The following is a 60,948-nucleotide window of genomic DNA, read 5'->3' as shown; positions in this document are numbered from 1 at the left end:
CGTACGTACGTACAGTCTGCCAAAAGTAACCCGGCACAGGTGGTTTGTTTCTTAGCCGCGTAGCGAAGCAATCATGGCAGCCCTTAAGCTCTGATTCTGTGTAAAGAAAGGTGAGACCTTGTCCTTACGTTATGGCATCGTTCGGTCTTTAGGGCTGCTGTAAATGCTCCGTTATACGTTTGAGAAGCAAGAACCTGTTGCTCGGTTACTTTTGGCAAAGACTACGTACGTATGTACGTACGTACGTACGTACGTACGCACGTACGTACATACATACATACATACATACATACATACATACATACATACATACATACATACATACGTACGTACGTACGTACGTACGTACAGTCTGCCAAAAGTAACCCGGCACAGGTGGTTTGTTTCTTAGCCGCGTAGCGAAGCCATCATGGCAGCCCTTAAGCTCTGATTCTGTGTAAAGAAAGGTGAGACCTTGTCCTTACATTATGGCATCGTTCGGTCTTTAGGGCTGCTGTAAATGCTCCGTTATACATTTGAGAAGCAAGAACCTGTTGCTCGGTTACTTTTGGCAAAGACTACGTACGTATGTACGTACGTACGTACGTACGTACGCACGTACGTACATACACACATACATACATACATACATACATACATACATACATACATACATACGTACGTACGTACGTACGTACGTACGTACAGTCTGCCAAAAGTAACCCGGCACAGGTGGTTTGTTTCTTAGCCGCGTAGCGAAGCCATCATGGCAGCCCTTAAGCTCTGATTCTGTGTAAAGAAAGGTGAGACCTTGTCCTTACATTATGGCATCGTTCGGTCTTTAGGGCTGCTGTAAATGCTCCGTTATACGTTTGAGAAGCAAGAACCTGTTGCTCGGTTACTTTTGGCAAAGACTACGTACGCACGTACGTACGTACGTACGTACGTACATACATACATACATACATACATACATACATACATACATACATACATACATACATACATACATACATACGTACGTACAGCCTTTGTCAAAAGTTTAGAGCCCAGGGGGTCTGCTTCTGGGCCACATTGCTTTGCTCGTAATGCGTCCTCAGCGTCCCAGATCTCCTGAAGGCAAGAAGATTTTTGGTCCTGCTACTTCCGATGCGTAGGACTTCCATTAGTGATACAGGAGCGCCACAATAGTGCTTAGAAGCAAACCCCCTGGGCTCTAAACTTTTGACAAAGGCTGTACGTACGTACGTACGTACAGTCTGCCAAAAGTAACCCAGCACAGGTGGTTTGTTTCTTAGCCGCGTAACGAAGCAATCATGGCAGCCCTTAAAGGGAAACTGCATAGGTTTTAGAAATCAACGAGCTTAAGAGGGTCGAATGTGTGAAACCTGCAGGTAAAGCATGCGAAGTCTTTTTGGGCTAGCACTTAAAATAGTGAAGTAATCGCCGATTAAAATCCGGACGCCATTCCAGCTTTTCCGCAGCGCACAACGCCAAGTGGGGGGCGCATGATGACGTCATCGAAGGTATGGGTACATCTCCAACGCACAAACGCGTGCTTTGAAGGAAAAAAACCAACGCCACCGAAGGCGAACCCTGCCGAGAGTTGTTTGGCAGCGTCTAACGCGTCAGGGCAGGGTGTGGCTGACGACAGCGGTAATTTGAAATCATACCTTCCATGACGTCACGCTGAGTTTCCCTGCACTTCTCCGGTGCATTGAGGAGAAGCGCAAAATTCAATCGTCGATTACGTCACTATTTTAAATGCTAGTGAAAAAACACTTGGCATGCTTTACCTGCAGCCTATAAAGATCTGTATCCTTGAATGTCGCGAAATTCTCAAAAAAGTGCTGCAGTTGCCCTTTAAGCTCTGATTCTGTGTAAAGAAAGGTGAGACCTTGTCCTTACATTATGGCATCGTTCGGTCTTTAGGGCTGCTGTAAATGCTCCGTTATACGTTTGAGAAGCAAGAACCTGTTGCTCGGTTACTTTTGGCAAAGACTACGTACGTATGTACGTACGTGCGTACGTACGTACATACATAAATACATACATACATACGTACGTACGTACAGTCTGCCAAAAGTAACCCGGCACAGGTGGTTTGTTTCTTAGCCGCGTAGCGAAGCACTCATGGCAGCCCTTAAGCTCTGATTCTGTGTAAAGAAAGGTGAGACCTTGTCCTTACATTATGGCATCGTTCGGTCTTTAGGGCTGCTGTAAATGCTCCGTTATACGTTTGAGAAGCAAGAACCTGTTGCTCGGTTACTTTTGGCAAAGACTACGTACGTATGTACGTACGTACGTACGTACGTACGTACGTACATACATACATACATACATACATACATACATGCATGCATACATACATACATACATACATACATACATACATACATACATACATACATACATACATACATACATACATACATACATACATACATACATACATACATACATACATGCATGCATACATGCATGCATACATGCATGCATACATGCATACAGACAGACATACAGACACAACGGCTAAATGGGGGAATGGCCACTATAAGTGCTCGCGCACTAAAACGCAAAAATGGATACCTGAGCCACGCTACAGAGCAGAAATATGAGCACTCGTCAAAATTTACGACAACTGAACGAAAAAATCATGCCGAACTTGCAACGAAACGAAAAAAAAAACTCTAGCCACATCAGGGACAGTATTCAGATTACAAGAAAAAGAAGAAACAACATGGCTGCGAGTGCACTCCGGCGCGAGGCATTCGGTGTAGAACGAAGAAGAAGAGACGGAGGCTGACCTCGCGGAACCCTTGGAACCAGCTCCATTATTCGCAGTCTCCAGACAGCCTCTGTTTCAACAGAAGACTCCTGTTCGCCCACACAATGGACCATGAGAAGCAGCAGGACGCGGAAGGCATCCGCAAGCGCAAGAGGTCTTCGCTCGGAGTGGACAAGAGCAAAAAGCAGCCCACAGTTGGCACGGACAACCCTGGGCCTCCTGCTGCGCCCGTGGCAGAGATGCACGGCGTCGGATCTTCTCTGCGGAAGCCTAATCTGATCGGAGGCGCCGATGCCAACTTGCTTCCTGTGGCTGGGCCGGGTGTCGCTTTCGCAAAGCCATCGAAGACGTCCTCATCTCGCCGCTCCTCACGAAGCAAGAAACGGCGAAAACAGGGCTCGAAAACATCGTCTTCGTCTTCGTCATCCTCTGCGTCGAGCCAGCGGTCGGAAAAAGAAGCCACCGCGGATGCAAGTAAAACATCAGCTCCCAACCCTCCTGAATTCAAACGAAGTCATGCACCACCAGGGTGAGCTCTGTTCTGTGCGTAAAATTTATGAGCGTCTTAAAAATATATCGCGGGCTTCTAAGGTGAAAGGCAGCTTTTCACGTGTCTCGGCCGCAAAAAAATTGCACTTTTCCGACGTTGACGCTCCAAATATTGCGTGAACAGTTCCAGCGATCAATTCTTTTTAGTGCTTTATTTGCAACGTTCGCATTTTTAATGTATCAGAGACAATGGATTATTTTCTTTTTCTCTGGTTTGGTTGACACCTCGACTGGCGTCATTGTTGGCCAAATTTATCCACTGCGTGTGTTTTGTTTTTTCTTTTAAAGAACTTCGCACTCTTTCGTTGAAAAGAGCACTGCCAACTTAGTCGCTGTTTGTATGAGCTGTCGAACTCTTGCCTTTCGCACTATTATATTGCTGATCATAAGAGTTGCGATAAGTAAGAAGGGCAGCTCATGACAGGCAATGTACTGTAAACTGCAAGTTAGATAGATAGATAGATAGAACTTTTATTCACGTCAATTGCCAGACAACATAAATCAGGCCTACCAAAGCCTCAAAGGGCTTGAGTGGCAGCGCCTGGCAGACAGCTAACATTGGCAAAACAAAGGAAAATAGAGACGTTGCAATGAACTTTGCAAAAAAAGAAAATGGTCACCAAACAGAATGAAACAAATATATAACTATTACAACATCAAGAAAGATTACAGTGATTTGAAATTAATACAGTAAATAGCTGAAATAACTACGGGGCAGGAAGCAACACGGAGACATACCGCAAAGTTTTTTTCAGGGTGTATTTAGTTTTCATGCGGAGTACAGTAGGAGGCAAGCTATTGAAACAGGCAGGTACATAGTAATGACGTGTGCGCTTACCGTACCGGGTTGAGGAGCGAGGAATGCAGTAGCGGTATTTTGGTCTTAAATCCCGAGCAGGGACATATGGAACGGTGAACTGACTGTACCAGAAGTGTTTTAGCACAATAGTTTCTGTTAATAAAGAGTTAAAACTTGGAAGCTTTAGTCTTCTAAAAATATCAATGTCATTACCAATGGACAGGTCGTAGGCAATATTCTTTAGAAGCAAACGCAAAAGCGAATTCACCCTATGTTGCCAGCGAACCGTGCAGTGACCATAAACAGTAATTCCGTACCTAAGTACACTATAGGCTAGAGCATGTACAACACATTTACGGACAGAAAAAGGCATAAAATATCTAATGTTATACAGGACACACGATACAGCACGAAGCCTTTGGCAAACAAAAGAAAGGTGCGATTTCCAAGAGAGATCACTGTCGAAGGTCAGGCCAAGATATTTGACCGAATGCGCATATTCAACTGGTACACAGTTGCAATTAAGACAAGAGGAAGTATGCAAATAAACAAGGTCAGTTAATTCAACTTGTTTTAATGGGTTATGAAAACAGATCAGTTTTGTTTTAGAAGTATTAACATTAATAAGATTAAACTTAAACCAGTCCATGGCTTACCAACCTCTTTCCTAATTTATGACGTTTTCTTAAGATTAGCAAATGTTCAGTCAAGCGTGTATTCGTCCACGTTACATCCTTCACATCGTCCACAGCTATCCGAAGTTTAAATCTTACTTTTCACAGTGGTCCGGCTTTGTTGCCTACTACGGGCAAAGCGCTGAAAGGCCTGAACTACTGTTCTAAACAATTGACCTAAACAATTACGCTGTCGCTCACTTCAGCCGCAAGGATTCACGGGAAGAGGTCGCTGTTGATGGCTGCTCCGAGAAGAAAACAACGGAGGCCGCGTCGGCCCCCGGTACAGTTGGCTTCTCGTCGAGCTCTCACGAGCGTCAGACTTCGTCCTTGGCGACCGGTGCCTCCAGTTCACTGCTGGCGCAATTGGAAAGCGCCGCTACCTCGGGGGTGTTTCAACAACCGAGTGAGAATAACAAGCCACAGCGCGACAAGACAGCCACTGGAACAACAACCGACTCTTCGGCTGCTCACACAGGGCAGCAAGGTTCCTCCTTCGTGCGGCCAGCTGACACAATAGCGGCCAATGAGAAAGCCACACAAGAGGCGGAGCAAGAAAGTGAAGACACCGGGAGGACCACCGCTGCCTCGACTACCTGCCATGGCCAAGCTGGTTCCTCACCTGCGGGGCCGGCAGTAGTCACCGCTGTGGTGGAGTACCATTCCCAGGTCCTTGCAGAAATGCCCCTGGACAATAAGGCCTCGACTATAGCGCCACTTAACTCCGAAGATATTCGAGCTTCTGCGTTGCCACGGCGAAAAAGCAACGACGCCTCCTCTTTGAAGCAGGGTCAGGATCCAGAGCAAAGAGCGCGTTGTGAAGATGACGCCATCAAGGAGGATCAGCGAACTCAGCCAACAGCTCTTCCGACCGCGTCACAGCCACTGTCCCTGCCAGCGGATGAACTTGACAGTGGCGGTCGCGAGAAGCGGCGCTGGAAAGATCATAAGCACGAAAGGGCTGACGACAGCAAGCTTGCTTTCGGTGCCGGCAGCGAAGCGCATGCTGACGATGCTGAACAGCATACTGGCCTCTGCTCATCAGCCAACTGGTCCTTCTATCGTGAGTCTTTACTGCCTTTTTCAGGAGAGGCATTACGGCATTACAACCATAAAATGTAATTTAATTTTACCCCACGGTATTGTATCGATGATGATGACTGTAGACAGAGTTAATGCTCCTTTTTATAGAATGTTGCTTGTCTCTTTGTCCTCTCTGACATCAGGTCTATAAGAGTTCTATGAGGACCATGAGAGGTCTATGAAGGGTTTAAGAGAAGTATAAGAGGTCTATGAGTATCTAACACCTTTCACAGTGACGCCTGCCGTAGGGGGTCCATAGTACCCATGGTACATTATCCTGGTGCTACTCTTCAAAAAAAGTTACAGAATAGGTAGTAAGTGCAGCAGTTTACTAACTCTGATTGCTTTTTACTACCTTGTACTAAATATTTACTGCCGTCTTCAACATAGGAAAAGTACACCCTTCCTACCGTTTCACTGCCTGTGATCGCCAGTTAGTTCCAGGTTAGTAGCCGTTGATATAACTTTAAAATTAAATGATAACAGATAACTTACACAAGCTTTTATGTGATTAAAATCGTTTTGTAATAAACGTTTGTGTATTGTCGAGTGGTTAGGTAGACAAACCTGCTTCTACAATTGCAACTTCATAATTCAGGCTGACATCTTAGCTCAACGAGTAACAGCCACTGGCCCGTACCTGAGAGTCATATGTACGCTGTATATAAAACAGCACGATTTACCCGTGCACCCGCAGTGCGCGTGTGGCTCTTGTGCGACGCTGATTTGTGCTTTTTTGTGCATTCTGAATCTTTGTGTGTTCCCTGTAGGTTGCTTGATGCCATTGCCTCGCATGATTTGTACACGCATACTCAATATATCAAGTCTAATACCCCTGCCACACGGGCATTGTTATGCTTTTGTTGGTTTCTAGTTCAGAGAAAGTTGCACCTGTCCCGCCTGTACGAAAATGGCGCCTCATGGTGGCGACCGGGATAAACCTGTAGAGAGGCTGACATAAAAAGCAAAACGACTGGGCATCGTTACCGTCACCAATTTACTGGTTATTGTAACGGAGATATTTTAAATATACCGTATATTTATTGGTACCGTGAGGAATATTGTGTTGCTTACTGCGAACAGGAGTGCCCTTTTAGCTTGCTGAGGGAGATTGCCGTGCTCGCTTAATAAAAAGCCCCCGTCAGTTAAATCTCCTTAGCTTTTGCGTATGGCACTAGCACAACTGTTTTAATATGAAGAAACAGTACCTGCATGTTTAAGAGGGGTATAATTGTGGTCCTTATGGCCGGGACAGCCTGGTAGTTGTCACCGGTGTTGGGCATTGGTCAAATTGGCCATATAGCTTTCTATTTTTCCAGCGTAACCATATTTAACAAGCTGTGCCAACACACCGCTGAAGACCTAGCAACATATGCGGAAACAGTTTCTGGCAATTTTATCAGCAAATACTGCTACTTTTTTGTGACTTCACTAATCTTCACTTGCTTTTCCAGATAGTAACTTTCACTACTTCTAATTTCACCACCTCCAGTTACTAAGAAAGTAGTGGACTGTGTTACAAGTATCTGGCTAGTAAATTGGCTCAGCTTTTTCTTAAGAATGCATGGTTCCAATCAACAGCGCCTGCGAAGAGCCGCCTCCCATATTAACGCGACATCGTTAAAGGCATCGGTGTCCAGAAAACCTGGTGTCAGCGTTGTGACCGAAAATATTGGTAGTGGTTTAGCTTTGGTTAAACTGAGTAGTCTCGATAGCTTCACGCCGGTATGCCAGGAAAAGTATTAAGTTACGCTATACAGTTATACTTGGTAAAGCTTTTAATAAACTGTTGTTTCCTTGGTAACTCTGGCCGAGGCGTGCGTGGATCATGTGGCAGGTGGTCTCCAGAAAGCAACCTAGGAGGCAGGTGGGCCAACAAGGTCATGTTGTCTTGCGGCGTCATCACAACCTGCCCACATCATAGTGAGCAAACTGGCCACCATGGCAGGAGGCACTTTAATTTATGATTTGTCGCTTGGGAAGAGCAGCGTGTGCAGCACAAGGTCCACCGTTGGAAGCACGTTCTGTCGCAGAGCAGTTATGGGTCGCTTAACCGCTGCACCACTGGGCCAGGAGGGGTATGAGGAATCCCAGGGGTCTATATGTAACGTAGAGAATGACCGCCTGCGTATATGGGAATGAACCCTCATACCCTGAGGACGGAGCTCAAGTGTTTCCTCTAAGTTTTGAGCTACACGCCTCCTTTGGGCGGATTCCGCCACCTAATTCTTACGAAAGGTGAAACGATACAAGATACGCCACACCAAAGAGAGCCGAGCAGATGACAAAAACTGCACGAAAAAATGGTAGTGTTTTCACGTAGTTGATGCGAGTAGACTTGCTAAAGGATGTGGTTAACCCGGTTCGCTCATAGTTTTGCATTGCTGGGTCTTAATATAGGCAGAGTGATTCGTTAGGTGAAACCTGGTTTGACAATAACTCTGTAAGGGCAGTTGATTGTAGCGACAGCTACACTATGTCAGCCGCTTCGCGAGGTCAGCGTGTCACCACCGCTCCGCCAGCTATGCGCATGCGCGGAGTGACGTCATAGCCCGCAGCTGGTTTGCGCGCCGCGCGCCTGCGTTACGCTAGCATTTCGAGCCTTCAGCGTGATGGCACCGTGGCTGGTCACGTGGTGCGGAGCAGCTGCCGGCGGCGCGGCGCGCCGGAGAAATAGAGTGGGGTAGGAGTGGAGAGGGGCGTGGGGAGAGTGAATCCACGTTCAGGGACGAAGATGAGGAAGGAACGCAAATTGAAACGGAGCGGCGAAAGACTGACTTTGCATTTCGACTGAGCGAGTTCCACGCGGCCAGCTGCAGCTATCGCGTCCCTCCATGTTTAACCAGACCTAAACCACAGCCAATTTTTTGGTTACACCTTACCGGTGGCTCCTGCGCTGCCGCGAACGCTGCAGCTCTGAACGTAACGTTCGTGACCGAGTTGGAGAGTCGGGACGAACGACTCCTGTTCGGAGCCATGGTGACCGTGGTCTCCCTGATGTGCTCGCTGATCATCGCGGGTGTCGTCCTGCTGCTGTACGGAAAGCGCACCACGTCGCCGCTGGCCTGCGTGACGCCGGAGTGCAGGGCGGCGCGCGACTACCTGGTGGGCCTCCTCAACACGAGCAAGGACGCGTGCAGCGACTTCTACGGCTACGTGTGCGACTCGTGGCTGGCGCGGGGACCGGACGGCGGCAGCTTCCACGGGGACAGCGTCACTGCGTCACTCGCGAGAATCAACGAGTCTCTCTGGAGCCATGAAGGAGAGGACGGTATGAGAGCCATAGTGGTCGCTGCGTTTCCTGTGCAGCCCTCACCCAGCACTGAGAATTAGAGGACCTTGCAAAGATGTAGGAAGTGGAATTCAGGGCCGAAGTACATGAACCCAGGTTATGTTCATAACTCTCGAGCTTCCATACAGTTGAAGATAAACAAAATAGCAAGCAGTTTCAATGTCCAGTAATACATTTTTCACGTCGATTTCCAAGTGCAGTTAGGTCTTGAGATGATCACTTACAGATCGACCAGTTTACTGTGTTTTCACAGCAAGAGCTGTTAAGCGGCTGTTCCTGGACTTCGCGGCGTATTAGTGTGTCGTAGTGTGTCGCTGTCTGTCGTTGTCCGTCGTAGTCCGTCGTAGTCGTCGGCGAAACCGGTGGGTGCGTTGGCATGGGAACTACTCCAAGGGTGGTGATCGTGCAATGAAGAAGGTATGCCGTGAGAGGAGGAGTACTAACCGGTGGGCTGTTACCACAAGAACCATCTGGAGGGTAGTTACTCTGGAAGAAGGACGTGGAGCGTTACCATGGAAGCAGACTTCTTGGCGAGAGCATAGGAAGGCGTAGCCAGAGGATGGTTACTGCGGTAACCGTCCAGAATGTGCTTACCATGAACGGAGGAGGGTGTATCGGAAGGGGAGAAATCTGAAATCGGGGGGTGATTATAGTTGAAGGAGGCGCGAGTATAGAGAGAGCGTGAGAGCGCGCAACCGATACCTAATTTCCATGGGAACCAGCCAGAGGATAGTTACCCTAGAAGAAGGAGGGTTGCCCTGGAAGGAAATGACACCGTGAGTGGAGGAAGGCGTACTGCGGTACCCATCCGGAACGTTGTTACCGTGGAATTAGGAGGAAGGGTATGGCGCGAGCGAAGCGGTGTAGCATTTGTCATCTGCGGCAGCTGCTATGAAACGCGCCGCATGAGGAGAGGTTCATCGGCACCGCTGCGCATCTAGAGTGGTGGACTGGAGAGCCCGAGAGGAAAATCGACTATGTTTGGAAAACTAATAAGAGCTCCTTAGAACAACGCAGATGGGAGGTCGCTCTCATATTCTCTACCCCAACATATCGTACAATATGAATACCTTAACAGCTGTCGCTGAATCTCACGTTAACCAGTGGTAACCTTCCTGTCAACTTTTTTGCAAGGTATATACTACGAAGGTGACAGTTAATTTAGTTAGACCAATTTAGAGTTCATTGAATCAAAGGAGCTTGCTGGCTTTTGGAAAGGGTGCTCTACAATAGCTCTTATATACTCCATAAGTGAGGTGGTAGAGAAGAGAGCAGAATCTAACCATGCTATCTATATAGCTTTCATGGACAACAAGCGAGGAGTTGACTGAGTCGAAACCTCAGCAGTCATGGAGTGAACGCCTAAAACGGATCTAAAATAGGCGTATGTAAAGGTTATGGGAAGTATCGCGGGTGGAAATATCCGTAGTCATTCACAGGGAAAGTGGTAAAATTGCGGTCAGGAAGGGCGTTAGCCAAGTAAACACGGTCGAGCCGGTGGTTTACACGTGTTTACACCACGTGTTTACAGTAGGTAGGTACTCGTAGAACTGAATATGGAAGAGCTGGCTATAAAACGCAAAGTGGCTAAGGTAAAAAGTTGCAGAGCATGATCGAGTTTACGGTAGGCAGTGAAGCGGTGGAAATGCTAAAGGAACGTATATAAATAGGGAAGGTAGTGTGCGCAGATCCGGGCAACGAGAGTGAAATAATTAGGGGAATGAAATTTTGATGGAGTGCTTTAAATTGGCATCATCTCGTGTGATGAACAACAGTTTACCAATACCTGTGAAGAGGAAGCTGTATGCCAGCTGTGTCTTAGTGGTTCTAGCCTAAGGGGCATAAACGCGGAAGGTAACGAAAAGGGCCGAACTGAAATGTACGACAAGGCAGCGAGCTATGGAAAAGAATACGATAGGCGTAATGTTAAGAAATCGGAAGGCAGAAGAGTGGGTTACGGAACAAACGCGAGTTACTGACATCCCAGTCGAAGTGAAAAAGGAGAAAAGATCTTGGGCAGGACATGCAATGCGAAGGCAGCAAAACATTTGGTCGTTATGATGATTCGCGTGTACCGCCTACGACGTGTCGCAACCATCTCTCTTTTGAGTGACTGGGACCGTCTTGCGCCGATTGCGATTGGGGCGCAGCATGCTTGTGGTCACTGACGATTGCGTCACGAGGCAGGTGGTCAAGGCGGATGGTCCGCGGTTCGGCTTGATTGTTTGAACCCACCTTGAATGGTAATGGACGGGGCTCCAAGAGAGGAAGTTAAGCGCAGCAGGATTCTGCAGAAATTCAGGTGGGCGCATAGATTAGGAACTTTTCGGGAATAAGCTGGCCGCAGCTGGCACAGGACATGGATAACTGGAGGGGTGTGGCAGAGGCTTTTTTCTTACTCTGGACGTAGGCTTATGAAGATGATGATCAAGAAAGCCTGATGATGGCAGAGGGAAGCCGCTGTAGAGGCAGTGAATATAGACGTGAATAGTGGTGACCTAATGAATATTGTTTCACATCAGCAGTTTGGCGAATCGCTCTAGTTTTCCATCTCCTCTAGAAAATTATATTTAACCACTCAGTTTCTTTTGCATAGCCGTTAATGATAATGTTAAAAAGTTTACTTAGTGTACGAAGTGGTGTAAAGCATGGCTCTATTGCTGTTTCATAGATTTTTTATTATTTAATGACCGTCAGATTTTAATATAGTAGATTGTTTCTTAGCGACGGCTGTGTGGCAGAGGATTTCACGGTGTAACAGCTCTGCCTGCGTGATCATATGTCGTGTGAGCGAAATGAAACTTTCGCTCATTAGCGTATTGAAATATCATTGGGGTATGTACGGGCTATAGGGGCATTACTACCCAGCGACTTGGCGCTCTACAGAAGGGGGCACCTTTGGCCATAATACGGCGGTGTTCCTCGAAATTGATATTCTTGAAACCACGGCTTAGTGGCTCTTTAGTTTAATCATTGGTGTACTCCCTCGCCTATAGACATAGTGAGATGTCTTACAGCTTTTAACAACGGACAGCCTCTTTCACAGATCATTCAGGAAACCTCCGCTTCAACTTGTACAACACCCTGAAGGGTTTCAACTAATTTACCGTGCTTAAATGGTGAAAGCAAGGTTCCTTACACATATTTGTTCGTGAAACTTCTGACGCAGATGAATCAGAAGATACCCGCTTGGTGCGTCGCGTCTACCGGGAGTGCCACCGTTACGCGTCCGACAGGACGACATCTTCACTCAAGGGAACTCTACAGTCGGCACGGAAGCAGCTCAACTGGGCCAAAATGGCCGGCTGTGGCGACTACCATGAACTTGTCACGCTTCTGGTACAGACTTCGCTTCTGGTCGGGCTACACACAGTTCTGGTCCTAGAAATCCTCAGTGAAGATGGCCGTGCTGTCATGCGTCTGTCCCGCGGTAGGTCGCTGCACCATAAGCTCATGAGCACGGACGGTGACCGCGGGAAGGTGGAGGCGATATTTCGAAGCATAATGGACGAAGAAGCGAAAGGCCTGCCCAGAATCCTTGAGATTGATGCTCTCGTCATGAGCGATCTGGACGTTGCTGGCTCCACAGGGACTGATCTAAGCGAGGAAACGCATGGACTGCTGGAGGAGTTTCTCGACGGCCTTGTTCCTGGCGTTAAGGCGACCGACTGGCTGGCGGCAGTTAATGATGTACTTATGCCGTTGAATATGTACATCATGCGGCTTTCGGACCTGGCCCTTGGGTCTGGCGTAGATGATATCCGCAGGGTGTTCAGGGACATCACCACCCAAGGCAGTATTGCCGACGTCTCCTTGTACCTGGCGTCTCATTTGGACGCCGAGGTGCTGTCTCTCGAACTGTCGAGAAGGCGGGCGTCATCCGACCACGTGAAGGCCGCGCACTTCTGCCTGGAGCTGGTACAGAGGTCCCATGGCGTCGTGTGGCCGCAACTAGCTTCCATGCTTCTGAAGCCACGCAATAGCGAAGCTGTCCTCGAGAAGATGTATAGCCAGCTTCAAGATACATCGAAAGGCACCATCACGTTCACGTGGCTGTCCAAGGAGGTGCGGCCGTATGCCGAAGAAAAAGTGAAGAAAGTGGCGCTGTCGGTCGTTTCTGAAGCCATGACGGTGAGTACCACATCGTCGCTCTAGCGAAGGCATCCATTGTATTTATCGACGATGAAGCTCCAGTCAGTAGGTTTGGGGTAGGCAGGATTAATTAAGAGTCTTACTATTTCTGAAGTCTTCATGGCCTACATGGAATGATGCCGATATTGCTGAAGAATTAATGCTATCAGTCTTGTTCAAGCACCTATACAGTAGCCACCATTCCGTCCGCGGTCATAGAATCCAGTCTAGCCAGACATGATGACACTGGATATAAGATGGCAATTTATTTTACATAAAAATCTTCGTCTGCCTAACTGCCCGTCTCGGTTTGTCAATTAAGACCTAAGAATTTGTCTACTGACTGAGCCCAAGGTGGTGGGGTCGAGTCACCGAGTCTCAGGGAGACACGATCTCGCCTATGCTATTCACTGCCTGTTTATAGGAGGTACTCCGGGTCTTGAAATGGGAACAGTTGGGGATAAGAGTTAATGGAGAATACCTAAGTAATCTGCGATTCGCTGATGACATTGCCTTGCTAAGCCACTCAGGACATGTACTGCAAAGCATGATCAATGAATTAGACAGGCAGAGCGGAACGGTGGGGCTAAAATTAACATGCAGAAAACCAAAGTAATGTTTCACAGCCTAGCAAGGGAACAGCAGTTCGCAGTTGGTAGCCAGGTGCTGGAAGTAGTAAGAGAATATGTCTATTTAGGAGAGGTAGTGACAGCTGATCCCGACCATGAGAGCGAAATAACTAGAAGAATAAGAATGGGGTGGAGCGCATATGGCAGGTTATCTCAGTTCATGAATTGCAGTTTACCAATATCCCTCAAGAGAAAAGTATACAACAGGTGTATCTTACCGGTACTCACCTATGGGGCAGAAACGTCGAGGCTAACAAAGAGGGTTCAGCTTAAGTTAAGAACAACGCAGCGAGCTATGGAAAGAAAAATGATAGGTGTAACGTTAAGAGATCGGATGCGGGCAGAGTGGGTGAGAGAACAAACGCGCGTTAATGATATCCTAGTTGAAATCAAGAGGAAGCCGGCTTGGGCAGGGCATGTATTGCGAAGGCAAGATAACCGCTGGTCCTTAAGGGTAACGGAGTGGATTCCAAGAGAAGGCAAACGTAGCATGTGGCGGCAGAAAATTAGGTGGGCGGATGAGATTAAGAAGTTTTCGGGGATACAGTGGCGGCAACTGACAAAGGACAGGGTTAATTGGAGAGACATGGGAGAGGCCTTTGCCCTGCAGTGGGCGTAGTCAGGCTGATGATGAAGATGATGATGATGATGAAATAAATAAAATTGCGTTCATGGGCTTAGAGATATAAATGCTCGTTAAAGAACCCGGCTGATCTAGATTAGTTCGGAGCCCTTCAGTACGGCGCTTGTTAAAACGCTTGAGGTCTTGGACGTTAAGCCCCATACACTGCATACCATACCGTCTGATGCATGAATAATAAGGATTATCTTAAATCAATTACGCCTACAAGGAGTTCCTGACGGCTCACATTTCGGGGAAAGGAAAGTTTCACATGCTTTAATGAAACGTGCTTCAGTTGCTGTTTCAGTGAATCTGTCAGGTACTAAAGAATAAGTGTATGTAAACCGTTTCCTCGATGCCGCAGCCGAAGGAAGCATGGACGGACGAGGAAGACCCAGCACACATGGACACCATCAAGGAGACTAACCTGAATTTCGTCGAGCTCTACCTCAGGGTTCTGAGCTTGGTTCATGAAAAGCGCCTACGAAGTCCTCCAACGTTAGCCCGCTTCACCATCTCACGGCTTGAGCGGCGCAACGAGTTGGCGCACTCGCGGATAACGATGTCCGTGGTGGTGCCGACAGTGTACCAGGGCTCACCTTATCTGTACGCGACGGGCGTGCCGTCGTACTTCAATTACGCCGCAGTCGGTGCACTGCTGGCGTCTAGCATCGCAGATGTCTTTGGGCCGGCTGTCTCCGCCAAGCCAGAGACGGTAACGCTCCATTGCTTGTCTAGAAGGGCGCACCACATGAACTTCGGTTCCGACAGTGTGCCGCAAAATAAGACGTCTGAGCCAGAGTGTGCGGAAGTGTACCTAGGGCGGCAGTTTTTTATAAAGCACACGGTTATGGTGGGTGCCTGGGGCAGCATTGTGCAACTGGACAATGCTCGCAATAACGCTAAACAGCATGAAGTTTTCTTCCCATTTGCATTACTATATACAATAGTCGGTTAGTATATGTATTGGCAATTATAGAATAGGGTGGCGGAGTGTCATATGCACGGGTGAAGTTAGTAAGTTTTCGGCTATAGGGTGACCGGACCTTGCGCAGGACGGTTATTAGTGCTCACCGGCAGAGGCTTTTGTCATGCAGTGGGTGTATTTAGGAGGAAGCTGCTGCAGCTGCTGCTGAAAAGCAAGTTATTATAGAACCAACATTACCTAGTCGGGCTGAGCAGTAATCTTATACGTGCCTCCGACAACTCCTTTATCATTATTTACATTCTTATTTACTCCCTCGCATAACCCATTTTGTAACTTACACCATGCCGTAGTTAGTAGCTCAGAATCGCCAAATAACTGGCCTCTCAGAATGCATGGATTTGTCACAGAAGAGCAACGAAACTCGCGTTAACAGAAGTTTATGGAAGCAGAGACCACATGCTTTGGGCCTTTCAAGTGTTTTTAAATTCTTATTTCAAGGCATTTATCTCGTGTGTGTCTATATATCCTTAATGCACCTTTCTAATGTAATATATGACCTGCAATAGGTAATATATGATAGCAACTTACATAGTACGTTAGGCTACTTACTACCTTATAAGAATCGTGTGCCACATATCTTGCACAACTCTGCAAATTAGAATTTGATAATACCTCATTGGCGTATAGTTAATGCCCCTTACCACGTAAATTAATCTTAAGACACTTTTCAGGGGAACCATCGACAAAGCGACATCTGGTGGACGCCGGAAGCGATCAGCCATTACAACGGGACAGCCATGTGCCTGCAGGGATTGCTCGACCGTCTGGGCCTGCAGCGCCCCCTGAGCGGCATGGATGACCTTCAACGGCGCGAACTGTTCCTCCGCGCCCAGGGACTGCGGCTGGCGTACGACGGCCTGGTGGCCAGCTTCGGCTCCGCGGCGGCCACCCACGGGTTCCTGCAGCTCTGGCCAGAGGCGCAGGCTGCCTTCTTCGCCCGCTTCTGCCTGCTGTCGTGCGACGCCGACCAGACGCCCAGGCTCCTGTCACCCCGCGCCAGCTGCCTTGTGCCGCTGCACAACATGCCCGAGTTCGGTGCCGTGTTCGAATGCGACAGCCGGCAGGACTTCGTCGCTCACCAGTGCCTGCCGTAGCAGTTGGTGGCCCGAAGATTGCTGCTTTTGTGCACTGCAAGACAACTTTATAGTCGTGGGCAGGACCAGTGCTGCGGAATTTTATTTACATAGCTAACATCAGCCGCACCGAGGATTGCGAAGATATAAGCGGTACTCTGCTCAGCGACCATGGCCTTTAGGACGACTGAACATATCGTAGCTCGGGTTTTGATCTGAATGAGTGGTGCGGCTTGAAGCCAAGAAGGTTCCATGCAGCCCGAAGGCATTTTTTTTTAAACTGTTTTTGTTTACATACTTTGGTGCTTTGGTATTAGTTGTTCATTTATAATTTGACCTATGCAGTGCTATGCTTATTATTGTTTTCTGCCATACAGGAGAAGTATCACGCCTGAACTATAGGCAGCAAAAGTTGAGAGATATTTTCCTCCTTTCACAATTCTGTACATCTTAAGCGGAATGTCACATTTCCCTAATGCCGCGCATATATTTCACATACATGCCTACATGTTGATGCCCTTTCACTTCGCGGAAGGTAGATACAAAGGTTATATTTCAAGCAAGCTTAGAAACGAAACGCGCACGAGTTCAATCATCTCAAGAACTGAAGCGTTTTGTCTTACCGTTCAAACAACTGTATGCACTCATGTCGCACTGACTGGTTTATTTTGTCCAAGGGTGTTCGTGTGCTCTATGTGAGTTTCTGTTACTCATATCGCACTGACTGGTTTATTTTGTCCAAGGGTGTTCGTGTGCTCTATGTGAGTTTCTGTTACTCATATCGCGCTGACTGGTTTATTTTGTCCAAGGGTGTTCGTGTGCTCTATGTGAGTTTCTGTTACTCATATCGCACTGACTGGTTTATTTTGTCCAAGGGTGTTCGTGTGCTCTATGTGAGTTTCTGTTACTTGTGTCGAGAATACCTTTAGTTCCCGAGAGGCTACAGGACTCTCCTACTGAGAGACTGAAAGTACACGTGTTAAAACACTCCGATCAAACACATCTGAATGGTTTTTTTCTCGAGATTGAGTGTTTTGTTGCCGATGATGTGACACTGCCGGCTTACAAAATTAAATTCACCGCGTCGAGGCTTCCAAATGCAGGTTTTAAGCGTCGGCTGCCTGAATACAGATTTTTGACTATCTTTTTGCGTTGATGCCGCGCGTGAATACTCAACCACTTATCCTACGCTTTGAATGATTGGAGAAGTCCGGAAGTATCGTGTCTGCGACGATGTGGGGAAATGCCAGAAGCATTATGAGCCTTTCCACAACAGCGGGAAGTGATACCGCGCTTGTTTGTGACGTTTCGCGCCTTGCAGTAAAGCACTGGACATTTAAAGGAATGACGAGCTTCAGGGTATTGCCAGGGCCCGAGTACAATAGAAATGAATAGCATATCGGTCAAGCCGGGTGCTACTGCACATGCTCAATTGCCACGTGCATATGCCCCCACACATCCCCTCACCCAACTCTGGAATTGCGCATGCGGGGCAGACGTAGGGCCAGTCGGTTAACATGATTTGGTTCTTTCTTCTTTCTTAGGACATACTGCAGGCCCAGTGAAGGGCCCTGGCAGGAGGGGCACAATAAACACAATACAAAAAAAGCACAAAACAAAAAGTACAAGGCAAGTAAAAAAAAATCAATGAACGGCCTGTTCAATGGCATCAATATCAACTGTTGATGATGGTGGTAACTGATTCCACTCGTTAATGGTGCGGGGAAAAAAAGAGAATTTGAATATGTTAGTTCTGGCAAAGTAAGGTTTTAACGATTCAGTGTGCCTGTTTAGTTCTGTCCGTGATGTGGTCCGGAAGAATGCCGTACCGCAGATCGTTGCTTTTGAAATGGGTTGGTGGCGTGCGCCACCGTGGCTCGGCATTATCTTCTTTTAATACTTTTGAAACTTAACCATTTGTTGTGCGCTGCCGTACAGAGTCGATCACACTTGTCTCGAGCGCTCGAGCGGTTTGTTGGTGAGCGAATGAAGTTAAATCTTATCGCAACTGATTTGCTGGGGGTAAGGCGCTGGTGCCTGTGTGGTGCACATGTCTATTAGGCTTCTCCCCAGCGCAAGTAATATCAGTGAAAGTCAATGTCTACTTTAGAATTTCGCATTATATCTTCCGGAGGGCACCGCTCGAGCGCTCTAGACAAGTGTGATCGACTCAGTACATATATGGCGGCAAGGGCTTTTCACATCGTCACTGCCTTACAAATACGACGGAGATCAACTGTGTTCAGTTCTCCGTTCAACGCTAACAAAAGAAGCTTTTTTTGAGACGCTGAAGGCTGCCTCCGCTTGTTTTGTCATCCGATCAGTTGTTTTTTAACGCTTCATTTTGACCGTATGCTTATGATCTTTAACTGTGGCACTACTGCATGGAGATTTGAGCCATTGGAAACGACGTATACAATGCTGAGACATGACCAAGGTATTCAATGGGCTAAGACTACTGTGAAAATGACCAGGGTGTCGCCAGGTTTCATGGAAGACAGTTTTCCCGAGGGGCAACTGGGCAGCTCACTGGCAGGCTTCCTGTCTTTTTTTCAGAGAGGAACCCTGTCTTTCCCATACGCAAATGGGCAATAAAAATGTAAGGATCGATGCGGAAGAACATTCTTCTCGATGTATGTGCGGCGCTGGAGGAACAGAGAACCAAGCTACCAATCGTTGTCGCAGCTGTGAGTGTTTTTCTCGTATCTAACATGTGACTACTTTGGAGAAGCTGGCAGCTAGAAATGCGAGGCTGACTCCTCTGGTAGCCACCGAAAACCGCAATCTCCCACATTTTGAGCAAGTGGTTCATGCTGTCCTGAGCAAGTCAGCAAATAGTTACTTCGATTTCGACTCACGGGAAACAGGGGGACATATTTGACTGTAAACTCAGCGCGCAGAGGCGGAAGACGCATGCATTCACGTCACCAATGTGCACAACACTCGAGCAGTGTTCATCGGGCAAAGAAAGCGGGCAAAGTGCTCGTGCCTAACCTGCTTAGAGGTTTAAGTGGTTCTACTTGTGCTGAAGCGTTGCCACTGCAACAAAACAGCGCTGATTAGGTGCTGCTTTGTTCACAGGAAAGTGGTCGCTCGAGTGCTGTGCACTTGGGTGACACAGTACGGTACCAAGTGCCACTGACGCTGAATATCAGGCTGTGTGCTCCTGAGTGCACTTCGCAGGAACACGAATCTATAAATTGTTTGTTTCCTCAGCTCTAGCAGGATGACATTTTTAGCAATCGGGAAGTTGATTCTGGATTAATGTACTTGCTGCAGCGCGATAAAATGTTTAGAATTCCAGTTTTATTGTGGGCATACGTGGTTTATTTTTGAGCCCCAAACTATTTACAAGGGTTTTTTTTTCTCTCTCTAAATCAATTTGGCAGCAAAAGTTAGCATGTCGGTGGTTTTTATACTCCTGGTAAAGTGTCTGCTCCTCATTAAAAGGTTATTTTTGTCTAGATATAGTGCAGCTGATAGTACAGACTCGTCCTGTTGGCCTCTTTGCATCTGCTCCCTTCCGCTGGTTTTATTTCTTCAAGATGTGTAGCAGCTCGCCGAACTCTCCCTTCTACTCAATGAAGAATGAGAGGTTTATTGTGGTGTAACGTCCTAAAGTGACTGAGGCTGTGAGGGGCGCCGTAGTGAAGGGTTGAGGAAATTTCGACCACCTGGGGTTATTTAACGGGCACTGACATCGCACAGTACACGGGCCTCTAGAATTTCGCCTCCATCGAAATTCAGCCGCCGGAGCCGGGATCCAACCCGTGTCTTTCGGGTCAGCAGCCGAGCGCCTTAACCACTGAGCCACCGCGGCGCCACGACGAATGAGAGGCGTGAAAAATTTCTCTTAACCGCACACGCACACACGCACGCGCGCACACACACACACACACACACACACACACACACACACACACACACACACACACACACACACACACACGCACACACACACACACGCGCGCGCACACACACACACACACACACACACACGCGCACACACACACACACACATGCACACACACATACACACGCACACATGCACACACACGCACACACACGCACACGCACACACACGCACACATGCACACACACACACACACACACACACACACACACACACACACACACACACACACACACACACACACACACACACACACACACACACTCATGGTGCTTTGTCTAATCAGCTTCATCGTATATGTCTCCTCCCCAAGGGTTTCCCGTTGGGTGCAAGTGATGAACCACGAAACACCAAAGTTAGTTACCTTATTAGTACTGGTATTTATTTATTATGTGTGCAATACAATTATTACGCTTCACGTGCAGTATTTTGTTAGTTGAATTCTTGATTCCTCCTGCGTGAGCGTCCCTGGAAGTTCACAAAACTAGGCCTCAGAGCATATTGTAGGATCACGTTTTTGTTCTCTCATGTGGAAGGGAGTGTTTGAGCGGCGTACTGGAGCCTTAACAGGCACTGCGTTCTTACTAACCATAAAGCGGCCTATAAGGCTGTGATTACGTTAGGCGTTTCCCGATTAGGCCTGACTACTTAGGTTATGCTGAACTACACTCAGGCTTTACAAATTAATCTCAACAATAAGTACTTAACAAATATTTAGTTGTAAAGTATGCACAAAGAACGCCTGATTAAGGTTTGTTGAGTAAATTCAAGGACTCTTGACCTTTGAGTTAACCGAAAATATAAACGAGCGCTCAAAGCCAATTTTTGTAAGGAATATGATGAACCACAAGAGCACGTGCTCAGTGAACTAGAAGAGCTCAGCGTGCAGAGATATCCGCGTGACGCCAGCTTGACGCCAAGAGTGGCCCCCTTGCGGCGCCGCCAGAAACGAATCCTATCACCACCACGTTCGAGGGTTTGCGAGATGGCGCATTTGCTTCACGTAAATCACGTTCGGCCTTCTGAATGCCTAGCCCAAACAAAACGTTTCGCCCTGTTATACCACCAGGGGCGCAGCTTAAAGTAAGTTACCAATTCTACTTACAAACGAACTTAGCAAAGTTACAGTAACGCGTTCAACCGTTCATGGGTGACTACAGCGCCACTGCTTCGTTCGCGAGGGGTGGGGTCAAGCGATACATACTTATTACAAGCTTTGTGCAACGCAACCTCGTCTAGTACACTGTTGCACGAGCTTCTCCAAGCTTCTGCACTTTTGAGCCGCAAAGCTTTGCGCGAAAAAATGTAGAATCAGGAAAAAGCCAAAGATGGATGATATGAAGAGATGCACAGTGCTTACCGACACCGCTATGGGAAAATGAGCTCGGTGGGCTCAGCAATAAAAAAAATAATATAAAAAGTACCCTATGCACAACTGCACGTGGAGGATAATATACTTTTATACTTCGTGTTTCTTTCCCGTCCCCTTATTTTAAAGTTGAGCTGCGTTTCACATCGCCACTTGTAGACACCACCATTCTCTTTTGTACACCTGCGAAGCCTTTTAAGCAAGCTGTTTTCAAATGTGTTTCACCCGCTCACCATTAGGCGACGCGGTCTATTACACCCCCTGCCAAGCAGACGTATGTGCGCTGCATGAATGACGAAAAACAGAAAAACTTGCAAAAAGCAGGCAGGCCGCAGCGATGGCATGTGAAAAAAAAAAACGATTGCCCGAGTATGTCGCCTGACAGCCAAGGAACGCCCCACTAGCTTTGGCTGCGCATATCGTTGTCCATAGATGTATTGTTTCGGGCGACATTATGACGTCACTCATCATCTGCTGCTTCAGGAACTCAACTGTTGCGTCGTCACTATTTACGGCCAGGGCGAAGTGCACGTTGATCGTAAACAAGGTATTTGGACCAAGAGGCAGCGATGTGAGCACCGCTGTCTCTTTCCACTGTGCGACTGGATACACCAGAGGCAGCGGGCGGACCGGGAACATGGTCAGAGCCAGAGGTGACCAGGAGATATCTAGCCTCTTGTGCCTGCTCGCTCGCTATCTGCACTTGCCAAAGGTGCCAGCCATTTTGAGAATGTCCAAATGAACACTACGTTAGTCGCCGAGCTATTTCGCGGAGCCGAGGAAAGGCCATACTGCGCATGCGCGAGGAGCAGCGACCTCACACGGCGCGCAGGCGGCGCACCGTTGCTGCGCGGGTGACTCGGAGGTGCCGCCGCCGTGCTCGCCAGTTGCGCATGCGCAGTAGCGGCGCATGCCGCTAGCGTGCCGGGGCCGCCGCCACTGCCGCGCTTTCTCCATCGCCTCTCTCTCTCTCTCTCCTGGTTCAGGTTTAACCAGAGCTAAACCACTGCCAATTGCAATGTTTTATTATTAAGGAAGCAGTTCATATGAATATATCATTACCTTTATGTCGTGTAGCAAAGGCGCAGCAAGCCACACCTAATAACCCACAAGCAAACAGTTTTCGCAGACGACCTCATGGCGAGATGATTAGAGTGTGACACTAAATTCACAGTTACTCTCATTACTGTACTAATCAGTTTTTTGTGGGTTATATACTCACATTATTAAGTGTTGACAAAAAAGTGTTTGCTTTTAGTCATTTTGTGGCCTTTGTGAAAATTGGATAACTGCACGCTGCATGCGTAACGATTGTCAGGTGCAAGGTCATCGACTGCGACTCTGGACGTGTTTCCGCCGTGGTTGTTGCAAGTGAAGTGACGCCAAACTGAAGGTCCGGGTCCTCTTAGGTGGAAGCATAATCCGCTGCAGTCATCGAGGAGGCAGCTCTTCACATTAGACACGTGCACCACGATTTCCAGCGAGGTGTTGCTAGTGGCTCTGGCCTCGGCCTCGAAATCTCCAGGATCTTCATGGAAAAGAAAAAAGAGACAGCAATTATAGGCAGATTTACTTGCAATACATATATTTTTATAAATACCTAAAAGCGGAAGTGCATTGCGATCATTATTCCTTTAAACTATATTTGTTAGGCGATGTGCCCCAATATGTCTATCTAGTGCTCTGGGTTACAAATTATCTAAACTGTATTCCGAACAGGCAGATTACGTTAAAGCCGCTGTTGGCACCTCATAGTCTACATTCGAAGGGCCCTTAAACTTCCTGCTTCTAGTGTTCGTCTCCTTGGAAACGAATCAATCGTACATTTAGTATTAGATTGTTCTGCCTTCAGTGGGGATCCATTCAAACAACATATCTTCAGCAGAACTTAAGTGTGCAAAAAAAAAGGCCATAGTTTCATGTACTTTGCTTTCAGGCCCACGTCTCTAACAGCGTTACTTAAGAGAGCCCATTTATCAAGGTTCCTTCAAAGAAAGCGCGTGTCCGTTCACTAATGTTTGCGTCACGTAAAACTCAGAATCTCCAGGCGGATTTCGCTGTAACTTCACATTTTTCTTCTGGGTATGTTACAAGGCAAATTCATAAGCTTGCAATAACGTATTTCCGGAAAAAAATATTTTTAAGTTACTCACTATTTTCCAAGGAATCTTGCCGACTAGAGAAACCTTGAAATCAGATAGGTGCTGTGGATTTATGGATTTTTTCTGTTGTCTGCTTTTGATTTGCTGGTTTGCGGGTTTTCTTTAACTTTTTTTGTGTGTTTAATGTGCGTACTGTTTTGTTGCCTCTGTTTCTATAGCTTAGAAAAATAAATGAGAAATAAACAATTGAAAGACCAGCGTAAGAGACTGAAAATGATAGGGGTTTTTTAAAGGTTATAAGCGCAGCAACTTGAATTACAAAAAAGTGGAGTTAGCGATAGTCTAGATAATTAGAGGGTGAAGGAGTGGGACAGGGCAGGACATGTGACGCGGAAAACGGGTAGCCGACGGTCATGTGGATTAAAGCCGCTTTGATTAAGAAGGAAAAAAGTCCACCTGGAACCGGCTCTCAGAAAAGTAAGAAAATTAATAGAGGCTCTGGAAGAGGAGGCCACGGTTGAAGCAGGACATAACTAATTGGAGATTGTTCTCAGAGGGCACCAACTATGCTTGCGCTGATGAAGGCATTACTGGTCGCGTATCCTGACAATGAAGTGGAAGGTATTTAATATTGCTGACAAATATGGGTCCAATGCTCGAAGTTTGCCGCACTTAGGAAACTCGGGCTAATGTCCAGCACTTCTGCAGGCATGTTCTGGGTGTGACCTCTACCACGCGAAGGAAATGACTCAGTTTCGAACATTTCTTGCTCACGAAATTCATTGGCAGTGTGAGGGAACTAACTAGAAGGATAAGAATGAGGTGGAGCGCATATGGCAGATTCTCTAGGATCACGAATAACGGTTTGCCGATATGCCCTTAATATCATGCGCTGCCAATATCGTGCGCTGCCGGTTAGTTACTAAAAGCACGAAACTGACTCCTTTTCTGATCGGAGACAACAGATAGTCTGGTCTATATCGTACTTTGAAAATAAATCACCAATAAAGCTTTGTTATCAGTGTAGCAAGCGAAAGCTGTAAAGGGTAGGTCCGCTTGAACATGACACCTTGCATTGCATTTGGTGCTAGTGAAACCTTCGCGCACCGTAAAATCATGGTAAACGAAAAGCGTAAACATCAACCTGGTTACTGCACGCATCGAGTAGCATGGTAGAGCACCGTGGTGACATCGTTCAGAGCAAGTGCGCATCGGCATTTCACCTTTGTCACGAAGAGCAGCCATCTTTACCAAACGCTCGACAGCAGTTTCGTTTTCTGTACCGAACCAACATGGCGGGCCTAGTTTTCAGAGTGCGAACAGGTGGCGCTGTGCATTTCGCAATGCGTCGATTCCGCATAGACCGGCATAAGTATAGGCAGAACACAAGCGTCATAAAAGTACTTACGTGGGAGGGATCTATAATGCTATGGCATTTTACTCTTAAAGTGTAGGTTAAGCGTTATGTGATGGTGAGAGAAAGAGAAGCATTAGTATTCATTATTTGCGAACCGGTACGCAAAGAGCACATCCGGCCGCTGAAAGGCCCAATAACCCTATGGCGTCATACCGGTAAGGCGGAAGCCTTTACGTTGTAAGCAGGGGTTGTCGACAGAAATGTCACGCTTTTCAATTGGTCGAAACGGTCGTGACATCACAGTGCGCGAATTGCAAACGGGGCCAATTGTACTTTGGCTACTAACCATGCAACCAAATAAAGGGATCGTATAGTGATGCTCCAAGTAAGTGGGAATGAGCCTAGTTAAATGCTTACTTAACCAATTAGCCTAATTAACCTTTCTAGTCAGACCAGATAGATAAATAAAACCGAGAAGGAAATTGGAATCGAACCCCGGTCTCCGGAATGCGAGACGAGCACGCTACCACTCCGCCATGCCAGCTCGATGGTTTGGAATGAACAAAGGCGCGTCTAGTGAATACGGTGTCTTCGTTCACTCCCATCTTCCTCCCTTCCCGTTACGGCGAGGTTTAGGTGTCCACCGAGATATGCGAGCCAGATACATTTCCTTTCCTCAAAAACCAATTTACCGACGAGCAAGGCGTAGTACCGAACGGGCGATAGCGTTCTATCAACTCCCTGGCAGCGTTGCAAGACGCTGTTGCATTTCGCTCTTAGAGGCGAAGCTTAACATTTTAACCACACATCAGTGACACAAGCAGCAACACCACGCTTAAGGCTTTCGCCTCACCGCACTTTAGGTCAACAAAGGGCCCCCCGGAATTTTTCTTTATACGTTCCAAGGTGAGTGAAAGTTGTTAGGCTTATGTTAATCAGGTAGGGCTCTCAGTTTTTAAGATTTCATGAAATGCGAGTTTAGGAGAAAATTGGCATACGCACAGAAAATATTTATTTTATGGGTTCTCGCAAACGCGAGCTTGGTGAGTAAGAGCTTATAGGTACGCGGTCTCTAGCATTTACACGCCCTGAAGCGAGGCTGTGTGATCAGGCCTGTAAAACATCACCGTGAGTAAAAACTAGTGGAAAACCTATCCCCGCATACTCGATTTTACTTTGTGAGTTTTAAATTATAGTGAAAAAGCTCTGTTGTCAGAGTGCTTCTGAAATGAACAGGTTATTGAGGTAGCTCTGTAAGTCAATACTTTCATCATCATCATGAGCCTGACTACTCCCACTCCAAGGCTAAGACATCCCCAATGTCTCCCAGATTAACCCTGTCGTTTGTCCGTTGCAGCCACCGTATCTCCGCTAACTTCGTAATCTCATCCGCCCACCTAACGTCTGCCGCCCCCTGCAACGCTTGCCTTCTCTTGGAATCCACTCCGTTACCCTTAATGACAGCGGTTATCTTGCCATTGCATTACATGTCCTGCCCAAGCCCATTTCTTCCTCTTGATTTCGACTAGGATGTCATTAAACCGCGTTCGTTCCCTCACCCACACTGCCCGCTTCCGGTTTGTTAACGTTACAGCTATCATTTTTCTTTCCAAAGCTCGCTGCATTGTCCTTAACTTAAGCTGAACTCTCTTCGTCAGCCTCCGTGTTTCTGCCCCATAGGTGAGCACCGGTAAGATACAGCTGTTGTATACTCAGTATAGTCAGTACCTTGGCCGGGGATAAATATTCCTCCGAGTGTGACACCCTCAGATGTGCGTGCCGGCGGCCCGTTGCTGTGGGTCCGAATGTTGAAGCTCACATTAGTGCAGGCCTCCAGGTGACCGCAAGTGAGCCGTGTTTGGCCCGGATGAATGATGGTGCCATTGCGGCACGAGTCCACGTGGTAATGCTCGCTGCCACCGCTGCCACCCTCGTCGTCAGTGACAGCGACCCAGTAGTAGTCGAAGTGGCCCTCCGGCCGTTTCCAGGTTACGGTGAAGGAGTCGACTCCAATGTCTTCTAGGGTGAGGTTGGTTACCTCGGGTGGATCTGCAGAAAAAGCTGCTCTTTGAATGCATTGCTTTCGCGGGTATTTATACATTGTAACGGTATGTGAATGCATATTGGAAGCAGGCGGGTGCACTGTTTTTCCTGAGTATGAAGACCTTTTCACAAAACAGTAAATTCCGTTGGCACTATGAGAGCATTTACTTCTGCCGTTCCGAACGTATTCCGTCCACAAGCACTAAATAAACCAGTGATAAAGAGCTGCCCGAATGGTGATCTTAACTAAGCTCTCCGCTCATACCTGAACTGACGCCATCGTAAATAGGATATTTTATTTTGCCATACTTCTTTTTCGAACGGGGCCTAAATAACTAGCGCCGGACACGGTGGAAAATTATTTTGTTGATATGAGGAGTTGTGGAAAGAACATTGTACTGATTAGTAATGTCCTGTCTGCACCCAAAAGTAGTACAAGTTGGAGTTTTCATGACATGATCTCCTTTGAAGGCGGTGTAAAGTAATACAGGGTGTCTAAAATTAATGTGTACTAGCGGAATTAGCACGCGCCTACAGATATTGGAGTGTAATTGACGCTATCTTCTACAAGCTGGTGCCTTTGCTAACTTTCAGAACTGAAGAAGAATAAAAAACGAATTAAAGGTTTTTAGATCTTACAAAAGAATTTAAAAAATTATGTCTAATAAGATCACGGCACATTCATTCATTTAACGCTACAAAATGCAAGCCAATTTTGCCAAAAGTCAGGGCAAGCAGGATGAGAGTTTCGTTGTGCATGAGAGAAGTCTCCGTCGGATAATTTCATTACAATAACAGCGACTGCCGTTGGGTTCACACGGAGGGAGGGTGGCTCAACAGGCGCTGTGTTGACGCTAGCCTTGTAGGCATCCGCGTTAAGGTCTTCACATGAATGTTGACACAGATGAAGACGCTGGCTTTGTCTGAACTGAAAGCGAACGGGAGGAATGCCAGCGATAAAATAGGTCTTTCAGTGTAAAGAGCTTCTGTCCAGACATCTTCCGCTAGAGTGGTGCGTATTTGTTACTTTCTCTCACCATACAAAAAAATTTATTGGGCACTTCAACGATGTAAAGTGCGCGAGGCAAAAGCCTTTCCACGAACTTTGGCTGCACCGCTTTAGGCCCATACGAGGGGGCTATGGGCCAACTTGGATTGGCTAGTCATGACTAATTAGTCGCGACCGAAGACTAGCTATTCATGATTTCTTAATGTCTAACTAGTCATCATTGGCTATTTACTAATTAGTTATGATTGGTTAATGACTAACTGGTCATGACTAATTAGTTGATTACTGGTTGATGACAGTTATTTATGACTAATTAGTTTATGACTAACTAGTCATGATTAGTTAAGGACTAAGTAGGTATGACTGGTTAATGACTAGTAATGACTAACGATTCATGACTTGTCCCGATTAGTCATCACTTGTGACTGGTTAATGACTAACTAGTTATGACTGGTTAATGACTAACTTGTCTTGTCTATCGAGTCATTGTTAACTAGTCATGACAGGTTAATGAACAGTTAGTCATGACTTGTGACTAGAGATGATTTGTTACCACTTTCACTTTAGATGTAATGGACGGAGGGGCAGAGCCATGGCGGCGAGTATGAGCGCTTTAAGGCCTTGATATAACTCTAAGCCTTACCGAATGTGGGCGTCCTAACTGTCGCTGAATCCGGAGTGCTTCTCACGATGTTGTTGCCGCATCGCGCACTGGACGTGACCAGGACGCAGTACTCAGTGTCGGCTATGCTATCGAACTCCAGCCATGTCTTCGACGTCTCGTGATGTGCGCAGCTCCTGCTTTGCTGGGTTGCGTCGCAAACCCCGTTGGCGTCGCAGATTTCAACGCTGTAAAGAGTAGCGGGGGCCCACGGTGCAGTTGAGGGATTCCATTGCACTCGCGTCAGGGTCGAAGACTTCCACGTGAAAGTGATGTTCCTAGGTGGATCCAGGTCTGCAGTGAAAACGTGCACGAGTACGCGTTGTACTGTTAAATTAACCGCGGTGATGCTGTCTAAAATATCTGGCTTACATTGCATAGCAAGCTCCTTAGGAGGAAGCTGCGTGCTAAATGGGCGTGAAATAAAACCAGTATTATGGGTGACTAAGAATCTCAGGCAGGTTGATTTTTATAGAGTATACTATCCTAGCTTGCAGCACGAAGCCGAACACACATTACTTCACTATGAGTCATTGAATCTCCTCAGACACAGTGATCACCGATGGAAACGCTTTGTGGCAACTAGTGGTACAATTTCTCTTAATTTTTTACTAATTGGTATATTCATAGAAACAAATTTATCCTAATATAAGAATATGTGTCTGAGTTTCTCGCGCTTGTAAAACTAGTGGACTGTCGCATGCGCTGCGATCACGACTGAAGGTAACGACAAGCATTTTTAAACGAACGCAAAACTAACATTGGCAACTGTTTCGGAGTAAATTCAAGCATAATTAGCAGTGGTCACAGGCAGTATTTCTCGTTTCTCATACCACAGAACATTTCACCCTACTCGGCGAGGAGTAAAAGCATAGCAAGGCATCTTGAGGAGCACATGTTTTTTGCTTAAATACAGTAACTGCGGTCCCACGCGTGCAGGGGTCGAACTGGACAGATTAAATATTTAGTACCAGGCTTTGAACGGAGTGAGCAAGGCCACAACAGTATGTATAGCGTTGTTTGCTCTGAGCTCCCCTATTTTGACAGCCCCGCCGCGGTGGCTCAGTGGTTACGGCGCTCGGCTGCTGGCCCGAAAGACGCGGGTTCGAACACGGCCACGGCGGCTGAATTTCGATGAAGGCGAAATTCTAGAGGCCCGTGTACTGTGCGATGTCAGTGCACGTTAAAGAACCCAAGGTGGACGAAATTTCCGGAGCCCTTCACTATGGCGTCTCTCATAGCCTGAGTTGCTTTGGGACGTTAAACCCCAATGAACCAAACCAAACCTATTTTGACAACATGTTCGTCGCTTATGAAAGTGTTTCAGGTTTGAAATGAGAGCTGCCGAAAATACTGATAGAGTGAAAAATGTGTGTCAAGGCTCTTTAGGACGATAAGAGCTGCACCTTAGGACAAAGAAGCTATTGTTTGCGCCTCTGGGTACAATACATCACAGACAGTTACTGCTCTTACATTTCTGCCAAACTAGGTCGAATGAGTGCGAAAAATTTGCTCATTATTGAAAAGACAAACCGCTCGCCTTCTTTTTTGGTACCTTTTGATTAAGAAAGGAGGAAGACGCGTAAAAAGCACAATGAAAAATCTACATGGTAAAGTTAGGCATGGTTTCCGAAGTGTTCCTGCTAGACAGCTGAAACGGGCTCGAACGATAGCAAGTAAAGAATAAAAGACATCGGCTTCAAGGCGCGATCACGTGATTTAAATTTCATTAACAGTCATTCTGTGGCCCGTGCACTCAGAAAGAGCACTCCACTACAATACAGCACGAGAGAGAGGTCAGAGATAAGTTTCCATTTTTTTGGGGGGTTATCGGTTGAATTCTGCGGCTTGCTGAGCTTTGGCGCATGCGCTTGTCGGTCGGCTCAGGTATCGTTCGGCATGGTCTTGTGCGATTCCGTCAGTCGGATGTTAGCGCTCGTGGTGTGTACTCTGTCTTCGTCCCTCGTCCTGTTCTCGCGTTTCTTTTGATATGAATCAGCGACATCGACTCGCCCAGATTTCCACCCTTCCCAACTTCGCCTCTGTTAAGTGTAGTGCTGTTCTCAATAAAAAAACAACACGCAAAAATAGAGCTCGGGAAAGTTGCACGCCTATAGCCGTCGCTACCATACCGTGGGGAATGACTGACTAGCGTGCAATTTTTTTTTAATATGCCTGGTGCGCGTTGATATACGCTGTTGATTGAAAGCAAACAATTCATTGGGATTTGGTGCTGTACGTTTTTGTTTTATAACTTGTAAGCATTTTTGGTTTGGTTTGGTTTGGTTTATGGGGTTTAACGTCCCAAAGTGACTAAGGCTATGAGAGACGCCGTAGTGGAGGGCTCCGGAAATTTCGACCACCTGGGGTTCTTTAACGTGCACTGACATCGCACAGTACACGGGCCTCGAATTTCTCCTCCAAAGAAATTCAACCGCCGCGGCCGGGATCGAACCCGCGTCTTTCGGGTCAGCAGCCGAGCACCATTGCCACTGAGCCACAGCGGCGGCTTGTCAGCATTTTTAGAATACCTATGTATTCCTAAAATAAGTAACTATGAGAAACTGTATGTAGACTCTCTATAGCTATCTAACAAAAATGAGTTCTTCTGCACTTAGGGAACTGTTCATTGACTAGGTTGTATTTTGTTACTCTGTTGAAATGTTTTAACCCGTCATTTCTCTTTTTTTTCTCCCCTTTCTCTAACAATGTATAATGACTCTCATGTGTAACTGTCACTGCCAATGCTGCCGACTTCTACGGGCGACGAAGATTGTCAAGCGGTCATTGCGAACCGCTTTTTTTATTTCGTCACCCACGGTTTTTGTATGACAAAAGCTGAAATGAACTAGACTTGACCCGCTTGACCCATACCTACCGCCCATGTCCACCTTCGACTGGTGGCGCAGTGATGCGATGAGTGTTTCTGATCAAGGAACTGAAATCTCCATGCTAAAATTTTACATTACTTTTGCCGGTTTAGCCTTGTTTTTCTGAACTTATTCTCTCTTAGAAGCACTGTGTAAAAGATGCAACGGGTACGAAGTAGGCCCTTCTGCTCCTCCTAGCTGCATTGAGTTATTCAAGGCGGCTCTGCACTGCCGGAGCGTTGCTTTTTTTTTTTCACGGCAAATGGCACAACGAACTACCTCTTCTGCGTGCATGGCTTGCTTATATTCACTTGATAAACTGCCATGAATAGTCTGAAATGAACACCAGTTCTTTTAGTCGCGGTAGGTTGTGCCACAGCCTTGAAGCACGGAAGCCACTTTGTAGCCCCGTAGCCAGCCGCCGCCCTCCTAGGGACTGCTTCTGTCTATACATCGAATTTCCCCGGAAGCTTCACGACCAGTAAAAGATATTGACGGACTCCGCTGCAGATCCTACCATATTTATGAATATTACCCATTAGACCATGCTATCCCCGTTCCCATGAAGAGCATTCACCTAGGTGCCTTGTCAGATGCTCATGAACAAATTCGTAATTCAAATTACATACAAGTAGAAACATTCACGTGACGTACGTTTTGCTGGAAGAAATATGCCCTCCACGGTGACACCGTGGGATGTGCGTTCCGGCGGGCCATTTACGTGCGTGTAAATGGTCAGGCTGGCGTTCGTGCAGGTCTTCACGTGGCCGCAGCTGACTCGCGTCTCGTGCGGCCTAAGCAATGTGCCGCTGACGCACGAACCCACGTGGCGAGGCTCAGTCGTTTCATGACCAGTGTTGTCGTCGCTCACTTCCATCCAGTAGTAGTCGAAATGGCCTTCGGGTCTCTCCCAGCTAACAGTGAAGGTGTCGTTCCCCAGCTCGGTAACTCTTGCGTTCTCCACATCAGGGGGCCCTGGAAATGTATTTGTTATTTTACGACCTTCTAGGATGACACACATTGCCGCGAACCTGTGCTGCTTTTCGTTCACATTCACCACTAGGTGACGATATGCTGATCAGCACGCTGCTTAGTAGGAATAAATATTATGCGACTTGCTGCAGCTTATGCCACACAAGGGCTTAGCCCAGAAGTTAGCCCAAGGGTTAGCCCAATGTTTCCTCCTATGCAAGCGTGTTTAACGGAGGGAAGCTTTGGGCCAGTTGATCTGACATGTTGGAGAGGAGGAATAACCGCGAACTTGGACGAGACTTGAGAACAAGAAGAAGACAGTGTTTAAGAGCATAGAAAGAGAGAGTCGGAAGCTTACGGAAGGCGGGTGTAGGGACTACTGCCGCCGCTGGTCGGCTGCGAAGTACGGTGTCACCACAGGGGCTGGTTGCCGTCACCAGTACGCAGTATGCTGTGTCGATAGTACTATCGAACTCCAGCCTCGTGGCCGTCGTTTCGTAAGTGGTACAGGACATGTCATGTGCTTCTGCATTGCACGTGGTGAAGGAGCTGCAGACCATCACCACGTAGGCACCGGTAACATCGAACGACTCATTAGGACTCGCCCACTTCAGCAGGCTGCGAGTGGGTGACTCGCCAAGAATTGTGATATCTTTCGGTGGATCCGGTTCTGCAAAATAGAAGGACATGGGCAATCAGTACACAGTCTTGTGGGCACAGAGTGTACGTTGTTCGAACCGCGACTAAGGTGCTGTGTTCAGTGCTGATATTTGTTTGTCGTAGACTCAAAGACGTGGATTTGTGTTTTGTCAGAGAGTTAGACTAAACTTGCCGTGTTTGTCACTGTCTCAAATATAACAGACGCTATTCATTATAAGCGGCCACTCCCTAGAGTGCAGTTCTTTACAGCTCTGGCTGCTTGATATTTCGGAAACTAATCGAGGAAAGAGCACCTACTACCGTGTCCGAGACAGGTTTACACCCACTAGTGGTTCCCCTTCCCATTTCAGCCGCGGTGGCTCAGTGGTTATGGTGCTCGGCTGCTGACCCGAAAGACGCGGCTTGGATTCCGGCCGTGGCGGTTGAATATATTTGGAGGAGGAATTCTAGAGGCCCGTGTACTGTGCAATGTCAGTGCACGTTAAAGAACCCCAGGTGGTCGAAATTTCCGGAGCCCTCCACTACGGCGTCTCTCATATCCTGAGTCGCTTTGGGACGTTAAACCCCATAAACCAACCAACCATTTGAGCAAATGGACGGAGCCATAACTTCCTGGACAAAATAATTAACATTTTCAGACGTGCACTTCTAGTAGAATACCTGCTCAGCTTGCTGAAGAGGGTCAAAAAGATGGTAACTAAAGTGAATTTTCGCCACCTACACTAATTATTCCACCATTACTGTATAGCACTGAGTGGTAAAGGACACAGTGCCGGCCTCTACGAGGGGTACCTCGGACTTAGGGTATTTAGCACTGGAATGCACTTCTGAAGTACCACGTTTTCCTCATTGCTTGTGTTTCAACATTTTCTCAAGAAGCCGAGCGATCGATGACAAAGCATGAAAGAAAGTTGGTTTTATGGGGTTTAACGTCCCAAAGCGACTAAGGCTATGAGAGACGCCGTAGTGGAGGGCTCCGGAAATATCGACCCCCTGGGGTTCTTTAACGCTCACTGACATCGCACAGCACACGGGCCTCTAGAATTTCTCCTGCAAAGAAATTCAGCCGCCGCGGCCGGGATCGAACCCACGTGGGTCAGCAGCCGAGCACGATAACCACTGAGCCACCGCGGTGGAACTACCGGCCTATTTATATGCTTTTTCCCACCATTTCGACATCAGTGCATTATACGCGTGGCTCTAAACTGTCGCTGTGGCAATTTTCAGGTGACACTTTATAAGCCGCGGTTGTTCTTTAGATACAGGTTTTAGTGAAAAATCCAGCAACACTTTACAAGCAGGCACATTGAGATAAAAGTTCACCTTTGCCTGGAATGAAGACATCCCAGAGCAAGCAATGGTTTTTCTGAACATGATTAACATTTTAATATCTACGCTTCGAAGAGCATACCTCCTCATTAGGCTGGAAAGCCTCGAAAGCTGTTAATTAAAGTCAATTTTTTACAACCTGCACTAACTCTTCCACCGTTACTGCATAACACGCAGTGGCAAAAGGTACACTGCCGGTCTGTAGGTGAGGTACTCCGGATTTGGGACATTTAATACTGAAGTGCACTTCAGAAGCACCGCAGTTTCCCCATTGCTTGTTTTTCAGTAGTTTCTCATAAAGCCGGGCGATTGGTGCCAGAAGAAACTATATACCTGCCTATTTGGATGCATTTTTTTATTTTTCCACATCAATGAAATATTTTTCTTGCTCTAAACTGTCCCTATAGTAATTTCCTGGCAGCATCTTAAAACCCTGTTTGTTATTTAGATACAGATTTCAGCAAAAATTCCAGCAAGGCTTTCGAAACGTGTACGTTGGGATCAACACTCACCTTTGCCTGGAATGAGGATGTCCCAGAGCACAGCGCCAAGAGACGTGCGTTCAGGCGGCCCGTGCCGATGAGTCCGCACCCTGAAGCTCACGTTGGTGCAGGCTTGCAGGTGGTCGCAAGTGAGTTCTGTTTGGTTCGGCCGAAGGACTCTACCACTGGCGCAGGAACCGGCTTTGCGGGATTTGGGTGGAGCACTGTCCCCACTGTTGCCGGCTGTCACATCGACCCAGTAGTAGTCAAAATGGCTGTCCGGTCGCTCCCAGGCTGCTGTGAAGGAGTCCTCGCCTACTTCTACAAGGTTGAGCTTGAGCACTTCGGGAAGCGCTGCATTCAAGTTTGAATCCTTCATGATTAATATGCGCGATCGTATTGATAAATGTGATCGACTGTTTCTTTTTTCTTAATACCTAGACTGAACACGTTTGGTCATGAGCAACTTAGAGAAAGAATTTTGTAAATGTCCGGCTAGAGAGGAGTGGGATCTTACTCTACTTGGCCGGCTACGAGGACTTGTTGCATAGCTCATATGATATATTATTGCAGCTTTACTTGTTGCGTATATTATTGGTACTATACGCATGACGCTTCTCAAAGAATCAGTACAGTCTAGCCCGTTTATAACGAAGCCACTTATAGCGAAATAGCGGTTATAACGAAGGGATTTCAATTTCCCATTGCCATTTTTGCATTTTCAATACATTTTCGGTCCGGTTTTAACGAAGTAAATAAGAGCGCGTCAGCGGATATAACGAAGAGATTTAATACCAACCGAAAAATAATCTGCCAATCAACACATTTTTGCGTCCTTGAGGCGATTTTTTCCGCGAAAGTAAGAGCAAAATTTGGCTGACGGCGTCCTTTCGTGGCGTCGTCTGCTCTCCTGCGGAGCGAAACGTTGCTTCACTGCATCGCATGGCACGCCAGTCTCGTGTTGCGCCGTCCTTGAACGGCGTCACGGCGTAGAGCGGTAGAGCACGCCGCGCAGGGGAAAAATGTAAAAAAGAACAGAGACTATTTTTTTTCGATGACGTCGCAGAGAGCGGCCGTCTTGGCCAATCTCGGTTCTCTATTTCTCCCAGGCAGTCGGCGCCACGGCTGGACTGCAGTCTGCAGGAGGTGTGGCAGCGCTCGCTTTGTTTTATGTCGGTGCCGCGGTGCGCAAGGCAGGGAGAAAGCGCGGCAGCATTGTGCATGTTGGAAGCGTGGCTCATTTTTATCGTTATCGCGTTATCGCGGAGTTCGACCAGATCTTTGGTTCGCAGTTGGATGGTATGGAAGCCGCAATCCTGAAGTCGGCACTCGCGAAACGTGTTCAGGGGACGCTGGACGACTTCTTTCAGCGGCAATAAATCGGTATGCCGATGTTTGCATTTTTTTTCGTAGTCCACATATAACGAAATAGTGGATATAGCGAAGTGATTTCCGATTCCCGCCGACTTCGTTATAACCGGGCTAGACTGTATTACGAAATGGTTCATTTTACACAATTTTGGCAGTCCCCGACCATGTGCTGGAATCGAGTTTCGGCATCAATTTTTGGGACTAGCTTTGCATACTCGAGTAAGAGCTGGTGACAGGGGGAACTTCTGTCACTCTTGCACACAATGATTTGTGCTGGTTTTACTCCACTGCAGTAAGGCTAGCATTCTAATGGGTAATAAATCAAAACATGATAAGTGACTCAAGAACGTCATAATAAGTGTTGGACTCCTGACTAGATGAGTTGTAGTCCTTGCAGTAAAAAAATATTGAGATTGTAAACATTGTGAACATAAATCTCTCAATACCAGATGCGCAGAATCAAATTTCTAGATTTTTTTTTTAATGGAGCACCAAATACAATTTGGGCTTCCAATCCAGATGCGTCAAGTCCGTTGCTCTATGAACCAGTTGGAACGAAGGGCCGCTTCGTAGCTTCCTACAGCACACGCTACCTGAATGAAAGAAGCGCGAGAAAATACTGCGTCTAGAGAGCAGTTTCAAGACTCCTTGCATGCGTTTTGTGCAATGACGTCTTTCGTGCAATGAGCTGCTCGCCCGTAGAACGTATAGGCCTAAGTGGTTCTTGGGGCCCACTACTTCTTGCCGGCAACCAAAGACAGAAGACTATTTCAACAGCCACAGTGTAGAGGAATATTATGTGTCGGTTGTGCAAGTGGTTAGTGTTTTTGACCTCGATGTTCCTGCAGTTCTTTACCAGTAAATTGTAGTTTTGAGAGGATTCAATACCGGAGTCTAGTGTGCGATCTGATTCTGGAAAACATAGCTAACGACAGAACCATTCAAAGGAGAAGTTTTGGCCATTTTGGTGTACCACTTAGTCACGACCTCCTGGAAAGAGCATTTATAATGTGGAGGCACGATAACAATGGTTTCTTAGGGTAAAAAAATGGATTGCAAGAGAAGGCGAAGCTAACAAGGGGTGTCAAAAGGTTAGGTGGTTGGGTGAGATTAGAAAGTTGGGAAGGGGCTGAGGCGGCTGCAGATTGAGGCGGCTGCAGATTGCAGAGGACAAGGTTAATTGGACAGCGACAGGAGAGGCCTTTGTCCTACAGTGGGCGTAGTCAGACTGATGATGATTATCGTGATCATCATCATCGGCGTCCAGTCGAAGTTTGTGAAATTTTCATTTACCGCAATCGAGACCGATTGCGATCGAGGCATTTTGAACAATGGGCACCAATACTGGGCTTCTTCGATTATCCACCTCTGGCAGCCCGCGGGTTGCCTGCGGGCTGCCCGAGCGCGCTCGATTTTCTCGGGTTGCTCCGCCCACTTCCGGTGGCTGCCCGGAACGCGTTCGTTTTTCTCTGGCTGGGGGGTTTCGGGCTGCCAGCCGGCGGCCATACTCGCCAGGACGATTTTGTGCTGGCAGCGCTCGGGCAGCTAGCAGACGACAGAGAGGTGTATGGTAGCGGGAAGCTCGCGCGGCCATTTTTATAAGGACTACAAGGATCGCGGTTCTTCATGCGATGTTTTGCGCGATGCAGGCGCTTATTTCGACTAGGCCACGGTGCATATCGACTGTGTCGCCTGCAATGGCACCTTTTGCGGCAGTTCTCGCTGTTTATTGATATGTTTTGCGTGCGTATGCGCGATCATATTTCGATCGTCTCACCACCTCGCAAGCACAATTGCTCGCTTCATATTACGATCGCATACTTCTGATTCACAAAATATTAAGGCGGAAGCCTTTAAGGTATGTCACCACCTTTGAAAAAGCGCTTTTTTTGGAAAAATGACATTTTTTCTTTTTTATATTTTGGGAATCCCAAAACATTCAAAAATGTTTTGCAGCAAGAATAATGTTCGTATCTTATTTTGTTAAAAAGTTATAGCCAACTTTCGAACAGGTGGTGAACAGTTCTGAAACCGAAACTAATGTGGTTTGGTAACAGAAAATGATAACCGGCAATAATCAGCGGCGTATATTGAAAATTTTTTGTTTTGTTTTAGTCTGATATGTAAAAGATTACTCAAAGGCAATTTTTAAGGCTTATTTTGTTTTTTAAACATTGCTTTAAATTTCCGCAAAGGGGATGCATGAGGCTACAAGCGTCTGAGTTGTTTGCTTCGCGCTATCGCTTTGAATGCTACCGAATTCGTCCTTCAGTGATGGCAACAGAAGTACAGCAGATATTTTGAGGGAAGCAGGCATCGAATCTGGCCGCCACACTCTCCTACCATGTTGCACCAGTGACCATTACCATGTGATGAAGGCCCAACGTCAATCAACGGGTGAGGCAAAACACCTCCGCAAAAAAAGTACGGGCAGCAACAAATGCCAAAAGAGAGCTCACATCAGCTAAGGAGTGCCCTAGCTATGAACCTGAAGGATTTTAACTTCCTAGGGCATGATGATCTTCTTTCTACAATGATTGAAAAACTTTAATCTTGTTTTTCTCAAAACTTTATTTCTTGCACTTTCGTGTTGCGCAAACAGTCATAACTTCGAAATAAACAAATATTTTTCAATGAAACTTTGCACGCTCTTTCCTTTGTTATTAGCCTGTGCAATGAACTAGGATAAATTAAATCGAATGGTGAGTTTTGATATAATCATGTTTTATGTCAAGGAATGCAGGCAAAAATGACACATTTTTTTGTTTTCTTTGGCATTTTTGCTATAACGTTTTTCCCAATTATCAGATGGCAAAGATCCTAGTTGGTTGCACAGTATGGTTAGTTGGCTAAGTCTGCGCCAAAAAGTTTAAAATTCCTGCTCTCCATTCGCTAGTTATGAATGTTTGCATAACAACCAAGTTTGGGCATTTTTTTGTGAATTATTGATACCAGCATGGCTTTTTTCACTCTTTCTTCCTTTTGAATATCATATAAAACGGTGATTTATAACGTAAATGTGAAATAAAAATTTCATAGTCAAAATTAAAAAAATTTTTGAAAAAGGTGGTGACATACCTTAATGCCTCATCGTTGTAAGCAGGAGTTGTCGACAGAAATGTCACGCTTTTCAATTGGTCGAAACGGTCGTGACGTCACAGTGCGCGAATTTCAATCGGGGCCAATTGTACTTCGGCTGCTAACTATGCAACCAATTAAAGGGATCATATGATGTTCCAATTAAGTTTGACGGAGTTTGTTAATTGCGTACTTAACCAATTAGTCTAATTAGCCTTTCTAGTCAGAAAAGATAAATAAATAAAACCGAGTAAGAAATTGGCGGAGCTTGGGAATCGAACCCCGGTCTCCGGAGTGCGAGTCGAGCACGCTACCACTCCGCCATGCCAGCTTGATGGTTTGGAATGAACAAAGGTGCGTCTAGTGAATACGATGTCTTCGTTCACTTCCATCTTCTTCCCTTCCCGTTACGGTGAGGTTTAGGTGTCCACCGAGATATGAGAGACAAATAATTTCCTTTCCTCAAAAACCAATTTACCGACGAGCAAGGCGTATTTGTCCGCGTTTCATATTGGTCGAAATTGTCGTGATGTCACCGCGCGCGAATTTTGACTGGTGTCCACCGAAATATGTGAGACAGTTACTGCGCAACTTCCTTTCCTCAAATACAATTTTCGACTAGTGTCTACTGAGATACGTGAGACAGTTAATACGCGATTTCCTTTCCTGAAATACAATTTTCATTTTCTTCATTACGGCCCCTCTTTCTTCTTTCATTCACACTTCCTCCCTTCCTGTACGGTGCGGCTCAGGTGTCCACCGAGATGACAGAGAATTACAGCCCCATTTCCTTTCCTCAAAAAGCGTTGCGTTCAAAGGGCAACGCATCGAGCCGAACGGGTGGTGGCGTTCCTTGGACTCCGTGGCAGAGCTACACCCTGGAAGATTTTTTTTTTGTGTGTAATAAAGTTGTTTCCATCCATCCAACACGCTGTCGCGTTCCACTCCTAAAGGCGAAGCTTAAGCATCATTAATTGGCAGTTAATTAATGCACCAACAGAATGTGAAGTGAACAATCGCGTAGCAGAATGCAGCACTCAGGCTTTCGCCTTTCACCACTTTAGCCGCTAAAGTTCCTCGTAATTTTTTCGGCTGTTAATTTCGTGCGCCCGGCGGATATTGCGATGGTGTTCGAGGCCTTTCACCAGAGCAGCCGGATTCCAGTTCCGAGTACGCGTTCAGACGCGCGCATATATGCATGTGCTGAACGTGTTTTACGAAGTTATGCTTTGAAAAACGCTTGACTGAAACATGTCCTTTATTAAAATCCCTCACAAGCACATTGCTCGAGACATCTCTGCGGGCATATATGTGGCCACACAGAATTGTCGCGCCGACCAAATGCATGATTCTGTCGTCGCCAACTGTAATACAGCTTCATGCTCGGGCCTTCTGTCACATATGCTCAAAATATCTAAAAAATATCTAAGAAGTACCGCCGCCGCGGTGGCTCAGTGGCTATGGTGCTCGGCTGCTGGCCCGAAAGACGCGGGCTCGATCCCGGCCGCGGCGGCTGAATTTCTTTGGAGGAGAAATTCGAGGCCCGTGTACTGTGCGATGTCAGTGCACGTTAAAGAACCCCAGGTGGTCGAAATTTCCGGAGCCCTCCACTACGGCGTCTCTCATAGCCTTAGTCGCTTTGGGACGTTAAACCCCATAAACCAAACCAAACCAATCTAAGAAGTACCGCAGGCATGCACCTCCTCGCGTTTGGCTCATTTTAAAAAAAGAGAGATAAAAATGAGCTCTAGCGCTGATCGTCATGCAAACACACGCGGAACATGAGGCGCCGACACGCAGGGCTTTATTGTAGCGCCTTTCATTCCAGTGCCAGTTCTCTGCTATAAAGCTGCATTATTACAGAAACGATATGCAGCTAAATTTATACAGTGCACCCGCTTTGTTCTAGGTGGACGTTCAACAAGCTGATATGCGCTTTTGCCGAGATTATGCGTTCCTTGCCCGCAGCAAAAGCCGGCGGCCGACAGACTACAGTTGAACGAACGTATTCCGATTCTTTTCTGCTTACAGGAAGCAGGTTACGAGCGTAGAAATCGCAACGACCACAGTAGAGTCCACCAGGGTCGATCGTCGGCGGTCATACCAGTCATATAATTACTGCGTAGTAAGCAAACACGCAATAATCCGAGAGTACGGCTTGTCGTTTGATAAACAACTTCTCCTCACTATCCTCTCCCTTTCCCTTTCATTTCCGCCGGCTGCAGCTCGGGTGCTTAAGATATTAGATAGCAATTGCCGCGGCCGGCAACACTCTTTTGCTTCACTTTTTTATTTTTTAAATAAACCACTACCACCACCAGTTTTTCCCTCCTATGTGGTGTCGACTGAAACACTTTAGATTGCGATTGCTCATCGCATGCTTTTGAGGATTTCTTGAAACTTGCACAGTGCACCGAAGGCACACGCTCGCGTTATCGTTGCTGATGTATACGAGTGCGAGCTTGATCAGTGTTAATGGTGGTGTTGGTGCGGGGCGTGGGAGACCCGCATGCGAGGAACCTCTCAAGGCAGTTGCTGGGTGGAGACTGGGGGTTTATTACCGTAGAGGGAGAGAGAGAGAGAGAGAGAGAGAGAGAGAGGGAGGGAGGGCGAGTGTACAAGAAAGCACTTTCGCCGCTGTGGGAATGCAGACGGTCACGGCAAGGAAATCGGGAATGCGTCAGTCGACGGGGCTTTGGGGATCAGACGTCGTCGGAGGAGACAGACGCCTGCCTGCTTTTGTGGGGAATGGCCGGCCCGCGCTTGTTTCTTGGAAGCGGGCGGCGGGTATGCGCGGAGGAGGCAAGGGCTGCTGGAGCGGCCTTGAGTCGCAAAGGTCGACGAACACGACAATCAGCTGCATGTTCTGCAGTCTGCGGCACGCAGCCCTCAATAACTGCAAGTCGCTGTTTGGGATACCAAGCAGCCTATTTCTACCGTACGCGTGCGTAGCAATGAGACGCAGAACGCGAAGCTAGAGAGAGCATCTGCCCTCCGTGATCCGCGGCCTGCTTGCCGCCGTGATTGCCGGCTGGCTGGTTCCGGTGGCCGCCAGCCCACGTGACCATGATGCGTTTTCCTGTCAGAGACGAACTTGCGGGCCGCCAGCGGGCTGCCCGAGCGCGGTTAATCGAAGAAGCCCACTGACGAATTGGGCACGGTTAGAAATTATGAAAGAAGGAAGCCCGATATTTTCAAGCTTTTATATTAGGTTGGCACGTGAAACAAGGTCAAAAGCATTCTTAAAATCTTGAAAAATGACGTCTGTCTGCCCTCCCTGACATGTTTAGATATTTTTTACTGTAAAAAATCTCGTCTGTGACGACAAGACTGTTTTTTACGATGTCATACGTGAAGTGCGCGTTTTTGTGTGAAAAAATACCAAAATTTTCCCAGTAACTTCCTCTGTTGAATAAACATTTTAAGGCGATTGCTTTAAGATATCTGTTATGGAGAAATTTGGCTGTTGTCGGCATTCGCCGAGTGTTCACCTTGCGTTGGGCGTTTGTGAAATTAAAATCCCTGATTGGTCGACTGGCGCCGGTTTGCAGCGGCCGTTAGAACTACGAAGCGTCGCGTAGTGCCTCTGCGCTAAGAGATGGCGCGCGAGATCCGGCCTTATACAGTAACTCTAGGCCTGGCCTGCGCCGCTATGTGTTCGTGTCCCCGAACTGATACGCAGCGGTCTCCAGACCATTGAAGGGAGGTGCTGAAGCTATAGCGCCAACCTGTTAAGGCAGAGCTTCTGGGTCCCCCCAATTTTTTGGTGCGTTTTTTTCTGCCATGTCCAGTTTAGCATTAGAAATATAGCGTTAGGCTCTCAATCGAGAGAGTATCTTATAAGTTTTCTAATTGAAGCTAATAATAGACTTCATTCAGAACCCTAAAGTGAAGCCGGCGCTAACATTCGCTATAATGTACGCCAATTTAAAAACAAGGCCCACTTCAGGGACGGTTAGTAAATTCAACATATTCGCCGCGAATGAAGGTGATCGACGGGCTGAGGATATTTGTTACGCAGGTAATAGAAGAGGAGTGACCGAAAGCGAAGCAAACAAACAAGAAACGCCTTGCACCAGCTGGACAATACATGGACGAGGTTTTCATGGAAACAAGTTTAGTCACCTGAAACTCTAAATGGGCCCAGAGCCGGAGATATGTACGACATGGCTAGTAATAAATGAATCATCATCATCATCATCAGCCTGACTACGCCCACTGCAGGGCAAAGGCCTCTCCCATGTCTCTCCAATTTACCCTGTCCTTCGCCAGCCGCGGCCACCATATTTCCGCAACGGCCTAGCAAGGGAACAGCAGTTCGCAATTGGTAGCGAGGTGCTGGAAGTAGTAAGAGAATATGTCTACTTAGGGTAGGTAGTGACCGCAGATCCGGATCATCAGAGGGAAATAACTAGAATAATAAGAATGGGGTGGAGCGTATATGGCAGGTTCTCTCAGATCATGAATGGTAGCTTACCAATATCCCTGAAGAGAAAAGTATACAACAGGTGTATCTTGCCGGTACTCACCTATGGGGCAGAAACGTGGAGGCTAACAAAGAGGGTTCAGCTTAAGTTAAGGACAACGCAGCGAGCTATGGAAAGAAAAGTGATAGGTGTAACGTTAAGAGATCGGAAGCGGGCGGAGTGGGTGACAGAACAAACGCGCGTTAATGATATTGTCACGTTTCCACAAGCAGCCACTAGGCGGCTGCTCTTCGCAAGTCGCGTGCACCGCCGAGTGAAGGAAGAAGAAGATCGGTTCCGGCCTTCTCTGGGTGCTCTTGGCTTGTTCTCCGGTGCCGTCCACGTCACCCCCCATTAAAGCCTTTCGGTTACGAGCCCCAACGGCTACGTAACAATATCCTAGTTGAAATCAAGAGGAAGAAGTGGACTTGGGCAGGGCATGTAATGCGAAGGCAAGATAACCGCTGGTCCTTAAGGGTAACGGAGTCGATTCCAAGAGAAGGCAGACGTAGCAGAAAATTAGGTGGGCGGATGAGATTAAGTAAATAAATGGTATTAAATGTTAATTATTAAATAAATGGTATAAATGGTAGTAAATAAATGGTTACACTATGGTTACACTATGAATCCTCTGATGGGTGCTATAACTATCTGCTCAGATATCTGAAAGGAGAACGAATGTGCACTCACCGCCATGATAATTTTCCTTGTTAGAGGAAGAAAAATGGGGTTCCTGAAAAACAAAAGTCACATTCGTCGTCCGTTAACATGTCAACGTGCCATTCTCGTACTTCTTAGCCGCCGTTATCAAGCAGTCAAAGTTGCACTTTTTCGTGCAACGTGGATATCCGCAAAGTGACAATAAGGGCCAAATTGATGCCTTCATAATCGATTTTAAAGAACCAGAGTGCGGGCAGTGCGCACTAAGTATACCCAATGTAATAAGCGTTCATATATATCACCTTAGGGGAACAGTCTCGATTCCTGCGTCTGGATTTTACACAGCGTTTTTTCTGTTATTACAAATGCGTCGGTGTCGGAATAGCAGGTGGCATTAACTATAAAAGGCAGCGGCAGTCCTCAATAGTAAATATTGTTACTTGATGGAAAATGTATTCAGCAAGTAACATTTGGTGGAGGTAGCCGAATTCGATGCCGGGCCCCAAACTGGATCTCCGCAGTGGCCGACACCTCACCCCCGCGAACCAGGTACATTCTGCGGTACCGACGACGTTGATTTGAACGACTGTCTCACCCTATATGAACGCGTCAGCACCCATAACAGGTCGGATGCGACGGTGATAGTTGGATTCCCACTTGATCTCGTAGAGGGAAATTTAGTTAATGATGATGATTGAAGGATTCTTGACGTCTTGAAGATTCGAATTGCTCAATCACATTGCAAGAGGACACTTTAGGAGAGGCTAACTTTTTATAACAATTAAAAGCACAAAGGTGGATACAAGCAAGGAGAAAACATATTTACACTTGACTGGCTCGCAGTTCTAGGTGACGAAACCAGCCCTTGGTCCTGCCGAAGCAGCGGGTTTTAAATCCTATGTCCCCGCCCTCGGTGGGAGAATAACCAATCAAGTACTATACAAACATCCACCCAATAACTTATTGGGGAAAGGAAAATACCACCAATCAGCAGTTGGGGAAAGAATAACACAACCAATGAATGATTGGGGAAAGAAGGTAACTCATCGCGACACTGTACACATATGCACACTTTCCACCATCACGATTTCGGATAATTATGCTTTCCCGCTGCGAGCTTCGCGAACACTCGCTTTCCCAACGTCCGGTTGCCGCCAAGTTCGAGGAACGCCATTTCAACTCATATGTTTCTCGTCGTCGCTACTCATGCCTGCAGCTAGCTTGACAGTATGTCAAAGCATGCCGCTGCAGACATGGTACAAAGAGCCACGCACTGTGACGCGGGTCAGCCTCGCCGTACACACGTGCACACAGGATGCCGCCTAACGACTCCGTCCATGAGGGGAGTTTGACGTCTCCTGTAATCCCCCGCCATTCGGCGCCCCCTCTTCTCCCGCCGGGTTGACTGACCCCTTCCTGTGTGGTTGTGCGGAGGGCCCAAGAAAAAGAACGTAATGGGCATTCCCATAAAGCGACCGGATGCAGCAAACAACATACGGCACCGCGAACTTCACTGTGATGCTCGCAAATGTGATATTCTATCTCACCGGTACCGCGAGAGTGTAGTTAGAAACACACGAAGATGACTGGACATCATGGGACATCTGTCGGCAGAAACTCCGCGACCTTTTCTGCAAACCTATCGGCCACGAACTAGCCGCCAAAAAGGCTGTTGCGTCGCGCGCCCAAACTTCTTCCTAGCCATACATAGCCTACATTCAGGACGTCCTGGCCTTGCGCCGTAAAGTTGACAAAGACATGTCCGAGGCAGATAGAGTCCGCCACATACTTAAAGGTATTGCCGACGATGCCTTTAACCTGCTGCTCTTCATAGACTGTTCTACGGTTGCTTCCGTTCTTGAGCTGTGCCGGCGTTTCGAGCGGGCCAATCGCATTAGCCACCGTTTTTTCCGGCTGTCGAACACTGCTGCAAGCTCCTCCTGGGATGTCCTGGCAACACCGCGACAGCCTGCACACCCGGATAACTTGGCTCGCATCGTGCACTGCGACCTGGAGGCGCTGACACCCGCTGTCTCCACCATGCAACTGCCGGACAACTCCCTGGCACTCATCCAGGCCGTCGTTCGTCCGGAGGTTGCGAACATGGCCGTCCCTTCTGCTCGGGTCGTGGACAACCTTAATGCCAGCCCGGATCCTCTAGTGATCGTGGCTGCCTCATTTACAATCCCGCACCTCCACCAAATGTTACGTGATGGCAGATGTATTCAAGAAGGCCATAGGCTGAAGGCCTGAGACTGCTGAACCGCTCGCAAAATATCACAAGAGCGCACCGCAACGTCGTCATTGTGCTCCAAAACGTTTCATCGTCCTCTAAGCGCACGTATCAATATTATTAACCAACAGCAGCTGTCGCAGCATGAGTCTTTTGGCTTTAAATGGCCTGAGATATGAGTAAAGTGAAAGAAAAGCTCTCTCCGGCCACCCGTGGTGTGAAAAATCTCAATGTTTTTAGAGCTGAAGCCGTCAAACATGAAACTGTCTTTTGACAAGCTTCCAGTGGGTGCTGAGCTGCCGTAGAGAGCAGCGCGTCACCGCCGTTGAGATTGCTTTGGAACTTATGTTAAGATTAATATTGTTACCGACATCAATGGCTAATTAGCTGCTGTGCCGGGGTGCACGTGAGGCGTAGTAATGTGTGGTAGATGAGTGCTGCTGCAACGTTGCTCCCGATCGTTATCATTACATAAAGAAGCAATTAGGGAACATAGGTGGAAGGAGGAGAGTTTCTGCAAATATTTTAAGTTTCAGAACAATAAAGTGAACTTCATTTTATTGTTTGTTTATTGGCGTTTAACGTCCCAAAGCTACTGAGGCTATGAGAGACGCCGTAGTGAAGGGCTCCGGAAAACTTCATTTTATTACTGAGCTGGTAGCTCGCTGATATAGGAAGCGTGGCTGAACAACTGAGCTATAAAATATGTCAGGATGTCATGCTATATATTTTTATTCGTCTGAACTCAACCGTGCTCGCGTTTCAGCTGAATGCTGCAACAAGGATGTTGCAACAAACCGTGAATGCAGTATAGAACACAAATATTGGCGGCTCAGAGCGAATAGTAACTGGTAACTGGTAAGCTGGAACATTCGCGCAGGGATTCTTCCTAATGCGTGCTGTTTTTGCAGCTAACTATTTATGCATAAATATAAATGTCAACTCAGGAGCTTAAAATTCTGCGTTACTTCGTATGCTGCGCAGAGCTCGGTGAGTTTTTTGTTTGATCACTCTCTGTAAAAAGCTGAAAGCCGTAACTATTTTAGACCAAAATTTTAGTTCTTTTTGCAGCGACCAGAAAATAAAATATAAAAGAACAACCCCAGTTGATGCATAAAAGTTAGAAAAAAACCAGCTTACCTTCTGAGTGCTCCGCAGCCAGAAGAAGGTCAAAGCAGTCCCAGCAATAATAAGTCCAAGGATTAGGAGTGCCAAGACGAAAACAGGCTTACACCGTGGAGTGCCTCCCTCGTGGTGTCGTCCTCGCTGCTGGCTCCATGGTTCGGCACCGGCATCTTTGACCAGCCTGACTTGGGCGTTGTCGGAGAGATATTCAACGTACGTCGACGTTTCTCTGTTTTCCATTACGAGCAAGCGAGCTTTCTAGCGGTTTTGGTCTTCGTATACGCGCTTAGGAAGAAGCTTAATTGCTTTAAATTTCACTGCTTTAAAATATATAATATACAGATGATAAGGATCGTCAGTAAAGCGAACGGGAACCGTGTTCTGCCCGTTATTACTACACGGAAGTCAGAAGAACAGAGAAAATTCAAACCGTGGTATCATTACGGTCTGAGCAAACGTCAGAGGGTTAAGACCCGTGCTCTTGACGCATCGGCTGCACATTCAGATCCTGTTCACCAAGTACGCAGAGATGAGAGCTGGGTTCACTGGCGCCGATATGTAGCGCAGTCGGATTCCTCGTTGAATGCCCAACTCACAAGTAAGCTTGCGATTAAGTGCTTGTAGGCATCTTCTCGCCCCTATGATTTGCTGTAGTCTGGCACCCCAGCTTTCGATATTTGCAACGTACAGCCGTATGAAAAGAGAAACAGGAGAGGGAATTATCAAGGCGAGAGAGAACAGGAAGCTCCCGAAGTCACGAGCATGCTAGAAAGGAAATGCGGTTGGTAACAATACTGGGGCGCACGAGGAAGACAGCTACCGCTTTCTTGAGACGCGATAAGTTTCTTGTAGGCGGCTTACGATCACTTCCTGGCAAAGCAAGTTGGCATGAGCGCTTTTGTGCTCACTTGTAACGTGCATTGGCTTAAAAATGTTTTAGTGTGGAGTAAAACATGTCCTCTTCGCCTTTGGTAAGGTCAAAACAATGTCGACAACAAACACAGAGATGTTGGAAGCCGAGGCTTGAAAAAGGGTTCTGTTTGAGGAGATATAATCAGACACGCGTGGAGTACCATAGTCATCTTCCAGCGAACATAGTTTCTTCCTTAACATTCTTGTACCCGCACTGTCGATTGAGATGTCGTAGAATGTCATCCTTGTATTTTTTATCGCAGTAGCAACGGCATCGACACAAGTCACGCGATTGGGATGAAAGTTAGCACTAGAAAAAAGAGGTAGCGCATGCGGAAATTACCCACAGAAAGTATACTCACAAGAAGGTGGGGGCCGCCGCGTATGTGTTCTTAGCTTTACTCAATGATTTTCTTCTTAACTCAAAAAGGCGCACAGCGCCTCAGAAGGTTTCACTTATTTGCAGGACGATTACTTAGTAAACAGGAGTTAGGTATGCAGAAGGGTTGAAATGCGGGCCAGTTGGTACATTGTAAACGGAGAAAAAACCAGTCACACAAGACGACGGACAAGAAGAGTGTACACACCACAACGACTGGTTGTGGTGTGTACACTCTTCTTATGAAGGTATTATGAGCACCCGCGATGCATTGCAATGCCCAAAAGGTTTTAAATACATGAACCCTATTTAACTGTCGTTGAGCTGTGCCCCGGAGGCCTTAAGCTAGTGTCTTGCACGCGACATGATTCCGCGGCGTCTACATCGGGCACACCAACCGCTGCATGAATGGCCGGGTAAAAAAAGACGCATATTTCGTCAAGTCCAATCTCCCGCAACATCTGGAAACTGAGTGTTCTTATAGCGCTGTGCCGAAGGTCTAGCGACCCCTGAGATTGCAGAAGCCTTTTATTTCATAAAAAGCGGAAGCACCTGCCACCTATCTATTGCCGTTTTGATAAAGTGGTTGGCGAGCTATTTGCAAAACCTCCTTCGTATATTGACATTATGAGAGTTTTACTTATGTAAGCGTTTCAGTCCTCGCCACTTACTGTAGTTTAACCATTTTCAGCATTTTACTTTTCTGGTTCTGTCTAGCTGTGTATTAAATCAGTCTTCTTTTCAATAAAGTTCCAGTTGCGATTGAGCCGTTCTCCCGTCCGCTTTGTTTGTTCCCCGTTTTACCCAACTTTCTTGGTGCTTAAGAAATGAACATGCGCTAATTTGTCTGGAACTACCGGCGTAAAACGTAACCACGCAGTAACAGACAGGGATGTAGACACATCGTTTGTGTGTAGTTGCGACCGGAAGGGCAGCTCAACTCAAAGACCAAACCGATCGGCGCTTTCTCATTTGATGGCGCAAAACCGAGACTATAGCCTGGTATGAGTCACTTGTCTTCGCTGCCCATTCGTTGTCTTGCGCCACGTTCGCAGCACTTGCGAGTCTGCTTCCTGTCTAGCTTCCGCTGCATCGCAGTTTGACATCTGCTTGGGCTGTGACTTCTTGAAAGAGGAAACTAGGCAGCAGGACGCGTTGAGTGGCGATGTGATATCTGTGACTCACAGACAAGAAACACCCAGAGAAGGATCTTACGGAAACACATAGTGTGGTCTGGCGCTATTCCGTTTACGCCATCCCTGCAGTAGCTTCGATAGCTTTCTGTTGCGTCACTGGTTTTCTTTGGGCGGGGGGGGGGTGTAAGTCGTACTCGAATTCAGTGACTAAGCGGTCAGCTTCTTTTGGCTACTTTTTCTTCGGGCATTAAGGTATGTCACCACCTTTGAAAAAGCGCTTTTTTTGGAAAAATGACATTTTTTCTTTTTTATATTTTGGGAATCCCAAAACATTCAAAAATGTTTTGCAGCAAGAATAATGTTCGTATCTTATTTTGTTAAAAAGTTGTAGCCAACTTTCGAACAGGTGGTGAACAGTTCTGAAGCCGAAACTAATATGGTTTGGTAACAGAAAATGATAACTCGGCAATAATCAGCGGCGTATATTGAAAATTTTTTGTTTTGCTTTAGTCTGATATGTAAAAGATTACTCAAAGGCAATTTATAAGGCTTATTTTGTTTTTTAAACATTGCTTTAAATTTCCGCAAGGGGGATGCATGAGGCTACAAGCGTCTGAGTTGTTTGCTTCGCGCTATCGCTTTGAATGCTACCGAATTCGTCCTTCAGTGATGGCAACAGAAGTACAGCAGATATTTTGAGGGAAGCAGGCATCGAATCTGGCCGCCACACTCTCCTACCATGTTGCACCAGTGACCATTACCATGTGATGAAGGCCCAACGTCAATCAACGGGTGAGGCAAAACATCTCCGCAAAAAAAAGGACGGGCAGCAACAAATGCCAAAAGAGAGCTCACATCAGCTAAGGAGGGCCCTAGCTATGAACCTGAAGGATTTTAACTTCCTAGGGCATGATCATCTTCTTTCTACAAGGATTGAAAAACTTTAATCTTGTTTTTCTCAAAACTTTATTTGTTGCACTTTCGTGTTGCGCTAACAGTCATAACTTCGAAATAAATAAATATTTTTCAATGAAACTTTGCACGCTCTTTCCTTTGTTATTAGCCTGCGCAATGAACTAGGACAAATTAAATCGAATGGTGAGTTTTGATATAATCATGTTTTATGTCAAGGAATGCAGGCAAAAATGACACATTTTCTTGTTTTCTTTGGCATTTTTGCTATAACTTTTTACCAATTATCAGATGGCAAAGATCCTAGTTGGTTGCACAGTATGGTTAGTTGGCTAAGTCTGCGCCAAAAAGTTTAAAATTCCTGCTCTCCATTCGCTAGTTATGAATGTTTGCATAACAACCCAGTTTGGGCATTTTTTGTGAATTATTAATACCAGCATGGCTTTTTTCACTCTTTCTTCCTTTTGAATATCATATAAAACGGTGCTTTATAACGTGAATGTGAAATAAAAATTTAATACTCAAAATTAAAAAAAATTTTGAAAAAGGTGGTGACATACCTTAAGTGTGGGATTAATAAATTTTATTGCCTATTTTTTCATCTACGATTTTGCGCCTCGTAAGAATACCCGCTCCAGCGTCAGTTGGCGTGTGGCGAAATATGAGAGTTCCGCAGAGACACTTCGTGTGGCGGCTTATTCTTAAGGCGCACCCTAAGAAGGTAGCTCACATAGCGTATATCGCAGGGAAACTGGAGAAATTTTATTTAATTTCATTTATTCACTCTAAGAGCCCACAAGAGGGCATAACATTGAGAGGCGTGGAGGTTGAAAAGAAGATGTACACATCATATGACGTAGAACCATGATCGCTAAGTACCAGAACAATCGCACTGTTGTGTAGGCGTATAAGATGACAAGCAAGGATATAAAAGGTATAAAAGAAGCGATATAAGTACAGGGAAGGCTGGTGTATGGTGCATTCTCTGATGATGTCATTCTTACTCCGATAAAGTGCAAGGCACTGTTAAAAGATTACGTCAACGACGGAATATATGCGAGAGAGTGAGAGTCTATTTCTTTTGTGGATGTTTATTTCGGCTTGTTGTAAAGTTTTGAACTTGTGCGTGTCCACATTCTTGGACCAAAATTTTGAATGCCAGAAAATTTAAGGTACTGTTATGTAAATATTGAAGGTAATGGACTTTTCTTTGATATGTGGCAAAGCTTTCTTAAATGTTTTCCATCGCTCGCATTCTGCATTTAAGTCTGACTTAGAAAACCAATGAGGGAACATTTTGATTGCAAAAACGTCAATAGCAAAAAACAAATGCAAGCCTGCCGGTGGGAGATCTGCGGATATATTGATTGTTATACCGAAATCTTACAATATATAAAAAATTGCGTCCATATTCACTTTCGCGTTTGAAGTTATTTTGTCCAGAATTGTTGGCTATGATTAGGAATGCCTTTTCGTTTCTTAGATTTTCCAGATTTGCAGCGTGTATTTCACTGAGTTGAGTATGAGGAAAGCGCCTATGTTGGAATGTATTCCAGATGAAAAAAAAAACGAATATGTTATCGCGAAATATGTCATGTGTCAGGTTAGTACCAAGACCAAATCCGGCTTACACCGACGAGTGCCTGTCTCCTGGTGTCATCCTCATTGGAGACTCCGTGGTTCGGCCTCGAGATGTTTGACCAGTTTCACCTGGTAACATCCACTTGAACCCTCGGAGTATGCCGACAGCGCGAGCCAGTTTATCTTCCACTTGCTCGATACGATCATCATGTAATAGAAATTCTTTAAAATGAAGGCTAATGTCTTTACAACATTTGTGCTTTCATATATACTACCACACAATACTAGGTCTGTATCTGCTGCCCATTGAAGATTCCTTGTTCTGAAAAATATAGCATTGGTTGTTCACGAGTTTATCACCAAAGAATTTTTTTCAGACTAGGAGCTATGTTTCCCGAAACGTGCTTAGCCGTGCCAAGTATAACGTTGGCGTGGGTACGTGACAGAAATAAAGTTGCGTAGTGAGCATAAATTACATATTCCGTTTTGGCATAAATCCCCATTCAATCATTAATATACACATTTAGCGATACAGGATCACGAATAGTTCCTTTTGTTACGCTATGCTTTATTTCATTAAACATTTACCGATGATTATCTGTGAAACATAATGATGTCGGCCAGCCAAATAGCTAGTGATTAAGGTCAGGGCTTTCTCACGAACACCCTACAGAGAAAATTTCAACAGAAGAGTTTCATGACAGATCGTGTCAAATGTTTTGGAGAAATCAATGTATATTTTTAGAGCTTTCGGTTCACACTCAAATTTACTTGAAGTTATTTCCATTGCTTCAGGAGAGTCATTTCAGTAGAGGACTTGTGTCTTGGGGACAAACTGGTTAGCTATTATTGCATTATATTTGTAGGGGAAATCAGAAAGTCGTGCATGCATTTTTTTCTATGCCCTTAGAAAAAATTGGCAATATACACACTGGTCTATATTTCCAGAGATTGTTTTGGGAACCACATTCATATAGGACTACTATTTTCTATTCATATCGGAGGGGAAACGCCAGCATTTGAAGATAAACTATAGATGAAAGCTAAAACCAGGCGAATAGTATCTAAGACGTGCAAAAAGGATTAATCTTCAATCCAAAAGCGTCTTTACTGCTCGTGATGCTCATAGTTTTGTACATTTTAAGAACTCATCGTAACAGCTTGTGAGAAAGGTACTTTTACTCACAGCTATTGATGTAATCCAGAACACTACTATCGTGTTCACTATAAACAGGTGCAATGAAATAGATATTAATTTACTTGCGGTGTACTATTACAGTATAATTAAGGCCATGAATTCCAAGACTGTCAGTTATATTTGTTGAATTTCAGTTTGAATCGATTAAGACAGTTGAAAGCTTCCTGATCGTAGATCAAGCCATTGAGCATATTAACGTCATGTTCATTTCTCACCTTTCTCAATGTTGAATTCTACTTATTTCGGTATTTATTAAACGTTTTTTATGCTTCGGGACGTACTATTGTAAACATTTCTGACAGATGGCCTTTTATCTGCTTCTCATATGAGGAATGCAGGAACTAATCTGATGTTTACGAGCTCGTTTTAGTTTTGTTGCATTTGGTAGGAAAAAGTATTGTGATATGTGCAGGCCAATATTCGCAGAAAACATCTAAATGTCTTCTCAGTTGTCGAAACAGCAAAATCAAGTTCCTAGATAAATTTAAATTTTTTGGGGGGGCCGGAAATCATCTAATGTCGTTGAGTTGATCAACAGCATTTTTTACATTTCTTGTTTTCTTATTTGATTTGAGGTTAAGATCCACATCACAGTACAGAAATAGGCAGGTGGCCACTAATTAGGCTTATAATAACAACTCTGATTGAGAACGATTGTGTGGTATTTACAATAAGTTTACCAATATCCCTCAAGAGAAAAGCATGCACCAGCTGTATCTTACCGGTACTCACCTATGGGGCAGGAACGTGGAGGCTAACGAAGAGGGTTCAGCTTAAGTAAAGGACAACGCAGCAGCTATGGAAAGAAAAATGATGGGTGTAACGTTAAGATATCGGAAGAGGGCGGAGAGGGTGAGGGAACAAACGTGGGTTAATGACATCCTAGTCGAAATCAAGAGGGAGAAATGGGCTTCGGCAGGGCGTGTAGTGCGAAGGCAAGATAACCGATGGTCCTTGAGGGTAACGGAGTGGATTCCAAGAGATGGCAAGCCTAGCAGGGGGCGGCAGAAAGTTAGGTGGGCGGATGAGATTGAGAAATTTGCGGGAATGCGGTGGCCGCAGCTGGCGAAGGACATGGTTAATTGGAGAGACATGGGAGAGGCCTTTGTCCAGCAGTGGTTGTAGTCAAGTTGATGATGATGATGATGAACGACAATCTATTGGCCAACGTGGTATTTTTGTGGAAAGTTTTCAAGCTTCTCTCCTCTTGCATAGATAGCACTCAAAATGGCATGGATAATAATATCCTCACTTCCCTTGCTGCTTCCCGCTCCTCTCCAGCGCGGCGAATAGCATGTACCACATTTTCAAATCTCGAAAAAAAAGCTTAAGCCTTTTTCTAAGCTACCGGCTCAGTTACACCGGAAATCGCTTCAGAACATGCCAGGAAGGTTTTATCGGGGCCAGCCATGTCTTATCAATTACTGGCCGAAGTAAAAACGGAAAAGTGCAAAGCGTGGCACTTCCGGCAGCAGCGGCAGCACGGTAATAACCAAAGTTAGGAAGGCATTTGGAAAGCAACTAGCCTGCAACTAGTTGTAAGGACCAATTAGGGTGCGAAGTGCTCTCTGGCACAACCGCTGCGGAATCCATGTTTGCAAACAGGAAAAATTGACTTCACTTATTCTGGCATTTGTTTTCTTTGGCCAATGTGTCTACTTTTTTTCCGCACTGATCAAGTGTTTTAATTTGTTTATTGCCTATGTTATTCATTGCTGTTGTCGAAACGCTGCTTAATATGGGGCTGCGGCCTCGTCAAGCCGCCTACTGGTAGCTTTTTTCCGTTGCCCTCCATTTGTAGCGTACATGGTGGACATAAATATTCGATTTGATTCGACACTAGGTCTTCATGGGAACAATATTTATTTATTTATTTATTTATTTATCATCATACCCACAGCGCCATTGGCTGGCATTACAGTGGGGGGGGGGGGGGGGGTAGAAGAAAAAGTACACAAATGCCACCGCGTGCAGGTGGTTACAAAAAAAAGATAACAATGAGATAGAAAGAACTCGGAATTATTATACACAAAAAAATGTCACAGCATGGAAGAAAATGAATCATTTGATAATATGGACACTACTTCCTCAGGCAGCTTGTTCCATTCCGAAACCGTTTTGGGGAAAAAAGACATTTTAAAAAGGTCAGTCCGGCACCTGTATTCTTTAACTTTAAGTGAATGATCTCTACGTAAAGACACGTAATCAGGGTTGGCTATATATTTGGTTCTGTCTATTCCAGTTCTAGAATGAAATATATTATGAAATAATTTTAAACGCAGTACTTTCCTACGTTTTTGAAGTGAGTCCCAACCCAAAGATTTTTTCGCGCTCGTTACACTAAAATATCGCCCATAGTTATTGAAAACAAAACGAACGGCCAAATTCTGAACTCTTTCTAGCTTTTGAACGTCAAGCAAGGTTTTCGGATCCCAGACTGTGCAAGCATACTCAAGTATGCTTCTAACGTTTGTATTATACAGCAGTTCTTTAGTCTTTAAAGGGAAAAGTTTAGCGTTACGTCGCAGGAAACCTAAAACACGACCGGCTTTGGCAGTAACGAAATGCACGTGACGATGTCATGACATTGAACTTGTTAAATATACACCAAGATATTTAAATTCCAACACTGAAAGCAGTCTGCTATTATTTATGTTATAAGTGAAAATATGGGGAACCTTCTTTTTAGTGAAACACATATGTACAGATTTTTGTAAGTTAATATGCATTCTCCAGTTCTCACACCACTGGGCCACTTTACACAAATCCTGTTGTAATGCATCGCAGTCACTTTGATCGTTAATAATTCTATACAATACACAATCGTCCGCAAAAAGACGCATGTATGAAGAAATACCTGAAAAGATGTCATTCATGTAAATTATGAACAGTAATGGGCCCAAGACGGATCCCTGAGGCACCCCTGATGTTACAGCCACCTCATGCGATTGTTTCCCGTTGACAACAACACATTGACGCCTAACGCTCAAATATTCCTTTATCCACCTAATAACGTTCTCATTTATGTTGTACCAGTATAATTTTTGTATTAATAAGGAATGTGATACAACGTCAAAGGCCTTCTTAAAATCTAGAAAAATACAGTCAACACAATATCCCTTATCTAAAGCACTTGACAGGTAATGTACAAATTCGGTAAGCTGGGTGACACACGAGTAACCACTGCGAAAGCCATGTTGATTAGTATTTAATAATGAATGTATACTAAGATGATTCATAATACTAGTATAAAACACATGCTCTAAAACTTTGCATAATACACTGGTCAAGGACACTGGTCGATAATTTGAAACAACATTCCTAGGTCCCGATTTATGTATAGGTACAACATTAGCAAGCCTCCATTCATCAGGCAAGGAGCCTTCCTGTAATGACTTTGTGAAAAGAATTTGAAGGTACCTTGACAACGCAAAAGCGCAAGAAGAGAGCAGGATCGTGGGTAAGCCGTCCGGACCGGTGGCACTGTTATCTTTTAAGCGTTCTAAGAGCGACACAATTCCTCGCTGATCAAATTCAATGTTCTCCATGGGTTCCGTACAGTTCAAGGCAAGGCGAAAATCGGCAGGGCTATTGCTGTCCTCAACAGAAAAAACTGAGCTGAAAAACGTGTTAAAGCACTTGGCTTTCTCCAGATTATCATGAACGATACTTCCGTTGTGATCGAGTGGCGGGATAGACAATTCATCCTTTCTGTTTTTTTTTTATGTACTGCCAAAATTCTTTAGGGCGATCCTGGATACGCATGTCGAAAGACTGAAAGTAGGTAAATTTAGCCTCTTTGACCGAAGCATTCATATCCTTTGTAATCTTTTTTAACTGATCCATGTTATCTTCCGACGGATTTCTTTTGAAGCGCGCATATAGTTGTTGCCTCTTTTCAACGACTCTGCGCAGCGCTTTTGTGAACCATGGCTTGCTTTTGCTGCGACGTTTCGTCATCACCCATGACGGCACATGCTGCTCACGCAAATCAAAAAGTTTGGCTGTCAGTGTGCGCCACAGCTCATCAACGCTGAGTGAATCAGACAATGTTTCGTACACATCGACATAGGATTCAAGTGCCCAGGCTATCTCGGGGAAATTTGCCTTTCGGTAACTGTAAATGCGCCGATTGCCACAGTCTTCAAGTTTAACATACTGAAAGTTCATTTCCGCTAAAACACAACTGTGATCACTGATACCGGGCACTACAAGGGTAGAACAAGCTGCCGATGGTTGGTTAGTGAATAATAAATCCAAAACATTGTTGCCACGGGTTGGCTGCAGCACTAATTGGGATAAGCTGAATGAATTGCACAGATTTAACAATTCTTTGCCTACTGCGGAATTGGCTCTAGACGGAAGACATCCTGAGCTCCAGTCTAATTCAGGAATGTTAAAGTCACCTCCAACAACTAAACAGTCAGTTTTAACAGTTTCAATCATATCAGTTAGGTCGCTGATGGGTTCAAGCTGATTTCCAGGTGGCCTGTAAAACGAGCAAACTGATAGTAATTTACCATTTAAAAGTCTAATTTGAGCCCATACTGCCTCACATGTCCCAACATCAATTTCCATCTTACGAGAACTAACTAAGACGTCCACCAGTATAAATACGCCTCCTCCGTGCCTGTCACGATCTTTTCGATAGCTGATATAGTTACTCGGAAAAACTTCGCTATCGCTAACATCCCCATCCAGCCATGATTCACATCCGATCACAACGGAAGGTCTCGCCATGTCAATTAGACCATGTAGCTTGTCCACTTTATTCTTAATACTTCTGCAGTTTAGTACTAGAATCGACAAAACAGAGTGATCCGGCTTAACTTGTCAAGAGGCTCGAACTACCTGCCCCTGAGATTCGTCGTAAATGTACTTGACATTATTCAAGTAAAGGACATCGTATTTCAGATGTGCTTTGTCATTGGGTCCCTTGCGAGGTTTGGCGTAGTCCCATAGCATTTTCCTCTTGTTTCGTACTGGTTCAGAGAAGTCCTCTGAAATGCTAGTAGAACTTCCTTTCAATTTCTTCGCATTTGACAGAACAGCCTCTTTCTCTTTGAATGAACTAAAATTAACAATTATTGGGCGAGTTCCTTCTGAACGGAACCGTCCGAGGCGATGGGCTCTTTCGATTCTGGGGTCAATTCCCAGAGTAGATCTACACAAATCTAGGACAAGTTTTTCAGAAATTGGTTGTGACTCGCGTTCATCCTCGTCCTTAATTCCATAAAAGAGCAAATTGTACCGTCGAGATCGATTTTCAAGATCATCCACTTACTTCATCAGAGTCTGCCACTCGGAACGCTGTCTTTCACTACTCGCCCTACAGTCCTCGACAGCGGCCCTCATTTCCTCAAGACCTGCAATCTTTGCTTCTAAATTGGCCATACGGGCATTCAGATCCGACATAGCTGTTTTGTTTTCATCCTGATAACTCTCGATAGTTGCAAGTTTTTCCTTAATTTCTGTCTGGCCTTGCAAAAGCTGCTGCAGGATTGCATCGCTAGGTCCTGGGTTAACTTCTATGTCGCCGCACAAAACCAGAAGCAAAAGGTAAAACGCAGCTCTTCGAAATAAAGAAAAACGACACCTTCTGCGTAACATGGGTCTGTGTGCTACAGAATGAGAAGAAACGCATGCATACAATACAGGGGGTGGAACCGGCAAAGCATACACTAAACATATATTGAAATATGTGTCACTAACCTGCGTGAAAAGCAGTAAATGCGTGAGCGGCAACGCCATTTCGGTATCGCCGGTTCCACGCCCCAACGATGAAGTGACGATTCCCGCCTTTTGTAGAGTGTAGTGGCACGGGCTGTAAAACCATGGTGGGTTGACTGGCACCGCACAATGTCCAAAATCGGCTGCGAGGCACACACAATCGTTGAAGTCGACCGTGGTTAGCACAGGTGAAAGCTTGGTGAAGGAACCAGTATCCAGCGTAGGCGAATCATGCACAGCAGACAATTCCTCGGGATGAAAGCAGTGACTTGAATAACCAGCGATGAATACCTGGAGTCAGAATACCTAGAATAGAGTCAGATACGTGAGAGTCGAAGCATACGGGTTCTTGTTTCTTGCTCACTTATTCGTTTTCTTCCAGTGAAAGGCGACTTTGTCTTGTACACTTAATCGTGAATCACACACCTCAACATTTCACACATAGTTATGAAAAGTACTCCGTAAAAAGCAGCTGCGGCTTATATTCGAGCTCGAAGGTGTTTTACAAGCTTGTAATATTTCAGAAATAATTGTGCTCCTCGATAGAGGTATTGAGCTAAAGCCCTGCACGTGTCATGATACTGCAGTGCATATGTCGGCCAGACCAATGACTGCATGAACAGTTAAGTGAAAGGTTACGCATATTTTTAGAAACCCCATCTCAGGCGATTCAGCAATCCTTTGTCGTTCTCATAACTCTTCATCCTTATGTTTAAGCCCACATTGGGATTGTAGCGCCACTGCACAGACTGGCACAGAAGAATGGCCAGGCACGCGCCGAGTAGACGTTGAA

General features: G+C 46.1%; 1 protein-coding gene and 1 pseudogene across 2 annotated transcripts; one reads left to right on the top strand and one right to left on the bottom strand.

The window, feature by feature from the left end:
* Positions 1-2,871: 2,871 nt before the first annotated feature.
* LOC149328831 (uncharacterized) lies at positions 2,872-16,628 on the top strand. The gene is made up of 6 exons (XM_089559107.1): positions 2,872-3,296; positions 4,996-5,852; positions 8,787-9,143; positions 12,334-13,295; positions 14,911-15,261; positions 16,206-16,628. Exons 1-6 carry the CDS (start codon positions 2,872-2,874, stop codon positions 16,626-16,628), a joined length of 3,375 nt encoding a protein of 1,124 aa, XP_089415233.1.
* A 6,268-nt stretch (positions 16,629-22,896) lies between these two features.
* LOC149328830 (uncharacterized) lies at positions 22,897-48,938 on the bottom strand (annotated as a pseudogene). Its single transcript, XR_016285782.1, has 8 exons — positions 48,323-48,938; positions 44,980-45,022; positions 35,405-35,728; positions 33,262-33,573; positions 32,586-32,906; positions 29,044-29,355; positions 27,077-27,397; positions 22,897-23,417 (listed from the first exon to the last, which is right to left on the bottom strand). The product of XR_016285782.1 is annotated as an uncharacterized LOC149328830 (transcript).
* Positions 48,939-60,948: the final 12,010 nt, after the last annotated feature.

The sequence above is a fragment of the Amblyomma mixtum genome, chromosome 9 (genome assembly GCF_055824585.1).
Source record: "Amblyomma mixtum isolate Tamu chromosome 9, ASM5582458v1, whole genome shotgun sequence".
NCBI classification, from domain to species: Eukaryota; Metazoa; Arthropoda; class Arachnida; order Ixodida; family Ixodidae; genus Amblyomma; species Amblyomma mixtum.
The sequence above is the reverse complement of the archived record's forward strand: the minus strand, read 5'-3'. Positions and strand labels throughout refer to the sequence as shown.

Coding starts and splice junctions, on each gene's coding strand:
- LOC149328831 (XM_089559107.1), top strand. CDS start 2,872: ATGGACCATGAGAAGCAGCAGGACGCGGAAGGCATCCGCAAGCGCAAG. Junction 9,144..12,333: donor GAGCCATGAAGGAGAGGACG/GTATGAGAGCCA, acceptor CTTCTGACGCAG/ATGAATCAGAAGATACCCGC. Junction 15,262..16,205: donor TCTCCGCCAAGCCAGAGACG/GTAACGCTCCAT, acceptor GACACTTTTCAG/GGGAACCATCGACAAAGCGA.